The sequence below is a fragment of the Pongo abelii genome, chromosome 10 (assembly GCF_028885655.2).
Source record: "Pongo abelii isolate AG06213 chromosome 10, NHGRI_mPonAbe1-v2.0_pri, whole genome shotgun sequence".
NCBI classification, from domain to species: domain Eukaryota; kingdom Metazoa; phylum Chordata; class Mammalia; order Primates; family Hominidae; genus Pongo; species Pongo abelii.
In genome coordinates this window covers 119276819-119346684 of record NC_071995.2, presented here as the reverse complement: position 1 = coordinate 119346684, position 69866 = coordinate 119276819, and the positions used below count along the sequence as shown (strand labels likewise).

General features: G+C 47.1%; 4 protein-coding genes across 4 annotated transcripts; 2 read left to right on the top strand and 2 right to left on the bottom strand.

The window, feature by feature from the left end:
• Window positions 1–12841: 12841 nt before the first annotated feature.
• SRSF9 (serine and arginine rich splicing factor 9) lies at window positions 12842–21826 on the top strand. The gene is made up of 4 exons (XM_002823869.6): window positions 12842–13091; window positions 17707–17867; window positions 19372–19544; window positions 21330–21826. Exons 1-4 carry the CDS (start codon window positions 12904–12906, stop codon window positions 21471–21473), a joined length of 666 nt encoding a protein of 221 aa, XP_002823915.1. The 5' UTR covers window positions 12842–12903; the 3' UTR covers window positions 21474–21826.
• A 98-nt stretch (window positions 21827–21924) lies between these two features.
• On the bottom strand, window positions 21925–36706 carry GATC (glutamyl-tRNA amidotransferase subunit C). The gene is made up of 4 exons (XM_002823867.6): window positions 36603–36706; window positions 36335–36507; window positions 26022–26125; window positions 21925–23601 (listed from the first exon to the last, which is right to left on the bottom strand). The coding sequence occupies exons 1-4, from the start codon at window positions 36681–36683 to the stop codon at window positions 23549–23551; spliced, it is 411 nt and encodes a 136-aa protein (XP_002823913.2). The 5' UTR covers window positions 36684–36706; the 3' UTR covers window positions 21925–23548.
• Window positions 36707–36714: 8 nt separating this feature from the next.
• TRIAP1 (TP53 regulated inhibitor of apoptosis 1) lies at window positions 36715–39204 on the top strand. Its single transcript, XM_002823868.4, has 2 exons — window positions 36715–36938; window positions 38208–39204. Exons 1-2 carry the CDS (start codon window positions 36747–36749, stop codon window positions 38289–38291), a joined length of 276 nt encoding a protein of 91 aa, XP_002823914.2. The 5' UTR covers window positions 36715–36746; the 3' UTR covers window positions 38292–39204.
• A 3460-nt stretch (window positions 39205–42664) lies between these two features.
• Window positions 42665–45508, bottom strand: LOC103892145 (cytochrome c oxidase subunit 6A1, mitochondrial). Its single transcript, XM_009248315.3, has 3 exons — window positions 45196–45508; window positions 44904–45046; window positions 42665–42941 (listed from the first exon to the last, which is right to left on the bottom strand). Exons 1-3 carry the CDS (start codon window positions 45461–45463, stop codon window positions 42858–42860), a joined length of 495 nt encoding a protein of 164 aa, XP_009246590.2. The 5' UTR covers window positions 45464–45508; the 3' UTR covers window positions 42665–42857.
• Window positions 45509–69866: the final 24358 nt, after the last annotated feature.

Below are 69866 nucleotides of genomic sequence, written 5' to 3'. Positions count from 1 at the left end.
CGCCTGTAATCCCAGCGCTTTGGGAGGCCGAGGCAGGCAGATCACAAGGTCAGGAGATTGAAACCATCTTGGCTAACACTGTGAAACCCCATCTCCACTAAAAATACAAAAAATTAGCCAGGCATGGTGGCGGGCACCTGTACTCCCAGCTACCTGGGAGGCTGAGGCAGGAGAATGGCGTGAACCTGGGAGGTGGAGCTTGCAGTGAGCCGAGATGGTGCCACTGCACTACAGCCTGGGTGATAGAGTGTGACTCCGTCTCAAAAAAAAAAAAAAAAAAAAAAATTGTTTTGGCAAATCTAGTACCTTTGCCTTTCTATGTTGCCCAGGCTGGAGTGCATTGGCTACTCACAGGCATGATCATGGTGTATTAATAACCTCAAACTCCTGGCCTCCAGCGATCTTCCTGTCTCAGCTCCCCAAGTAGCTCCCCAGTGTGCAACTGAGACTACAGGTGCAGAACACAGTGCCCTGGCTTCTTTGTAAATTTTAGAATCAGTTTGTAAACAGTGTCTGGGAGGAAAAACTTTTTATCTACCCTCAGGTTTAGTCTTTGGGGGCCTGTGAATTAAACAGACTAAAGATATATTAACAAGAGAAGGCCAAGCGTGGTGGCTTACACCCATAATCCCAACACTTTAGGAGGCTGAGGCAGGAGGATCACTTGAGTCCAGGAGGTCGAGGCTGCAGTGGGCTAGCATCATGCCACTGCACTGCCCCATGGGCAACAGAGCGAGACCCCTGTCTCTAAAACAAAAAGAAGACAAAATTTAATCGTTTATTTTATTAACATACATATGGGAGTTCACCAGAAAGAGTTCCACATTATTAGAGATGGGAACTTTCAGCTCCTTCCCCCAACCTCCAGGGAGGGGAGTGGGGCTAGAGACTGTTCCCACTTCCTCCTGCTGTGCCCCGCCCCATGCCTTGCCCTATGCATCGCTTCCATTTGGCTGATCCTAGTTGTATCCTTTATAATAAACTGGAAAATGTAAATAAGATGCTGTCCTGAGTTCTGTGAGTCACTCTAGTAAATTATTGAACCTGAAGGGGGAGAGTGGGAACCTCTGAATTTGTAGTAGGCCCAACAAAAATGTGGATAGCTGGGGCATCTCATTTGTGCAGGCATCTAAAGTGGGGGTGGTCTTGCGGGACTCAGTCCTTAACTTTTGTTCAGGGTCTGTGCTAACTCTGGGTAGTTAGTGTCAGAACTGAATAGAATTTTCAGAGGTCCAGTTGATCTCAGAGAATTGAACAATTGATGTGGAAAAATGACACGTATCTGGTGCCAGAGATAAAGACCACACCACACATTTGGTGTCAGAAATAGTGTCAAAGATAAGACATCACAGGAAGTCACTGGTATTAGCACAGTGTTATACATACAGACTTCAATAAATATAAGAATCATGAACTACAAATAGGAAAAAAGAAATTAAGAAATATGTGGGCCGGGCATGGTGGCTCATGCCTGTAATCCCAGCCCTTTGGGAGGCCAAGGTGGGTGGATCACAACGTCAGGAGATCGAGACCATCCTGGCTAACACAGTGAAACCCCATCTCTACTAAAAATGCAAAAAATTAGCTGGGCGCAGTGGCAGACGCCTGTAGTCCCAGCTACTCGGGAGGCTGAGGCAGGAGAATGACGTGAACCCGGGAAGCGGAGCTTGCAGTGAGCCGAGATCGAGCCACTGGACTCCAGCCTGGGCAACAGAGCGAGACTCCATCTCAAAAAAAAAAAAAAAAAAAGAAAAATGCTTTGAGGTGGAACAAAAGGCGTAATGGGAGACAACAAGGCCTTTCAGAGGTATAAACTCAAAGGAAAGTTCTAGATTGGGTCACACAGGTCTGGGCCCCTTACTAAGTCAAGGACCTGAAGGCGGAGGAGAGCTTGGCCAGGCAAAGACTCGGGAGGCAGAGGTGGAGGGAGCAAAACAGTGTCCAGGGAGAGGAGCTAGCCCATGCAAAGACCTGGAGGAAGGAAAGGGATACAGGCTTCCAGACAGCAGATCCCAGAGAAGCTGCCAGGAGTAGCAGGAGAGGAGGAAAAGCTGCTGCAGGCACATCCTGAAGGCCAAGGCGAGGGTGTGGAGATGGTGTTGTCTCTAGGGGGCAGACACTTTGTCCCCTCTGCTGTGTCCCTAGCGTCTAGCACAGTACACACTGTAGATGTCAGTATCTTAGAGATCTTTTCATATCCACACATATGAATGTGGTATTTTTAATGTTTGCATAGTATTCAGAACTAGAACTGTACATTTCCTGCTTAACCAGCCCCCTCTGGATGCAGATTGAGGTCCCCTCTAATTTTGGGGGACTCATAGGTTTTAATAAACATCCTCACATTTTGAATTCCGCTCCCTCTGAGCCCCATCTTCCTCACACGAGGAGGGATGATTGGATTTTTGCTTTGTCCCCTTCTGCTGTCCGTCTTCCAAACAAGAATCCTTTTGCTATTCACAGCTCTCCTTTGGACACTGTGAGACCATACTCCCCTCAAGGCCCCTTCCCCCAGACTGATCATGCCACCCCTTTACAATCAACCTATTCAGGGATATACAATAAACATTTGTATGGTAAAGGCAACTCATACTGATTGCCAGTGAACATCTGAAATACTTAGGACTGACATGTGTAATCTAACCCAGCCAGGCTCTGATTTACATTAGGGCATCTCACTGTAAGTAGCTTGTGGCTCTAGTGCAAGGAAGAACAGCCCTCACCTCCACCCCATGCTCTAACTGTGCTGAACTATTAGCTTCCTGAAAGCCCCAAGCTTGCCTCTGTCCTCCCAGCTTTCTTTGCAGTGCTTTCTTTCTGTCTGGAATGCTCTTCTTCTCTCATTTCCCTGCCTAGCACCATCTGGTTCTTCAGGTCTCAGTTTAGAAGAGCCACTCCCTCCAGGAAGTCTTCTTCCTGAACACTCCCCTCCAGCCTGGGATAAGCGCTGCAGGAGTGCCCTGAATTTCTTGTAGCACATATCTCATTTTGTTATAATTGCCTTTTTAAATTTTATTTTATTTTATTATTATTATTATTATTATTATTTTGGAGACGGAGTTTCACTCTTGTTGCCCAGGCTGGATGGTGTGATCTCAGCTCACCACAACCTCCGCCTCCTGGGTTCAAGTGATTCCTCTGTCTCAGCCTCCTGAGTAGCTGGGATTACAGGCATGTGCCACCATGCCCGTCTAATTTTTTGTATTTTTAGTAGAGACGGGGTTTCTCCACGTTGGTCTCGAACTCCTGACCTCAGGTGATCTGCCCGCCTCAGCCTCTCAAAGTGCCGGGATTACAGGCGTGAACCACCGTGCCCGGCCTATTACTATTATTTTTTAGATGGAGTCTTGTTGTGTCACCCAGGCTGCTGTGCAGTGGTGTGTTCTTGACTCACTGCAACCTCTGCTTCCCGGGTTCGAGCGATTCTCCTGCCTCAGCCTCCCGAGTAGCTGGGATTACAGGCGCCTGCCACCATGCCCAGCTAATTTTTGTATTTTTAGTAGAGACACAGTTTCACAGCCCGGTGCGGTGGCTCATGCCTGTAATCCCAGCACTTTGGGAGGCTGAGGCAGGTGGATCACCTGAGGTCAGGAGTTTGAGACCAGCCTAACCAACATGGAGAAACCCCATCTCTACTAAAAATACAAAATTAGCTGGGTGTGGTGGCGGGCGCCTGTAATCCCATCTACTCAGGAGGCTGGGGCAGGAGAATTGCTTGAACCCAGGAGGTAGAGGTTGCAGTGAGCAAGATCGTGCCATTGCACTCCGACCTGGGTGACAGATTGAGACTCCATCTCATAAAAAAGAAAAGAAAAGAAAACAGATATGGTTTCACCATGTTGGCCAGGCTGGTCTCGAACTCCTGACCTCAAGTGATCTGCCCACCTCAGCCTCCCTAAGTGCTAGGATTACAGGCATGAGCCACTGTGCCCAGCCTGTAATTGCCTTTTTATTTTTTAGGTCAGGCATGGTGGCTTAACGCCTGTAATACTAGCACTTTGGGAGGCTGAGGCAGGAGGATCACTTGAGCTCAGGAGTTTGAGACCAGCCTAGGCAATGTAGTGAGACCCTGTCTCTATTTAAAAAAAAAAAAAAATTGGGGCCAGGCATGGTGGCTCATGCCTGTAATCCCAGCACTTTGGGAGGTCGAGGAGGGCGGATCACCTGCGGTAGGGAGTTCAAGACCAGCCTGACCAACATGGAGAAACCTCGTCTGTACTAAAAATACAAAATTATCCGGGTGTGGTGGCGCATGCCTGTAATCCCAGCTACTCAGGAAGCTGAGGCAGGAGAATCACTTGAACCTGGGGGTGGAGGTTGCGGTGAGCCAAGATCGTGCCATTGCACTCTAGCCTGGGCAACAAGAGTGAAACTCCTTCTCAAAAGAAAAAAAAAAAAACAACTTTTGGCCGGGTGCAGTGGCTCAAGCCTGTAATCCCAGCACTTTGGGAGGCCGACATGGGCAGATCACCTGAGGCTAGGAGTTCAAGACCAGCCTGGCCAACATGGCTTAACCCTGCCCCTACTAAAAATACAAAAAAAATTAGCCAGGGATGGTGGTGCATGCCTGTAATCTCAGCTACTGAGGCAAGAGAATCACTTGAACCCAGGAGGCAGAGGCTGCAGTGAGCTGACATCGCACCATTGCACTCCAGCCTGGGCAACAAGAGCGAAACTCTGTCTCAGAAAAAAAATATGTATTTTTTTTACTTTATTTTTCAGAGATGGGGTCTTGCTCTGTCACCCAGGCTGGAGTACAGTGGCGAGACCCTAGCTCAAAGCAGCCTCCAACTCCTGGCCTCAAGCCATCCTCCCACTTCTACCTCCAGAGTAGCTGGGACTGCAGGCGCACACCATCACACCCGGCTTTTTTTTTTATTTTTTTATTTTTATTTTTTTATTTTTTTTGTAGAGACGGGGTCTGCTAGGTTTCCTAGGCTGGTCTGGAACTCCTGGGCTCAAGCGAGTTCCCAGAGTGCTGGGATTACAGGCATGAGCCACCACGCCTGGCTGTAATTGCCTTTTTAGTTGTCTGTGAATGGTGTGAGGGCAGGGTTGAGTCTTACTGTTGTATCCCGATCACCAGTGCCCAGCACAGAGCCAGGCTCAGTGTTCTATGGCTCAATAAATGTGGGTTGAATACATGAACAAATGTTGAGCAGACAAGGAGTGAAGGCACCACCAAAGTCCCAGATGCCATGTACATAACCCTGGGCTCTTAAAGCTGGGGTCCAAGCATAGCACCAGATAAAAATACCTGCTCTTGGCCGGGTGTGGTAACTCACACCCGTAATACCAGGACTTTGGGAAGCCAAGACAGGTGGATCACTTGAGGTCAGAAGTTCGAGACCAGCCTGGCCAACATGGTGAAACCCCATCTCTACTAAAAATACGAAATTATCCGAGTGTGGTGGCAGGCGCCTGTAATCCCAGTTAATTGGGAAGTTGAGGCAGGAGAATCGCTTGAACCTAGGAGGCAGAGGTTGCAGTGAGCCAAGATCGTGCCACTGCACTTCAGCCTGGGCAACAGAGCGAGACTCCGTCTCAAAAAAAAAACAAAAAAACAAAGGCCGGGCGCGGTGGCTCATGCCTGTAATCCCAGCACTTTGGGAGGCCGAGGCGGGCGGACCACCTGAGGTTGGGAGTTCGAGACCAGCCTGACCAACATGGAGAAATCCCATCTCTACTAAAAAATACAGAATTAGCCAGGTGTGGTGGTGCATGCCTGTAATCCCAGCTACTTGGGAGGCTGAGGCAGGAAAATCGCTTGAACCTGGGAGGCGGAGGTTGCAGTGAGCTGAGATCGCACCACTGTACTCCAGCCTGGGTGACAAGAGCGAAACTCTGTCTCAAAAAACAAACAAACAAAAAACCCCAAAAACCTGCTGTCCTTCTAGCACCTTCAAGGAGTGTGTCACAACAAGACAGACTAGCAGCCCACGAGAAGGATGGAATTACAAAAGAAACTGGTCCCCAGCTGCCTAGCAAGGAATGTCTGTCAATGTGACATTCACAGAAGCCCTGCACATGTGCTGGCTGAGGGGGAGAGCCAGCCTCAGGCAGACAGAAGGAAGTTCAGCCACTGGGCATGTGTTAGCATGGGGGGATGTGTAGCCTAGAAGCTTCCTGGCTTTCAGTTATTTTTTTTTTTTAACTTAAAAAAAAAAAAAAACTCCAGATAATTCCCATACTTGTTTTTTACCTTTAAGGAATGTATTTGCCTTGGAGGTGCCATTACTGAATTATATTGACACAGTTCATTAAAAATCTGCTTAGTATAAAACTGACTTGGGTCTAAAAAAATTAGGATTCTACTAAATAAATGCATCCTTTTTTGTTGCATTGAAAAACATTCTTAGCACTGTTATTAATCTTTTCACACCCCCCACCCTTTGCTTGTGTTTCTGATTTACTTTGCTGTGAAAAAAGTTTTCAAGGTTTGTTACAGTGGAAAACGTTTTGGAAAAAGTTCTGGGTTGAGGGTAAGGAATTTAGAGCTTAGGAAATGAAATTCGGTGACCGATGAGCTCATTTACCATTTTATACCTCAGTTCCACTTTTCTGGAGCTAGAGCAACTCTTCTTTATATACTAGTTAATAACATCAACAGGTGTTTACTAAGCACTTACTATGTGCCAGTACCGTAGGGCTGTAAAGGGAAGTGATTGGTCTCAGTGATTCTTGGCCTTTTTTGGGGGAAGGTGGGGGTACAACTTATAGACCTTTGAGAATGATAAACTCCTATGCTATCTTGTATGGTAGCCACTAGCCACATTTTGCTATTACAATTAAAATTAATTATCGTTAAATATAATTTAAAAGGTTGGTTTCTCAGTTGCAGTAGCCACATTTTAAGTGCTCAATAGCTACATGTAACCAATGGCTACCATATAGAACTCAAATATAGAATGTTTTCATCATCCTAGAAAGTTCTGTGGGACAGTGCTACATGGAGATTCTCCCCAGAATAAAAACACTTTTCTGCCCACATACAATATTTTGCATACAACTGTTACAACTTTGCAGGATCAGGGTCAGGAGGTGGAGGTTGAGGGGGCAGGGAGGCAGGAGTTCACTGATCCCAGAAGCCCATTAATCCAAGAAAAGGAAGCCCTGATATAAAAAGCTGTTTGAAGACTCCATCTCAGAATTTAACAAGTTAGTAAAAATAAAGCAACCAAGCTGCTACAAATACAGTATGTTCACTTGAAGTAACTTCATATAAAATCAAGCCCTGGTGTTCCCACCTGTTTGGGCATATTCAAAGAAAACACCAGTTCATTATCTAAAAGTTAGTGAAAAATAATGTTAAAGATTTTTTGCAATCTCTGAAAAAAACACCAGAGGGGAATTATATTCACAATATACTGCAAATCTTGAATTATCTTTCCCATTTTTCTCTTCTCATCCTCCCACACTTGACACTTGCTTTCCTAAAGCTCACCCCCAATTCCAAACTCTCTTCCAAACCTCCTAGTTCTGCTGCTGTTTCTCTCCTTCCTCCCCTGCATGGCTCAGTTCTTCATTACGTAGCTTTCCAGAATATGTTTTATTCTACTCCATCACACAAGTACAGTGGTAGAGAATGACAGAGAAAGCTCCCAGGGTGCTGTGACCAGGAACACGTTTCCCAGTGACTCATTCCATAGCTCTCCTGCCAGGAGGGACCAGTTCCTCATTTTCTCAGATGGTCTACTCCTCCATCACTTCCTCTCTGCCCACTGATACCTAGGGCCAAGGTCTGGGAGGAGCTCATGACTGAGCCTGACACAGAGGAAAATATTTTGCTGGGATGCCAGAGGGGACTGATGTCACAGAGAAAAGGAGAAAACCAGATGGGCAGGTTTGCAGCATGTTTTCTGCCTGGCATTGTTGGTTTTTTGTTTGTTTTAAATTTTTATTTCAATAGGTTTTTGGGGAACAGGTGGTATTTGGTTATACGGATAAGTTCTTTAAGTTCTTTAGTGGTGATTTCTGAGATTTTCATGCACTCATCACCCAAGCTGTTGTTGGTTTTGGGACTTTTTTTTTTTTTTTTTGATGTTGTTTTTTTCAGTTGGGCACTGCCCTACACTCTGGTGGAGAATAAATGGCTTGCTGTGGGAACTGCATTAATTCTTAATAGTCTGCCAACATCAAAGGCTTCTTTTCAGTTTGGTGAAAAGAAGGACAAGCTCATTTCTGTAACAGGATCTCACTCTGTCGCCCAGGCTGGAGTGCAGTGGTGCAATATCGGCTCAGTGCAACCTCTGCCTCCTGGGCTTAAGTGATTCTCCCACCTCAGCCTCCCAAGTAGCTAGGACTATGGGTGTGTGCCACCATGCCCAGCTAATTTTTGTATTTTTTGTAGAGACGGGGTTTTGACGTGTTGCCCAGGCTGGTGGTGCCTCAACTCCATCTCTCTTCTTCCCTGCTTGAACTCCTTGCCCCAGTCACACTAGTAGGGATTTTCCCTGGTCTGCCACTCTCTCTCCTATTTGGGTGATTTCTCATGGTGTCCTTTTTTATGTTTTGAGACAGAGTCTCACTCTGTTGCCCAGGCTGGAGTGCAGTGGTGCAATCATGGCTAACTACAGCTTCAACCTCCCAGGCTCAAGCAATCCTCCCACCTCAGCCTCTTAAGTAGCTGGGACTGTCAGGCGCTGTGGCTAATGCCTATAATCCCAGCACTTTGGGAGGCCAAGATGGGCGGATCACTTGAGCTCAAGAGTTCGAGATCAAGTAGCTGAGACCACAGGTGCACATTACCATGCCTAGATAATTTTTTAATTTCTTTTTTTTTTTTTGAGACAGAGTCTTGGTGTTGACCAGGCTGGAGTTCAGTGGCGCAATCTCGGCTCACTGCAACCTCTGCCTCCCAGGTTCAAGCAATTCTCCTGCCTCAGCCTCCCAAGTAGCTGGGATTACAGGTGTGCGCCACCACCCCCGACAAATTTTTGTGTTTTTAGTGAAGATGAGGTTTTGCCATGTTGACCAGGCTAGTCTCGAACTCCTGACTTCAAGTGATCCGCCCACCTTGACCTCCCCAAAGTGCTGGGATTACAGGCATGAGCCACTGGGCCTGGCAATTTTTAAATTTTTTGTAGAGATAGGGGTCTCACTACATTGCCTAGGCTGGTCTCAAACTCCTGGACTCAAGCCATCCTCCTGCCTCAGCCTCCCAAAGTGCTGGGATTACTGCCACTGCACCCAGCAGTCATGCCTTGCTTTTTGTCTGAAATGCCCTTCCCTCTTCCCCCTGGTTAACTCCTACTGGTTCCTCAAGACTCTATCTAAACATCTCCTCCCAGAAGCCTTCCTTAGAATCTCTAAGACTGTGGTAGGTGGCCCTCCATTGCAGTCTCAAGCAGCTTATCCTTATCACAACTGTACTCTACATGACCGAATAGCAACCTATATACACAACTCAAGGACAGAGCTGTATTATTACATGCCCTGGGCCTCATACAGGACCTAAATCATAAATAATGTTGAATATCTAGATGAACAAAAAGTTTAAAAGGTGTCCCTGCCTAGAGTCTCTGGCCTTAGCAGAGAATGGAACCTATGAACCCTTTGAGCATGTAGTCATAATTGTGGTCTCATTTGTGTTCTAACCTGCAAAGGTCAGTACAGGAATAAAGGGGGTTTCATGGATGATCATAAATGCCTCCTAATGATTTAGCTGTGCTCTGTCTAATCCAAGAAGCCTGTACTAACCACATCCCTATATTTTCTGCTGGGTAACTGAACTCCTTTGGAGATTGTATGCTGCAGGACTTTGCACAATTAAAGCTGAATTATTATTATTTGCAAGCAGTTTTCCACCTACAGTCCTATTGAGTCACTTAGCTGACTCTATTTCTCTCTCCCTAGGAGACTGCCCAATTGTCTCCAACAGCACTTTTTTTTCCTTTTTTGTCTTTCCAGGCAACACTCACATAGGAGTGGTAGGACTCAGAGAATGGTATTAATACACCTAAGCACACCACCCAAAATGAGGAGGCATCTGGACTTTTGGATGCCTATAGGATATGTAAGCTCCTATAAGGCTGCATACTTAGACTCGGGATCATATTTGGCCAGGGCTCTTTCCTGCTTGTCTAGAGAACAGCTAGATGCTTTACATAATCCAGAATACAACAGACAGTTATAATGGTTTTATTTTAGGAATCATTTATTGTGTTTTATTGCAATTATAAAAGTAGTGCATGCTAATTACAATTTGAGAAATACAGAAAAGCATAAATAAAAACATAGAAATCACTGCCATCAAGAGATATCTCCACAACATTTGGAAAGCTTTTTCTTTCTATTTTTTTTTGTTACAAGCAGCAAATACACTACATATGTGTATACATTAAACACCACTTTCAATTCACTTTAACTGTAAATTAGTGTGACTTTAATATCTCTGTCATATTAAAAACATGACTTAATAATTGTGTAACATTCAAAGTTGTTAATGTGTTGAGCCACTCCCTTATTATCAAGTTTAATTTTTTAATTGCACAGAATGCAATGATAAATATACGCATGTAATTTATTATGAGAATCTCTTGCTTATTTCCATCTGATAAAAATCCTACAAGCAGCTGGGCGCGGTGGCTCACGCCTGTAAATCCCAGCACTTTGGGAGGCTGAGGCGGGCGGATCATGAGGTCAGGAGATTGAGATCATCCTGGCTAACACAGTGAAACCCTGTCTCTACTAAAAATATTTAAAAATTAGCTGGGCGTGGTGGCAGGCACCTGTAGTCCCAGCTACTCGGGAGGCTGAGGCAGGAGAATGGCATGAACCTGGGAGGCGGAGCTTGCAGTGAGCCAAGATCACGCCACTGCACTCCAGCCTGGGTGACAGTGTGAGACTCTGTCTCAAAACAAACAAACAAATAAAAAATCCTACAAGCAGAATTACAAGATCGAAGGGTATGTGTATATTATGAAAGCCTGATGTATACTATCAACTTGTATTCCAAAAAAGATATACACTCAGTAGTATATGTGGGTGTCTAATTTTTGGTTTGTTTTGATTTTAAAACGCTCAGATGGTATAATGAGAAATCAACTACCTTCTGATTAAATGTTTGGTTTTAGTCCCTTTTTTTGTTTGTTTGTTTTTGTTTTGTCTTGTTTTTGAGACAGAGTCTCCCTCTGTCACCCAGGCTGGAGGAGTGCAGTGGCACAATCTCGGCTCACTGCAACCTCTGCCTCCCAGATTCAAGCGATTCTCGTGCCTCATCCTCCCAAGCAGCTGGGACTACAGGCGTGCCACCAAGCCTGGCTAATTTTTTTTTTTTTTTTTGTATTTTTAGTAGAGATGGGGGGTTGGTCTTGCCATGTTGGCCAGGCTGGTCTTGAACCCCTGGCCTCAAGTGATCCACCCACCTCAGCCTCCTAAAGTGCTGGGATTAGAGGCATGAGCCACCACGCCCAGCCAGGTTTCATTTTTAATATGAAAAATCTTTATTTATTTTTGAGACAGTCTCACTCTGTCACCCAGGCTGAAGTGCAGTGGCATGATCTCGGCTCACTGCAACCTCCGCCTCCCGGGCTCAAGCAATTCTCCTGCCTCAGCCTCCCGCGTAACTGGGATTATAGGAACACGCCACCACGCCCAGCTAATTTTTGTATTTTCAGTAGAAACGGGGTTTCCCATGTTGCCCAGGCTAGTCTCGATCTCCTGACCTCAAGTGATCCGCCCGCCTTGGCCTCTCAAAGTATTGGGATTACAGGCGTGAGCCACCGCACCCAGCCTGAAAAATCTTTAGATTAGGAGTATTCCAGCCGGGCGCCGGGCTGAAGCCGGTAATCCAACACTTTGGGAGGCCAAGGCTGGAGGATCGCTTGGGCCCAGGAGTTCGAGACCAGCCTCTCTACAAAAAATAGAAAATAAACTAGCTGGACGCAGCGCAGACCCCTCACGGCGCCCCGAGGTGGGAGGATCACCTGAGTCCAGCGAGATCGAGACTGCAGTGAGCCGTGTTCGCGCCACTGCACTCCAGCCTGAGCAACAGAGTAAGACCCTGTATCAAAAACAAAAAGTCTTCTGGTGCAAGGCCTCACTGTAAGGTCCTTGGGTTCAATGCTCCGCGTTCTGGGATGTGAATGTGGAAAAGTAAGTGCCAAGGTGGGTGTCTACCTGAGCTCCGTCAGGACTCGGTACTTAGGATGCGAGCATGGCTCTGGGTTCCATTCCTGACCCCTCTGTGGCCTCAGTCTCCTCCCGGGAGAGGATGAAAAGCACAAGTCGGATGCACTCTATAGTGATCGCTGTGATAGTCATGAGTCTTACTCCCTCGACTCCGACAAACTCAAGGCCAAGCTATGGAGTCCATCTCATGCTGACATCGTCAGTTCTGAGCAACTGTAAAATGGGGACAGGGTGGCCCGGGGGCCTACTGACCTGAGGCTGGGGGCCGCGACAGCCCAGCCGCTGGGGGCTCCTTGCGGCCGCTGCGGGGTCAGCCTGCGGTCTCCGCCTGACTCCAGCTCTCCTGCGCCCCGCAGGCCCTGGGCGCTACCCACGTCAGTGAGTGCTCACAAGTCTGTGAGGTAGGCGGCGCCACAGAGAGAAACTGAGGCGCGGGAGCCCAAGTCACCTGTCCAGTGCCTCAGCCGAGCGCGAACCGCGCTCGGGGGTGACATCCACACGGCCCGGCCCCAGGCTCTCCCTGTCAGCGTCCGAACGCCCTTCGCACCTCCAGGGGGCGCCGGTCTGCGCGCACGCGCAATGGTCGCAGCCGCGTTCCCTTTAAGAGGACTCCTTTTGCCTCCGCCGACCCCTTCGCTTCCGCTCCGCGTTCCCACAATGCAGTGCGGCTGAGCGCCTCGGAGCCCGCGGGGACGCTGCGGGGGGACCCGTGCTGAGGCGGCGGCGGCGGCGACGTGGGCTGCGGCGGGCCCGCGGCGTCGGGCGGTGCGGATGTCGGGCTGGGCGGACGAGCGCGGCGGCGAGGGCGACGGGCGCATCTACGTGGGGAACCTTCCGACCGACGTGCGCGAGAAGGACTTGGAGGACCTGTTCTACAAGTACGGCCGCATCCGCGAGATCGAGCTCAAGAACCGGCACGGCCTCGTGCCCTTCGCCTTCGTGCGCTTCGAGGACCCCCGGTGAGGCCCCCGCGCCCCTGCCCTCTCCCCCTCGGTGCCTGAGGCCCCCGCCTTCCCTGCTGTCCCCTCCCCCAGGACTCCCCTCCCCCCGGCCTCCCCTCCCCCCGCCTCCGCGCAGACCCCTCACGGCGCCCCCTCACGGGTGGAGGATGAGGCAGCCTCTCCTCGCAGGCCCGGGCCGTCTTTCGCGCCGTCGTCACTTCCTTTATTTTTATTATTCCAATATTTTACTTAGAAACCCAAAAGCTGAGCCTTTGGAGGACCCAAGCCCGCCTGCACCGGCCTCGGGGGGTCCAAATGAGTGAGCCCTGTCCGCCTCCTGCCTGCGGCAGCACAGTGGGGGAAAGCGGCCCCGGGGCAGCGCGGGGGTCGCCGTTCGCCCTTCCCGCCCGCCTCTCCCCCGGCCGGTGCTCGCCGTGGCTGGAGAGCAAGCTGCAGGGTCGCGGATGCCGCTGGAGGTCGTGGAGGGGTCTCTGGTGGAACAGCTCGCCGTTCGCGCGCCCCGCCCCGCAGGCCAGGGCCCGGGCTTTGTAAAGGGATCACGGATTCGGGAAAACTTCTAAAACAGCCGGAGTGGGGCTCTGATTTCACTTCCCTCCTTTAATGAGGGAGGCTTGGCAAGATGCTAAAGGTTCCAGGGATTTGGAAACTCTAGATTCCTAACCCGGCTCTAAGGAGTGCTTGTGATTTTGCAAACAGCATCGGCCCTCAGGCCGGAAAAAGCCCAGGAACTTTCAAAACTGTGGTTGGTGGTGGTTAGCAGCTGCGGCGCTGACCTGGTCACTCCACTCCGGCCAAATAAGAGCCCGCACCCTGTTTTCCTAGCATCATTTGCTCCCGGGGAACGCGGAATGTTCGTAGGGTGTCCGTCCTACCTGGGGTGGAAGTACTGATAGGGCAAGGAGAGCATCTGAGGAAGGGCAGGCAGGAAGCACCGCGAGGCTTTGATGGCTGAAGAGTGGACTCTGACAGCTCATCCCTAGTATCTCCTCATTTGCCTCAAAACCGGAACTGGGCATTTTTACCCCTAAGCCGGAGAAGGCTATGCCTCGCTTATTTAGTAACCGTGCCATTGTGGTTTTTCAACAGTTGCTGTCGGTCAGGTGCCATGGTGTGTATTTAGCTTTTTTGTTTCCTTCTTATTTTTTTAGATTGATAAAATAGGGGGTTTCACCATGTTGCCCAGGCTGGTCTCGAACTCCTGAGCTCAGGTGATTCTCCCGTCTCAGCGGATCAAATTGTTAGGATTACAGGCGTGAGCAACCCGCCCAGCCTGTATTGAGTATTTTTAACAATTTATGAGGTGTAGGTACTTTTTTTTTTTTTTTGAGACGGGTCTTCTCTCTTGTTGCCCAGGCTGGAGTGCACAGTTGCTATCGGTCAGGTGCCATGGTGTGTATTTAGCTTTTTTCTTTCCTTCTTATTTTTTTAGGTTGATAAAATAGGGGGTTTCACCATGTTGCCCAGGCTGGTCTCGAACTCCTGAGCTCAGGTGATTCTCCCGTCTCAGCGGATCAAATTGTTAGGATTACAGGCGTGAGCAACCCGCCCAGCCTGTATTGAGTATTTTTAACAATTTATGAGGTGTAGGTACTATTTTTTTTTTTTTTTTTTGAGACGGGTCTTCTCTCTTGTTGCCCAGGCTGCAGTGCAGTGGCGCAATCTCGGCCCACCGCAACCTCCGCCTCCTGGGTTCAAGCGATTCTCGTGCCTCAGCCTCCTGAGTAGCTGGGATTATAGGCATGTGCCACCATGCCTGGCTAATTTTTTTGTATTTTTAGTAGAGACGGAGTTTCTGCTTGTTGGTCAGGCTGGTCTCGAACTCCCGACCTGAGGTCATCCGCCCGCCTCAGCCTCCCAAAGTGCTGGGATTACAGGCGTGAGCCACCTCACCCGGCCTGTATGGTTAGCCAGATTTTACAGATCAGGATATTGATAATTTAGAGTTACTGATAAAAGAGAAAGCTAGTGGCAATCCCAGCACTTTAGGAGGCGAGGTGGGCGGATCACAAGGTCAAGAGATCGAGACCATCCTGGCCAACATGGTGAAACCCCGTCTCTACTAAAAATACAAAAATGAGCTGGGCGTGGTGGCGCGCGCCTGTAGTCCCAGTTACTCAGGAGGCTAAGGCAGGAGAATCGCTTGAACCCGGGAGGCGGAGGTTGCAGTGAGCCGAGATGGCACCACTACATTCCAGCCTGGTGACAGAGCAAGACTCCATCTCAAAAAAAAAAAAAAAAAAAAGAACTCGGAAGGGATCGAGGGATTTGTTTTTTTTTTATTTTTCTTTATTTTTTTGAGACGGAGTTTTGCTCTTGTTGCCCAGGCTGGAGTGCGATGTCACTGTCTCCGCTCACTGCAACCTCGGCCTCCCAGGTTCGATCGATTCTTCTGCCTCAGCTTCCCAATAGCTGGGATTACAGGCGCCCGCCATCATGCCTGGCTGATTTTTCTATGTTCAGCAGAGACGGGGTTTCTCCATGTTGGCCAGGTTTGTCTTGAACTAACCTCAAGTGATCCACCCACCTCAGCCTCCCAAAATGCTGAGATTACAGGCCTGAGCCACCACGCCAGGCCGGCATCAATGGATTTGAACTCCCTCTTCTGTTTTTTGAATGCAAACTTACTATATGATACACTACATTGTCATCTTCCCTCATTCCTTTCATAATAGAAAAACTATCTTTTGGTGTCACTAGATGTGAAGATTCAAGCAAAGCATTTCATGTAGTATTTTATTTAACCATTATAATAACCCTGTGAGATAGGCATACTATTCACATTGGAGATGTAAAAACTTGATTAAACACTTACCCAGAGATGACTACTAGTAATTTGCAGAATAATGATTTGAATGCAGGCTAATTTTATTTATTTATTGTATTTATTGAGATGGAGTCTTGCTCTGTCATGCAGGCTGGAGTGTAGTGGCATAGTCTCAGCTCACTGCAACCTTCGCCTCCTGGGTTCAAGAGATTCCCGTGCCTCAGCCTCCTGAGTAGCTGCGATTACAGCTGCGCACTGCCATGCCCAGCTAATTTTTATCTTTTTAGTAGAGACGAGGGGTTTCACCATGTTGCCCAGACTGGTCTCAAGCTGCTAACCTCAAGTGATCCATCTGCCTCCGCCTCCCAAAGTGCTGGGATTACAGGCATGTACCACAGCGCCTGGCCTGAATGCTGGCCAGTTTTTATTCAGTCTGTTTTGACCTCCTAGCAGTTCTGCCTCTCCCAGTCTGCATTTTACGTAGTCAAGGTTGCACTGGATATGGTCCTTGTTGCTTTTAGTTCTAAAATCTTACAAATGATTATGTGCCTGTGACACTGAACAATGCCTTCATTAGCACATTCAGCTCCTATTGTCCACCCATGCTCCAAGGTCACACTTTCTACCATCCAATACTGGAGAATCAACGTGGCATTCCTGACTCTCCTAGAGTCCTAGGAAAGACTTAAAGTAATTTTATTGAATATTTGTCTCTTTTGGCAAAATTGTATCCAAAGAATGTTTTTCGACAAAAATAGTTCTCCAAACTATGCTGAAAAGGTACTTAGAGTTCCAAGGCCAGGCAGAGTGGCTTATGCCTGTAATCCTAGCACTTTGGGAGACTGAGGGGAAGGATCGCCTGAGCCCAGGAGTTCAAGACCAGGCTGGCCAACATAGGGAGACCTGTGTTCAAGACCAGCTAAATCCAAAAATTAGCTGGGTGCAGTGGTACATGCCTGTGGCCCTAGCTATTCAGGAGGCTGAGGTGGGAGGATTGCTTGAGCCCAAGAGTTAGAAGCTGCTGTGAGTTATGCTCCAGCCACTGCACTCAGCCTTGGTGACAGAGCAAGACCCCGTTTCAAAAAAAAAAAAAAGTTCCACATTCATCCCAAAACACTCATTTGTATTTTTCTTTTGTCCTTTGAGTCTTATTTATTTTTTTAAAAGACCGGGTCTCACTATATTACCCAGGCTAGCCTTGACCTGGGCTCAAACATCACGCCCAGCTACTTTATTTACCCTCAAATACTCTCCTATCCAACTGGCTACTTTTTTTTTTTTTCTTTTTTTTGAGACAGGGTCTCTGTCACCCAGGCTGGAGTACAGTAGTGTGATCTCGGCTCTGCACTCCCATCTCAGCCTCTCGAGTAGTTGGGACTACAGGCGTGCAACACCATGCCTGGCTAACCACCTACTTTTTATTTCCATAGACTTTATGGCACTAGGTAGGCCTTGTAGAAAATATTAAGGGGTTAGCGTGTGGTGTGCTTTTTGAGAAAATGCTCACCAAGGTTAGAAAAACACTGGTGGTTTATTGGCAAAATCAATAATCTGTCAGCAGTTGATTCTTTTTTTTTTATCTGAATTAGCCCTCTTATAAGTAATCTGTTTGCTCATTCATTATAATTTCATACCTCTAAAAGTGTGTGTGACAGCTGTAAAGGTTAATTCCAGTATCATGAAACGTCTCCAAACCAAAGCAGAAGTGCTTCAGGATCCTGATTTGTGTGTTTTTTTCTTCACTCTAGGTTTCCCTTTTATGCTTATTACTCATGCCCCTCACTTGGAAAGTCACTTGGCCTCCTGAACAGCACTAACTCCAAATGTTTTTTTGTTTTTTTTTTTTAGAGATGCAGAGGATGCTATTTATGGAAGAAATGGTTATGATTATGGCCAGTGTCGGCTTCGTGTGGAGTTCCCCAGGACTTATGGAGGTCGGGGTGGGTGGCCCCGTGGTGGGAGGAATGGGCCTCCTACAAGAAGATCTGATTTCCGAGTTCTTGTTTCAGGTATGTTCCTTTCAAACAGAATGAGATGATACATGTAAAATACTTAACACAGAGTCTGTCTTCCAAGAAATGATAGTTGTTATTCTTCAGTGCATGGGACACGGGGGCTTTCTTTTCAATAGCCTGTGTGAAGCCTTGCCCTGGATTGCCAATGAGGCAAGTATCCTGCAAATGAAATTGTGTTGGGAGTGCAGCCTTGGAAGAACATAACCATATTTCTTGTAAAGGAGTTTTCTAGTGGTGAGAAGGAAAGATGATGGGAAAACTCCTTGAGCTACAATTCTAAAGATGCTTCTTTTGGAATATACTTGGCATCAGACATGGTAGAAAGGCATTCAAGGAGCCAGATTTGAACAACTTACCCAGACTTGGATCCTGAAGAAGATCAGATTTTGTGGTGGTTTTAGAATTAAAATATTTTTTAAAACCCCGTAACTTAAGAGTCTTAGAGATTTTATTGGAAAGTATAGACTATTTCTGTCTAGTGTTTATAAGCGATGAAATGCTAAACTGGGAGGTTTATCTATCTTCAAAATATTAACACACTGGAAAGACGTGGGGACTTCTGCATATTGCATGGGAGTTTTAGGGCCCTGGTGGAATGAAATAAATCGAGGAGCCTGGCACCTTTTTAAGATGTGAATGTCACACAATCACAGCATACTCCCATGTGCTTAAGAGTGATACTCTCAGTATCTGCCTATCTTGTGTCCCTTTGTAATTTTTTAACCCCAGAACTCTATTCCCTCCTTCAGGATGTCATACATTATCTTTTTTTCTCTCCATGCTGCTCTGAAATCCTGCTTAGAAAACTATTAGGAAATGGCTGCAGTCCTGAGCTGTGAGCGGTAAACACAGCCTTTGAGAGCAGGAGCACATTTCCCTTTCATGACATCAGGTAGGGTTGTATGACTCCCGACTAGTTTTAGCATCTGAGTCTTACCTTCCCCCCCACTGTATTGAAGAATGTTGGTGATCTTTTAAGAGGTACTCTGTATAGCTTGTCATTCACACCTACAAGAAAACAAACTTTAGATTTTTTGTTGTTGTGATCTTCAGCTACTCTTTGGTTATTTCATTGTCTGGTTTCAAAATTCCCATGTCCTGTGAAACCCTGTCAAGCAATAAACAATTGGTACTGTTAAATTTCATAATGGAAAAAATTGGAACTCAAAGTATTAGGAGTTTGGCATTGATTTTAAAGGACAAAGAAAGAAGCTATGAATTCTCAAAGATACTAAACCTGTAATGGGATGGACTTCTTGCTCTGTTGAAAAGGCCTGGTCTCTGGAAGATGAACTTAAAACCAGCTTCTCAAGGTGGTTTATTTACCACACATACTTCAGTGCTCTTTTCTGATTTCGTGTCCCTTATCAAGGTTTATGATTTGGGGACCCTCAGGATTTAAGTGATCATGGAGAAGGGACCATAGGTATTGCTGGCTCTTAGCAGGGCAGTTAACATAGCTGAAGGATGTGGGCTTTCTTATGTTCTCCATGCCTAGGACTTCCTCCGTCAGGCAGCTGGCAGGACCTGAAGGATCACATGCGAGAAGCTGGGGATGTCTGTTATGCTGATGTGCAGAAGGATGGAGTGGGGATGGTTGAGTATCTCAGAAAAGAAGACATGGAATATGCCCTGCGTAAACTGGATGACACCAAATTCCGCTCTCATGAGGTGGGTCCTTGCCTTCTGGTGAGGAGCTTGTACTCAAATCATTCCATTTGAACCTGACCTAGCAGAGGTAGCAAGAGGCCATGCCATTTGGTAACCTCACAGTACCATAAGAGATCTATCTTAGGTGGACAAAGCCATGGAATTTGCTATGCCTAAGTCCTTCAGGGTCATAGCTGAAAGAAGTATGCATTCATGGTATGTTTGTTTTTTAATATGCTTTATTCTGCATATTAGTATCACATGACACAGTTTGGTCATGGTATTTGTAACCTGGAGAGAATACTAGTGCAGTCGGTCTTGATACCACCCCATTCACAACCAGGTTAAATGGCAGTATCCCTCTCTGAACTCAGCTACCCTTCCTGTGGGTCTAGGCTGAGCTCTACAGGCCAGCCTCTTCATCTCAGCCCTTCTAGGTCCTGCTGTCAGGGCTGAGCTGTCACTTCATTTTTTCCCAGAGTAGTGCAGCATCCTCTCTGAAACCTGAGCTATCATGACATTTTCTTTTTTAATTTTATAATTTTTATATTTCTCTAATTTTTGATTTTAGAGACAGAGTCTCATTACCCAGGCTGACCTTGATCTCCTGGGCCCAAGCAGTCCTCCCACCTCAGCCTCTCCAGTAGTTGGGACTGCAGGCATGCACCACTGTGCCAGGCTAAACCGTAACATTTTCTTGTGGTTGATTACCTCACCCTTGAGACTCAGTAGTTCTTGATGTCTTTCCTTGTAGGAAAGCAGCTGCTGTTTTGGATCTCAGTTTGATTGAAGTGGTGACTATCCCTTTGGTACCATTGAGACCAGAAACCAGACCACCAATTGGACATTGTTTTTTTCTGGTTATCCTGTCCTGCCTTACTATGAGATTTACGGATGTTTGGGGACACAGGTCTCTGGGCTCATTTCTTTTTCTGAGGATTCATATAATTCCCTAGTTTTTGGCTTAGAGGTTGGTCCTTCCCTGGTTTAATGATGCTTTTGTTCAGACTGTCCTCTAGGACTTGAATTTGGAGCAGAAACAGAACAGCACCTGATCCTCAGTTATACTGCAAAGCAGGGCCTCAGAAAGGGTAACTCCAATTACTGACTTTCACCTAAGGTGAAAAAGCATCCAGCTTCTTTCCCCTTGGCATCTTTGGATCTTCTGAGAATGGTGGCTGAAGGCAGAGGGCCTGGGGACAAGCCAGCCTGGACATGACTCCTCTGCTGCTTATTAATTCCTTACCTGAACTACTCTTGGAACCTCGATTCCTTCATGGGCAAAATGGTCACATAATAGCACCATCACAAGACTTGCCAGGAATCTAGAGCAAGAGGATAACATCTAAAGCATCTAGCTTAGGTCCTTACACCTGGAAGGTATTAAATACAGGCTAGCTCCTTCCATAGATGCCCATCCAAAGATGCATAAATGAGGTGGCAGGGGATTAAACTATATGACCTCTGAGATCCTTTCCAGTTCTTAGTTTTGAGGGGGGTCAATGGCAGTAATTCAGATATATTGTTTTATCATAGTTAATTGAGTATCAACATGTCAAATTGGCATTTATTGTGTTACCTTGGGCAAATGATATAACTTAAGTCTTAATTTTCTTTATTCTTGAAATGGGATAGTAAGAGTACCTACCTCATAATGTTATGAAGGTTTAATGAGATAGCCTCATGCCAGGCAGAGTACACAGTAAGTGCTCAATACTTAACTATTACTGTTAGATGTTGGTTTGCTTATTCTTCTGGCTCTGATTTTTTTCCCCTTTACTCTTTTTGTTTTTGTTTGCATTTCAGGGTGAAACTTCCTACATCCGAGTTTATCCTGAGAGAAGCACCAGCTATGGCTACTCACGGTCTCGGTCTGGGTCAAGGGGCCGTGACTCTCCATACCAAAGCAGGGGTTCCCCACACTACTTCTCTCCTTTCAGGCCCTACTGAGACAGGTGATGGGAATTTTTCCTTTATTTTTTAGGTTAACTGAGCTGCTTTGTGCTCAGAATCTACATTCCAGATTGAGGATTTAGTGTCTTAGGAAATTTTTTTAATTTTTTTTTTTTTAAAGAAGAAAAAAAAACTACATAATTTCTACCAGGGCCATATTAGCAGTGAAACATTTTAAACTGCAGAAATTGTGGTTTTGGTTCAGAAACAAGTTGTATATTTTTCACCCCTGATTATGGGAAAAAAATCAGTTCTGTCTTTGTGGGTTGCTCTACTATGGAGATCAACAGTTACTGTGACTGAGTCGGCCCATTCTGTTTAGAAATATATTTTAAACGTTTAGTAATTGACATGTGTGGTTGTCCTTGATTAAGTTCACAGATTTCACCAAATGGGCACACTAATTTAAAAAATCACTGAATTGTAGTCATAACTTGTACCCAGTTAGTAAGGAGCAGGAGTAGATAACTTTATTTATATGGGGATAGACAGTCGCTCTGATGTTGGTTTGAGAACGTAAACTCCAAGAGCAGGTTCTGGGTTCTCTTTTAATTCAAGGCCAAGCTTGTAAATTAGGCTGCCTTAAAGAAAAAAGCATTGCAGGTAGAGGAAGGGAATGGGAAAAAATAAACACACGGTGGCTTTTGCCTGTGATCCCAGCCCTTTGGGAGGCCAAGGCATGCCAGAGGATCCCTTGAGGCCAGGAGTTCACGACCAGATAGGCAACATAGCAAGACCCCATCTCTACTTAAAAAAAAAAAATTAACTGGACGTGGTGATGCACATATATAGTCCCAGTTACTTAGGAGGCTGAGGTGGGAGGATCACTTGAGCCCAGGAGTTGGAGGCTGCAGTGATCTGTGATCACACCACTGCACTCCAGCCTGGGTGACAGAGCGAGACCCCTGTCTCAGAAAACTCAAAAAATGAGCAGCAGCGTAAATATTATTGGGAAATTCTTAGCCAAAACCAACTTTGGCAGTTTGGTTAGAGGAAAAATTCTCTCTGATTCTATCATTTTTTTTTTTTTTTTGAGACTTGCTGTGTCGCCCAGGCTGGAGTGCAGTGGTGCGATCTCGGTTTACTGCAAGCCCCGCCTCCCGGGTTCACGCCATTCTCCTGCCTCAGCCTCCTGAGTAGCTGGGACCACAGGCGCCCGCCACTATGCCTGGCTATTTTTTTGTATTTTTAGTAGAGATGGGATTTCACCGCATTAGCCAGGATGGTCTCGATCTCCTGACCTCGTGATCTGCCCGTCTCAGCCTCTCAAAGTGCTGGGATTACAGGAGTGAGCCACCGCACCCGGCCCACTTTTATCCCTAAATAAGTTTCATTTATCCTTGGTATCTGAGCTTTATCTTGGACTCATCTCAATTTAATAATCATTTTGGGGGTGGAGAGGGCTCCTTTGTCCCAGGCCCAGGGCTAATTTTAGGATAAGTTATCTTTTCAGAAAGAGAAACACTAGGTATGACTAATATCCCTTTGGCATATAATCAATCACTTTGTGGGATGGCAGATAGTTCTAGGTTAGGACTTCCCAAGCTCTAGTCTACTTTCAGCACTCTTCAGACCTTAGTAGGAAGTTAGCCCTTTTCTAGGAAGAAAGTGGGAGCCCAGGAACAAATTCAGGTATGCTCGGTAAAGATAGGGCTGCTCAAATCAATGCAAATGGTAACTAAAAATGACAGCCAAGGTTGTCACATAGTGATCAAGATGCTCTGTCTACCAGTTACGTAGATAGAAAAGTTCACTTTCATGCAGTTGGTATGGTCCTTTGGGGGGAGTTAAAGGCAGATAAATAAAGTCTTCCATACTGAACAGGCCTGTTAAGTGAATTCCTTGGAAGCTGACTTTTGCTTTTCTTTCACCTCAGCATCAGGAATTCATTGCCTTGTTGGGGCCAGATCTTTCTCAATTCTGTCTTCAGAAGAATCTGTTATTAAGAAATGTTTAAGCATCCATTTTTTCAGGTGACTGAAAAAAGCAGGAACATTAGTGTTCACAGGAAGAAAATACTGTCATTATGCTTCCACATGTTCACAGAGTACCCCCTTTCCAGAATGAGCTACTCAGCTGTGTAGGAATGGCTCTTTTTCATCCAGCTTTGGCAAAGAGATATTACCTGTTTGAAAATAACAACAGAGAATGTTATAGCTGAGCCTGCCACCCAGCTGGCTCTACTGAGCTAACTGATCACTACTTTCTCATGGAAAATATGGAAGTAATGTAGCTACTGTCCTGTTTTCCTAACTGGGAGTATCTGAAAGAATCAGTTCTAAGTGTAGCCAAATTCACCTTTTTCAGTAAGGAGTATACAGGTTGATTAGCCACTGATATGCAGATAGGAGTAGAAGGAAAGACTGACCACGAACTCAGGTGGTCCCAAAAAGCAAAGTCTGAAGTAAGGTTCTGTGTGGGAGATAGCATGTCTGATCAAAAGATATGTCTGCTGGAGCCACAACTATCAGGCTCTGAGATGGAGAGTCTCCTTTCTCTCCACAGTTAACAGGTGGTTTAGTGGATTGGAGGCATGATTAAAAGTTTAGCTCACGGCTGGGTGCGGTGGCTCACACCTGTAACCCCAGCACTCTGGGAGGCCGAAGCGGGCGATCACGAGGTCAAGAGAGAGAGACCATCCTGGCTAACACAGTGAAACCCTGTCTCTATTAAAAATACAAAAAATTAGCCGGGCGTTGTGGTGGGTGCCTGTAGTCCTAGCTACTTGGGAGGCTGAGGCAGAAGAATGGCGTGAACCTGGGAGGCGGAGCTTGCAGTGAGCCGAGATCACGCCAGTGCACTCCAGCTTGGGCAACAGAGCAAGACTCCATCTCAAAACAAAAAAAAGTTTAGCTCACAAAATTTCTAGCTTTCTTTCCCATCCTTGCATCAACCAGAGCCTGCCTTTAACTGACACCTTGAGCTGACCAGGGCCAATGTCTTCTGTGGAGTCTGCTCAGAATGATTCTCCCTCAGGGGATATCCTGAACTGGAAGTTGGCACTTAGCAGGCTACCTGACTGCTTTTGGCTAGTCCCACTCCCAGATGCCCAGAGGGGTAGTACAACAGCTCCGAGTACTCACCTACCTGCAGAGGAGATAAAAACAGTCAACCTATCCAAGGTTCTGGATTTTACTGTCAGCCCAGAGTAATTTTAAAGGTTCTATTTAAAATATTTACAGTAGGTAGATGATGCAGATCTCTATACCAGCTCTTGTAAACTGATGGCTCACAGACTGCACCTGGCTTGCAGATGTGTTTTATTTGGCTTGGATGGTATTTTGTTTTTTAAATTTTGAATTGGTTGCCAGCACTTAAAATTTAATATTGGCAGGGTGCAGTGGCTCACCCCTGTAATCCCAGCACTTTGGGAGGCTGAGGCGGGTAGATCACGAGTTCAAGACTAGCCTGGCCAAGATGGTGAAATCCTGTCTCTACTAAAAATACAAAAAAATTAGCCAGGCATGGTGGCAGGCACCTGTAATCCCAGCTACTCGGCAGGCTGAGGCAGAGAATTGCTTGAACCTGGGAGGCAGAGGTTGCAGTGAGTCAAGATTGCACTCCAGCCTGGGTGACCCAGCGAGACTCCGTCTCAAAAAAAAAAAAAAAAAAAATTTTTTTAAGAAATATCACACAAAATGCCAGGTATCCAGGTTCTCTGGAGAAATGGGTTTACATTCCTGCCTGGCACCACTGATAGGGTAGCAGCCACGCTCCTCCTGCTTTGAATGGGCACAGACTGAGGGCAGACCCTAATGGCGTTTGAATCATGTCATAGAGAGGCAAAGATGTGACAGAAACATCTGGGCTAAGGCCACACATGATAACTAAGTTGTCACAATAAGATTCGTTTTGGGAGGCCGAGGTGGGTGGATCACCTGAGGTCGGGAGATCGAGACCATCCTGGCTAACACAGTGAAACCCTGTCTCTACTAAAAATACAAAAAATTAGCCAGGCGTAGTGGTGCATGCCAGTAATCCCAGCTACTGGGGAGCCTGAGGCAGGAGAATCGCTTGAACCCGGGAGGTGGAGGTTGCGGTGAGCCGAGATTGCACCATTGCACTCCAGCCTGGGCAACAAGAGCGAAACTCCGTCTCAAAAAAAAAAAAAAAAAAGGATTCTTTTAGGAAAGGACTGTTTTTTTGTGGTATCCAGCCCAAAGCTACACCTAACAAATATTTATTCATGGTATGAATACTAGAAAGTTGGAGTCGATTACAGGATCTGGCACAGTCTTAACTGTGGCTTTGAGAAACACTGAATGCCAGCTCCCCCTTTAGGCAGATCTTGAGCTCCAGATTTCCACCTACTTTAAACCCCCCGCATGCCCCCAATCCTGTTTTGCTTATTCCTGTTACTAACTCCCCCTAGAGGTGAGTATGACCCTGGACCCTACTGCCACCTTAATGCCACCATCCCACCATCTGTATGCACTTTATCCTTTTCAAAGTGCCTTCACATAGCATCTTTGGTCCTCACACTTCCTGCTTCATTCCTAAGGTTACTGTGAGACTATCTGTTAAACCATTCTGGGCAGCACGTACCTGGGGGGGCCACAAAATACTCCTCCACAACGCGATGGGAATTTTGTAGTAATTCATCAGCGCAGTTGCCTTCTACCACATTGTCGGATCTCAGGTATAGACATCTACAAAACCCAGAAGCTCAAGGTTACCCTCTCAGAGAAGGGGGCTTTTAGGGGATGGTGGAGAGGGGCAAGAAGGAGAGAACAAGGAAGCGGTATATTCTTGAGTTAATGGGCACTGTTCAAAGATAGAGAAGCTGGGATCAACAGTATAGACCAAATAACAGCCTACAGTTTATAGATTGACCGAACAACCCTGAGAAGTAAGTGTTAATTACTTCTTTGGATTGATTTAACAAATAGTTTTTGATGATTATATGGGCAACTGTCTTTTGGTGGGGACAGGTAAAAGCAATTACAAAACAATATTTTAAATCTAACAGAAGCTAGTACAGCCTGCCAAAGGGTAGAAAGGGTACCTAGTCCAGCCTGGGTGAGTAGCACATCCTCAGAATAGCTGATGTCACTGTTCAAGGATGGGCAAGAAATAGCTGGATTGGGGGATGAAGGTATGAGAAATGGACTTCCTGGCAGGTATAGCAGCATGAGTCTCAAAGCAATAGAGCCGAGAGCTCAGAGATTCAGAGAAGGACAGGGAGTTTAGCAGGCTGGGGTGTGGTCTACTGGGGTGGAAGATGAAGCTGGAAAGCTAAGCAGAGATGGGGAAGCAAACTTGCCACAAGAGTAACTTAAGGATGTTGGCTGCTAAGTAACAACTGGGATCTCAGCCCAATCTGGTACACCTAAAATGAATGCTTTTTCCACCACAGCCACTTTGGTGGATGTGCCTGCCCTTGAGCAAGATGTGCCACAAATGGCTCAAGAATCTCCCAGTGTTCTGTGGGACCTAGTGACTTTACCAAAGCCTTCAGATGGCAAACCGGTAAAAAACACACAGGAGCTTGAACATACGCATGAGGCTTCACTATTGTTTCAAGGTGTAAAAGTGTGTAAGCCTGCTTCCAGATACGTGGACTAAAAAAGCAGTCCGTTAAATCACTGATATGGTATTCGGTAGTAGCCACGCTCCTCCTTTGAGTGGGCACAGACTGAGGGCAGACTCTAATGGCATTTGAGTCATGTTAGAGAGGGACAAAGATGTGACAGGTACGTCTGGGCTAAGGCTGCACATAAGAACTAAGTTGTCAGCTGGGCGCAGTGGCTCACGCCTGTAATCCCAGCACTTTGGGAGGCCGAGGTGGGCGGATCACGAGGTCAGGAAATCGAGACCATCCTGGCTAACACAGTGAAACCCCATCTCTACTAAAAATACAAAAAAATTAGCTGGGCGTGGTGGTGGGCGCCTGTAGTCCCAGCTACTTGGGAGGCTGAGGCAGGAGAATGGCGTGAACCCGGGAGGCGGAGCTTGCAGTGAGCCGAGATCGTGCCACTGCACTCCAGCCTGGGAGACAGAGCAAGACTCCGCCTCAAAAAAAAAAAAAGAACTAAGTTGTCACAATAAGATTATTTTAGGAAAGGACTAGTTGTTTTTTTATGGCACCCAGCCGAAAGCTAGACACAAGAAATATTTACTCATGGTATGAATATTAGAAAGTTGAAGTCTGTTATAGGACCTGGCACGTTCTTAACTGTGTGGCCTTGAACAAGTATAATCTTTTCAGACATTAAATTTCTTGGGGGGGTGGGGTGGGGGAGAAAGGCCAGGTGCAGTGGCTCCTGCATGTAATCCCAGCACTTCGGGAGGCTAAGGCGGGTGGATCACCTGAATTCAGGAGTTCAAGACCAGCCTGGGCAACATGGGGAAACCACATCTCTACTAAAAATACAAAAATTAGCCAAGCATGGTGGTACGCACGTGTAATTCCAGCTACTCAGGAGGCTGAGGCAGGAGAATCGCCTGAACCCAGGAGGTGGAGGTTGCAGTGAGCTGAGATAGCACCACTGCACTCCAGCCTGGGCAACAGAGCAAGAAGAAAAAAAAAAAAAGGCCAGGCACAGTGGCTCAAGCCTGTAATCCCAGCACTTTGGGAGGCCAAAGCGGGTAGATCACCTAAGGTCAGGAGTTCGAGACCATCCAATATGGTGAAATCATGTCTACTAAAAATATAAAAGTTAGCTGGGCATGGTGGTGCATGCCTGTAATCCCAGCTACCTGGGAGGCTGAGACACAAGAATCAGTTGAATGTGGGAAGCAGAGTTTGTAGTGAGCGGAGGATCACACCATTGCACTCCAACCTGGGTGACAGAGTGAGACAGTGTCTCTCACACACACACACACAAGAGAGTTGTACTAGATTTTTTTTTTTTTTTTTTGGTAATAACACAAGGACTGTGTATTCATTTAAGAAAACTTGGGAGAACAAAAGTACAATAAAAATCATAATTATACCATTCAAAGGTAACCCTTGGACTTTCTGAAGTTTATAGTTTCTGTTGGACAGTATTAAAAAATGGCTAAGAGGCCGGGCGCGGTGGCTCATGCCTGTAATCCCAGCACTTTGGGAGACTGAGGCGGGCGGATCACGAGGTCAGGAGATCAAGACCATCCTGGCTGACAGGGTGAAACCCCGTCTCCACTAAAAATACAAAAAAAAGTTAGCTGGGCGTGGTGGCGGGGGCCTGTAGCCAGAGGCTGAGGCGGGGAATGGCGTGAACCCTGGAGGTGGAGCTTGCAGTGAGCGGAGATCATGTTACTGCACTCCAGCCTGGGCAACAGAGCGAGACTGTCTCAAAAAGGCTAAGAGCTTAGGCTCTCGAGTCACAGCTGAATTCAGATCCCATTGCTACACATTACTTATCCTCTCTATATTTTAGTTTCCTTGTTTGTTGAATGCTTCATAGGATTTCTGGGAAGATTAAATGAAATATTAAAAAACAAGATCTGATAATGCTGAGCCGGCATTCACGGCAGTAAGAGAGGGCTCTGAGTAGCACCTGCTCCTTTCAGAAAGCCTTAGTGCACCCCAGTACATCTCAGTCCCTACCACTCATTCAAAGTCTGTGCACTCCTGATGAGGCATAACCTGCTTAGCATTTAAAGGTTTGGGAAGACTCTGTACTACCGCCAACAGGTGGTTAAATGCTACTGCTTCCCCAAGAGTAGATCTAATAGCAACTAATTTATTTACTCATCAAGTAATCAAGTTTCGTAATTAAGTTTCCTGCGTAACTGAAATTTCCAGGAAAACAAAATTCACCCCTTTACATACCTTTCTATTTATGTATGTATGTACATACATACATACATTTCTATTTAGTTATTGGTTATGATGGAGTTGTTCCTAAAATAGACACATTTTCTGGGGTTGGTTTTTTGGTTTTTTTTTTTACTTTTTTTTTTTTGAGACAGGGTCTTGCTGTGTTGCCTAGGCTGGTCTCAAACTTCTGGGCTCAAGTGATCCTCCCACCTTAGCTTCCCAAGCAGCTGGGATTACAGGTGTGCACCACCATGCCTAGCTTTATTAATTACAGGCTCCTGAACCCATGGTCTCTGTGACAGTGGTACACAGCAAGCATACCTCTCACTTGGTGAGTTGCTTCACTTTGTTGGACCTCAGAATTGTATAAAACACCAAATAGGACCAGATGAGCTTTTCAGATCAATTACTGATTGACTAAACTTCTACCTCACCACCTGTCTTTCCCAATCAGGGTTCTGTAAGATAAGTTAGCCTACATACCCCAAGACACCCATTCTGATGATAAATTAACTTATCTCCTATGTGTTTGAGCTAACATTTGTCATATACTGTCCTTGGGAGAACTGAAAAAAAGTCACTTGAATCTTTCTGTGTTCTGGTTTGGCTGAGGAACCCTGGTTGAGAAAGACTTCAGTTGTAAACTAGAAGTCCCTGCTGGTTCAAACTCAGGAACAATAACTTAAGTAACTGTGGGAAATGCTGCTACGGTGGCATTGGAAAGTGCTGTGGCAACAGGGAGGACAAAGTGGCTCCATTTGTGATTCTGTCAGCCCTTGGACTCACTGATGGGACAGTTCTCCCGCTGCTTTTCTTTCTTTGAGCTTCTTTCCTGCTATCTGGCTAGAAGGAATAGCTTCTTGTGGACCCCTCTACTTCCATCTAAAAGCCTTTTCCCTTCCTCCTACTTTATTTCTAGTTTGATGCAGACTGGAATGGGGGCTAATTAACTTGGTTAAAAGTTCTGAGCCAGGCAAGGTGGCTCACATCTATATTCCCAACACTTCAGGAGGCCAAAGGGGGTGAATTGCTTGAGCCCAGGAGTTCAAGAACAGCCTAGGAAACATGGTGAGACCTCATCTCCCCTAAAAAATACAAAAGTTAGCCAGGGGTGGTGGCGTGTGTCTACAGTCTCAGCTACTTCAGAGGCTGAGGTGGGAGGATCACTTGAGTTCAGGAGGTGGAGGCTGCAGTGAGCCAAGATTGCGCCACTGCACTGCAGCCTGGGCAACAGAATGAGAAAAAAAAAGTTCTGGATTCAGGTCAGGCATGATGGCTCACGCCTATAATCCCAACACTTTGGGAGGCCGAGGCAGGAGGATCACGAGCCCAGGAGTTCGGGACCAGCTTGGGCAACACAGCAAGAGCCTGTCTCCACCAAAAAAAAAATAATAATAATAAAGAAAAAAATTAGCTGGCCATAGGGGTGCACACCTGTAGTCCCAGCTACTTGAGAGGCCGAGACAGGAGGATGGCTTGAGCCTAAGAGTTTGAAGTTTTAGGTTCATAAGACTATGAGGGACATTTAAGTATTTGGCTGCAGAGTTGCTGTCAACTCATTCTCTGGATTTCAGATGAAAGAGAATAAAGTTCCTAGGAATCGACTTCAGCTGGCATATCTTAGAACAGTATTTAGCAGCAGAAGCTCTGAGTTCCAAATCCTCTGCTTATTACCTGTGAAACTTTGGGCACATTATATAACCTTTCTGAACCTCAGTTTTTTCCATCTATAAAACAGATAACTTGTATTGACCTTCCAGGACTGCATGTGAAAATTGAAATAATTTAGGCCGGGCACGGTGGCTCATGCCTGCAATCCCAGCACTTTGGGAGGCCAAGGCGGGTGGATCACCTGAGGTCAGGAGTTCAAGAGCAGCCTGATCAATATGGTGAAGCCCCGTCTCTACTAAAAATACAAAAATTGGCTGGGCGTGGTGCCGGGCACCTGTAGTCCCAGCTACTTGGGAGGCAGAGACAGGAGAACTGCTTCGACCTGGGAGGCAGAAGTTGCAGTGAGCTGAGATCGTGCTACTGCATCCAGCCTGGATGACAGAGTGAGACTTTGGCTCAAAAAAAAAAAAAAGAATTTATATAATTTATTAGCCGCTGGCACGTAAGCACACTACTGTTTTTAGCTCAAACCAAATGACATGTTATTAGTGTGCAAAGAGGTTTCTATTAGCCAGCCAAGGCATTTTTGTTTGTTTGTTTGTTTGTTTTTTTGAGATGGAGTCTTGCTCTGTCGCCCAGACTGGAGTGCAGTGGCATGATCTCGGCTCACTGCAACCTCTGCTCCCCAGGTTCAAGCAGTTCTCCTGTCTCAGCCTCTCAAACAGCTGGGACTACAGGAGTGCGCCACCATGCCCGGCTAATTTTTGTATTTGTAGTAGAGAAGGAGTTTCACCATATTGGTCAGGCTGGTCTCGAACTCCTGACCTCAGGTGATCCACCTGCCTCAGCCTCCCAAAGTGCTGGGATTACAGGCATGAACCACCACGCCCGGCCTTGTTTTATATTTTTTAAGACAGAGTCTCACTCTGTCACCCAGGCTGGAGTGCAGTGGTTCCATCTCGGCTCACTGCAACTTCTGCCGCCCTGGTTCAACCGATTCTCCTGCCTTAGCCTCCCGAGTAGCTGGGATTACAGGCGCCTGCCCCCTTGCCTGGCTAATTTTGTATTTTTAGTACAGATGGGGTTTCACCATCTTGGCCAGGCTGGTCTTCAACTCCTGACCCCATGATCCACCCACCTCAGCCTCCCAAAGTGCTGGAATTACAGGTGTGAGCCACCGCGCCCAGTCTAACTTTTTTTTTTTTTTTTGAGATGGAGTCTTGCTCTGTCGCCTAGGCTGGAGTGCAGTGCCGTGATCTCGGCTCACTGCACCCTCTGCCTCCTGAGTTCAAGCAATTCTCCTGCCTCAGCCTTCAGAGTAGCTGGGATTACAGGCATGCACCACCATGCCCGGCAAATTTTTGTATTTTTAAGTAGAGACAGGGTTTTGCCATGTTGGCCAGGCTGGTCTCGAACTCCTGACCTAAAGTGATCTGCCTGCCTCGGCCTCCCAAAATGCTGGGATTACAGGAGTGAGCCATCATGCCCGGCCAAGTCAGGGCTTTTATAGCTAAGATGCCTACTACCTAAAACATTTAAGCAACTTGGGCTCCTGCAAAGAAGGATGGTGAGAAGAATGGCCATTATGCCATCAACTAGGTGGTGACCCAAGAGTACACCATGAATATTCACAAGTGTATCCATGGAGTGGGCTTCCAGAAGTGTGCCCCTCAGGCTCTTAGGGACCGGAAATTTGCAATAAAGGAGATAGAAAACTCCAGATATGTGCATTGATACCAGGCTCAACAAAGCTGTCTGGGCCAAAGTAGTAAGGAATGTCCATACTGTGTCTGTGTGCAGTGGATGGTCCAGAAAACATAATGAGGTTAGAAATTCACCAAACAAGCTCTATACTTTGGTTATATACTTGTTTCCACTTTCACAAATCTACAGTCAGTGTGGATGGGAACTAACTGCTGATCATCAAATACATCAAATAAAGTTATAAAAACTACAAAAAATAAATAAAAGGTTTAATACTTGTCTTCACTTTACATTCTGTGTTCAAAGCACTAAAGTCCTACAAATGTCACGTTAAAATGATTAATGGGAATCGTTAACCCAAACTGGTTTCCAAATTTATGAAAAACAGTACAGATCACTGAATACCAGGTTGAGATGCTAGCTACTGGATCCAAATTCCTCGTCATCTTTTTTCACCTTTTCCCTTATTAATAATGGTTATATTTCTTTATATTTACCCTCTACCATTTACCCTCTAGATAACTTGGGAAATTCTAATGACTCTGTGCTTCTAGTCCCTCCTTTCCTAGAGATATTAATAAAGAACACTGGGACCGGGCACGGTGGGTCACGCCTGTAATCCCAGCACTTTGGGAGGCCAAGGTGGGCAGATCACCTGAGGTCGGGAGTTTGAGACCAGCCTGACCAACATGGAGAAACCCTGTCTCTACTAAAAATACAAAATTAGCCAGGCTTGGTGGCGCATGCCTGTAATCCCAGCTACTTGGGAGGCTGAGGCAGGAGAATCGCTTGAACCTGGGAGGCAGAGGCTGTGGTGAGCTGAGATCGCGCCACTGCACTCCAGCCTGGGCAACAAGAGCAAAACTCTGTCTCAAAAACAAAAAAAAACAAAAAAACATTCATTAAACATTTACTGTGGCCGGGCACGGCAGCTCACGCCTGTATTCCCAGCACTTTGGGAGGCCCAGGCAGGCAGATCACCTGAGGTCAGGAGTTCAAGACGAGCCTTGCCAACATGGTGAAACCCCTCTCTACTAAAAATACAAAAATTAACCAGGCATGGTGGTGCATGCCTGTAATCCCGGGTGCTCAGGAGGCTGAGGCAAGAGAATCTCAAACCCAGGAGGCAGAGGTTGCAGTGAGCCGAGATCACGCCACTGCACTCCAGCGTGGGCAACAGAGTGAGACTCCATCTCAAAAACAAAACAAAACAAAACACATTTACTGAATACTCAGTGCCAACCACTGAGAACATGATAAGGAAAAACACAAGCTGTGGAAGGTGGGTGAGCAGGAGAGGGTCAGAGACTCAAGACATCCCTTAAATAGGTGTATAAACGCATGTATAAATCAGCCCTTTGGGATATCACGAGAGCCACAGGTAGAGAACCTAAGTATAGCCAGGTGCTATATATACAGGCTCACGCCTGTAATCCCAGCACTTTGGGAGGCTGAGGCGGGCGGATCACGAGGTCAGGAGTTCGAGACCAGCCTGGGTACGGTGAAACCCCGTCTCTACTAAAAATACAAAAAATTAGCCAGGCATGGTAGTGGGCACCTGTAGACCCAGCTACTCGGGAGGCTGAGGCAGGAGAATGGCATGAACCCAGGAGGTGGAGCTTGCAGTGAGCCGAGATCGCGCCACTGCACTCCAGCCTCAGCGACAGAGCGAGACTCTGTCTCAATTAAAAAAAAAGAACCTAAGTATAAAAGAATGAAGACTTGTGGATCACGCCTATAATCCCAGCACTTTGGGAGGCCGAGGCGGGTGGATTGCGAGGTCAAGAGTTCGAGACCAGCCTGGCCAACATGGTGAAACCCCATCTCTACTAAAAATACAAAAATCAGCTGGGCGTGGTGGCAGGCGCCTGTAGTCCTAGTTACTCGGGAGGCTGAGGCAAGAGAATCATTCGAAACTGGAAGGTGGAAGTTGCAGTGAGCTGAGAATGCACCACTGTACTCCAGCCTGGGTGGAAGAGTGAAACTCCGTCTCAAACAAACAAAAAAGGGAATGGACTTTTTTGGCCAGTGCAGTGGCTCATACCTGTAATCCCAGCACTTTGGGAGGCTAAAATGGGCGGATCACTTGAGGCCAGGGGTTCGAGACCAGCCTGGTCAACATGGTGAAACCTGTCTCTACTAAAAATACAAAAATTAGCTGAGTGTGGTGGCGGGTGCCTGTAATCCCAGCTACTCTGGAGGCTGAGGCACAAAAATCACTTGAACCTGGAGGGTGGAGGTTGCAGTGAGCCAAGATCATGCCACTGCACTCCAGCCTGGGTGATGGGGCAGGACTCCACCTCCAAAAAAAAAAAAAAAAATTTCTTGAAGTGGGAGGCTGAGGCAGGAGGATTGCTTGAGACCAGGAGTTTGAGACCAGACGGGGCAACATGGCAAGACCCTGTTTCTACAAAAATTTAAGTATTAGCCAGGTGTGGTGGTGCACACCTATAGTCCCAGCTATTTGGGAGGCTGAGGCAGGAGGATCTCCTGAGTCTAGAAGTTTGCAACCAGCCTGGGCAACATAGTGAGACCCCGTCCCAAAGGAAAAAGAAAATTGCAAAGTAGAGAAGACATTTGAAAGAATCAAACACGGCCAGGCACTGTGGCTCATGCCTGTAATCCCAGTACTTTAGGAGGCTGAGATGGGTGGATCACCTTTGCTCAGGAGTCGAGACAAGCCTGGGGAACATGGCAAAATCCTGTCTCTATCAAAAATACAAAAAATTAGCCAGGCCTGGTGGCACACGCCTGTGGTCCTATGCTTGGGAGGCTGAGGTGGGAGGCTCTCTTGAGCCTGGGAGGCGGAGGTTACAATGAGCTGAGATCATGCCACTGCACTCTAACCTGGATGATAGAGTGAGACTCCATCTCAAAAACAAAATAAAAATTCGAGGAAGGAATACAACAGTAACCACATAATGAGCTCACATTTTAATAGAGATATAACAAATGAACAAAAATCCATTAAAATGTTAGGGAAAAAACCCAATAGGATGACTTATTAACTAGAAGGGGAGAAGGGATTTGGAGTGGTTAGGAGAGCCCTTTCTGAGAAGATAAGCTGAGACCTGTGCCAAGAGGGAGGCAGCCATGCAAATACTGAGAGGCAGGAAAAAAACGAAGGGCCAGTGCAAAGATCTAGAGAGGAAAAGAACTTGTCTTGCTGGAGAAGAAGTCAAGGTAGCCAAGGAAGGTACTGAGAAGAGTACGTTGGAGTGAGTAGGCAGGGACTCTATGGAGTAGGGCTTTAAAGGTGATGATTAGGCCAGGCGCGGTGGCTCACGCCTGTAATCCCAGCACTTTGGGAGGCCGAGGCGGGTGGATCATGGTCAGGAGTTCAAGACCAACCTGGCCAAGATGGTGAAACCTCGTCTCTACTAAAAATACAAAAAAAATTAGCCGGGCGTGGTGGCAGTCGCCTGTAATCCCAGCTACTTGGGAGGCTGAGGCAGAGAATTGTTTGAACACGGGAGGCAGAGGTTGCAGTGAGCCGAGATCGAGCCACTGCACTCCAGCCTGGGCAACACAGCGAGGCTCCGTCTCAAAAAAAAAAAAAAAAAAAGGCAATGATTAGCAGTTCGGGTTTTGTTTCCACTTACACTAGGAGGACACGAGCGAGAGCATCAGTAATGAACAAGGGGAAGAGTGAAGCCACTGACTCGCGAGGTGACCGTGGGCAAGTTCCTCAATCTCGCTAACACTCTTTAACCCCCTGGAAAACTGTTCGCTAATCGTCACATTAAACGGCTGCGAACGGGCCACGGTCAAGGCTTCGGGGCTGCAGCCGCGAGTTTACCTGTCCTCCAGGACCGACTCCATGGGCTCCACTCCGTCGGTGTCCACGGCGCGTAGCCGGTCGGCGAAGGCGATAGCTTTCTCCAGTCGCGCCACTGCCTCGCGGCTGCCGAAGTCCACAAGCGCTAGACGCTCCAGGTGCTCGATCACCTCGGCTGTGATCCGGCCACTGCCCTGGAGGAGGGATGAGGCGGGGAGTGTGGGTCACCGGCGCTCCGAAGTGCCTCCCGGCTTGCTCCGCCACCCGCCTAGGTGGCCCTGGCCTTTACCTGAGGATCGGCCTTGGAGGTGAAGCCCTGGCGCACGCCCAGAGGGGCCCGAAGACCGAGCCACACCAACCGCGACCACATTTCTTCCTTCCTTGGCCCCCAAAGTGCGCCCGCGCGTAACGCCGAGCGACGCGCCTAAGAGTGATGACATCAGAGTGCGCCGTCGTCGCCGCCGCCACCACTGTCGCCATGAACAGTGTGGGGGAGGCATGCACGGACATGAAGCGCGAGTACGACCAGTGCTTCAATCGCTGGTTCGCCGAGAAGTTTCTCAAGGGGGACAGCTCCGGGGACCCGTGCACCGACCTCTTCAAGCGCTACCAGCAGTGTGTTCAGGTGAGTCCTCCCGCCTCTGTTCCCAGGCCCCGCATTCTCCGCGCTGTGTCCCACCACACTCATCGTATTTTACGGGGATTGGCACAGGACTGGAAGGGTGGAGAAAAGTCGCAGTGAGGCCAGTGGCAGGAGCTCGCTCCCCTACCATCACCACCGAGGCCACTTGGGTGTCTCTCCGAATGACAAATATTGGGGCAGTGCTTTTCAAGAAGCACAGTCACATCCTTTGGTTCATTTGGTGTTCATCCTAAACTGGCAAGGTGGGCATAGTTACTCATATTTTATACATAAAAAACTAACACCCAGAAATAGGAAGTGATTAATCCGAGTTCACTAGCATCAGGTTGCCTTGATTCTTTCGCAGGTGGTGCACTTTTCCACTATTACTGCTGGGGTCTGGGCGGGGTTATACTTCAGACTTCAGACTGGAGGGTCACATTTTTTTGTTGTTATAAACCCTTCGTTAGCCTGTTTATCTCTCTTGACCAGTCCCCCCAGCTGCAGCCAGGAAATGTTTATTCTGGCCCAATGGATGTGGAACTGCTTTGAATTGTAAGAACAGCACTGGGCAAAGCACTTCCAATAAGTTAACCCAACACATCCTCACGGCAGTTCGCCGAGGTAGTTGCTGTCTTCATCCCATTTACAGTTGGTCACATAGCCAGTAAGTCCTGGAACCCAGATTTGAACCTAAGTCTTTCACTAACACAAAGTGATGATTATTTTTCAAATTTCACTTAATTTTAACGGTTCCCTCACAACTCCTTTTCCAGTTTCCCTCAGGTCTTACGCTTGATTTATTCATTATGGTACTTCTGGTTTTTATTTATTTTTGAGGCAGAATCTCACTCTGTCTCCCAGCCTGGAGTGCAATGGCACGATCTCAGCTCACTGCAACCTCTGCCTCCCAGGTTCAAGCTATTCTCATGCCTCAGCCACCAGAGTAGCTGGGATTACCGGCATGCGCCACCATGCTCAGCTAATTTTTGTATTTTTAGTATAAACAGGGTCTCGCCATGTTGGCCAGGTTGGTCTCTAACTTCTGGCCTCAAGTGATCCACCTGCCTTGGTCTCCCAAAATGCTGCAATTATAGGCGTGAGCCACCACACCCGACCGGTACTTGTTTTTTAAAAAGTATGTGGTTTGAATCATGGTTATAAGTCTTTATAATCAGCTTGATTTTAGTTTTGTACTGTCATATTTTATTTACAAAGCTTGCAACTTAAGCTTCATGTAGGTCTTTATAATGTGTTTTCTCCTCCTACCAGAAAGCAATAAAGGAGAAAGAGATTCCTATTGAAGGACTGGAGTTCATGGGCCATGGCAAAGAAAAGCCTGAAAATTCTTCTTGACCTTGACAGTCACCTTGAAGGATTTCGCAAGTCCAGAAATTGAGGACTCTGGATTTTTGTCAACTAACTCTGTGAACATAGCCATCAGATTTGATGAGGAACTTAGGAGAGAGGAGTTGTATTTCCTCCTTCGATGCTTTCCTCTCCGTTGTAAAAGATGAACTCTTTGAGATGATTTCTCACCTGCTGTGGCATCTTACAGGAACTCAGTGTGCTAAAATGGAACAATTTTTTGAGATTATGGTTGCAATACTTGGCGTGGAATCAGCTTTACATAAATATACCTTGTATGCAAACGATGAGAAACTAGTCAGGACGAGCAGAGCTGCCTGACCTCTTGATTTCTGCTGTGAAAGACATTATATACACTGTACTGGGGTCATTGTTCATGAAAGTAATTGGTTAGGACCTCTTTTTTTCCTCTCAGGGAACTAATGCTCTGAAAAGGGATCTGGGCACAACAGTTTCAGTGAGTGCTTTTGAGCACACTTTTATTTTTATGTAGTAACTAATGGTTAAGATTGCTGGTGGCCTAGATTAGCAAAGAGGAAGACAGCTTTTAACACAGTTCCCTGCCTTCACAAGAGGTGTCAGATTAAGATGTGAAAGCTGCAAGAATGTTGCAGTGAATACCATTTCAGAGCTCTCAGTGTGTAGTTCAGGAATTAAGATACTTGGAATAGCTGTGGAGGAAGAACCTAAATTGCAAAGATCTGCTATTGCCAGCTCTCAACCCAAGTCAGTGAATTGTCAACCTGCATATCCTAAAAATGTCAAAATGCTGCATCTGGTTAAATGTGGGGGTTGGGGGGGAAGCTGAAGGTGCTCGCTTCATTTGCCTTGTTTACTCATCCTGCCCTGTAATGTCTGTAATCCTGAACATGGAATAAATTGTAACATTTAGTTTCTATCATTATTTGCCTCTGGAACTCAGTGCATTTTATGGAACTATTACCCTGTTATCCTACAAACCTCATATATACAGTGGGGAGAGTTTTGTGTTTTGTAACTTAAAAGTGAAGAAAAAGTGACTTGTCTAAGCTAGATGGTACAGTATGGCAATCAGAAACCTCACATTTTTTTTTTTGAGATAGTCTGGCTCTGTCACCCAGGCTGGGGTGCAGTAGCGCAATCTCAGCTTACTGCAAACTCCACCTCCTGGGTTCCAATGATTCTCCTGCCTCAGTCTCCCCAGTAGCTGGGATTACAGGCATGCACTACAATGCCCAGCTAATTTTTGTATTTTTAGTAGAGATGGGGTTTCACCATGTTGGCTGGTCTTGAACTCTTGACCTCAGGTGATCTGCCAGTCTCGACCTCCCAAAGTGCTGAGATTACAGGCGTGAGCCACTGAACCCAGCCAAAACCTCACTGATTTCTAAAATTTCCACAATAGGCTATACAAATACACTATGGTACCAAAAAAGGATCAGGAGAGCACTTACATACCTCAGAATGTCACGTAATCCCCACAATTAATTGAGTAATTTGGTTTTATTATATGCCCAAAGAAGTATGAAACTTGAATTACAGGCCAGGTATGGTGGCTCATACTTTGGGAAACTGAGATGGGCGGATCACTTGAGCTCAGGAATTCGAGACCAGCCGGGGCAACATGGCGAAACCCCGTCTCTACAAAAAAATTAGCTGGGTATGGTGGTGTGTGCCTGTAGTCCCAGCTACTCTAAAGGCTGAGGTGGGAGAATCACCCGAGCCTGGGAGGTGGAGACTGCAGTGAGCTGCGATTGCACCACTGCACTCCAGGCTGGGTGACAGAGCAAGACCCTGTCTGAAAAATAAACCAAGAAACTTGATTTATAGAAGGCCCTAATTCTATTGTCTTTTCTCCACTTTACCAATTGCTACATCATATTTAATGTGACTTGTACTTAATGTCATTTCAAAACATTTTTCATTTATATTTTATGACTGGCTAGGGTCCATTATCCAAGGATTATAAAAGATGTTTGGAACCCAGCCAAGGGAAGCCAGGCAGCAAGCTGAAGTATAATGCATCTGTCCTAAACTCAGACTGGCCACAACCAAAACAGCTCTATAGGGACTCAGAAGTGCAGGCCATTATATCACAAAATGGCAAAGATAAAATGAGATTCTCTACTCCGTACTGTATATGCCTTACTTTTGCATTACCAGTTTAATGTAATATAATATGAAATACCTTGTTGCCTCTTGAACCTTACCACAAAAGTGTTCCTTTGAGCCTTAAGAATAAACCAGCTGGCTGGGCGCGGTGGCTCACGCCAGTAATCCCAGCACTTTGGGAGACTGAGGTGGGCAGATCACCTGAGGCTGGGAGTTTGAGACTAGCCTGACCAACATGGAGAAACCCCATCTTTACTTAAAATACAAAAAAATAGCCAGGTGTGGTGGCACATGCCTGTAATCCCAGCTACTCAGGAGGGTGAGGCAGGAGAATTGCTTGAACCTGGGAGGTGGAGGTTGTCGTGAGCCAAGATCAGGCCATTGCACTCCAGCCTGGGCAACAAAAGCGAAACTCTGTCTCAAAAAATAAAATAAAATAAACCAGCTCTGGCCAGGCACAGTGGCTCAGACCTGTAATCCTAGCACTTTGGGAGGCTGAGGTGGGCAGATCACCTGTGGTTAGGAGTTCAAGACCAGCCTGGCCAACATGTGAAACCTTGTCTCTACTAAAAACACAAAAAAATTAGCCAGGCGTGGTGGTGCGTGCCTGTAGTCCCAGCTATTCGGGAGGCTGAGGCAGGAGAATCGCTTCAACCTGGGAGAAGGTTGCAGTGAACTGAGATCATGCCACTGCACTATAGCCTGGGCAACAGAGTGAGACTCCGTCTCAAAAAAAATAAAAAAGGTTTTTTTTTTTTTTTTGAGACGGAGTCTCACTCTGTCTCCAGGCTGGAGTGCAGTGGAGCGATCTGAGCTCACTGCAACCTCCGCTTCCTGGGACGACAGGTGCGTGCCACCACGCCCAGCTAATTTCTGTATTTTCAGTAGAGACGAGGTTTCACCATGTTGTCCAGGATGGTCTTGATCTCTTGACCTCATGATCTGCCCGCCTTGGCCTCCCAAAGTGCTGGAATTACAGGTGTGAGTCACCGCACCCGGCCAAAATAAAGGTTTTAAATTTTGATTGCAATTAATTGCCCTCTCAGAGTGGTTTTGTAACTACTACTACTACTACCATTTACTATCCATTAAAACAGGATAGTTTTAATTCCAGAGAAAAGCCAGTAAGCAGAAATGAGTCACACTCCCTTTGTTTCTCTTAAGATTTCTGACCCTAACAGCCCTGAAGGAGATTACCTCAAAGTAAGAACTTGACACATTCGAGGCCAGGCGCGGTGGCTCACGCCTGTAATCCCAGCACTTTGGGAGGCCGAGGCGGGTGGATCACGAGGTCAGGAGATCGAGACCATCCTGGCTAACACAGTGAAACCCTGTCTCTACTGAAAATACAAAAAATTAGCCAGGCGTGGTGGCGGGTGCCTGTAGTCCCAGCTACTCGAGAGGCTGAGGCAGGAGAATGGCGTGAACCTGGGAGGCAGAGCTTGCAGTGAGTGGAGATCGCACCACTGCATTCCAGCCTGGGCGACAGAGAGAGACTCCGTCTCAAAAAAAAAACAAAAAAACAAAAAAAAAAAACTTGACACGTTCAAGAAAATTATGACTACAGGGAAGATTCTGCAGTAAATGCTAGTGGAATGGGACAGGAAAAAGATGAGACCCAGATCAAGCACTTCCTCTTGAGAAATACAGATACCTCTTTCAGGTGTAAATTGCAGCTGTTCTACTAGCCATTCAATGTCTTTGATATCTCAGGCCCGTCAAGGACCAATGTTTTGTTTTTTGAGACAGAGTCTCACTCTGTTGCCCAGGCTGGAGTGCAGTGGCACGATCTGGGCTCACTGCAACCTCCACCTCCCGGGTTCAAGCGTCCACACCCAGCTATAGGAGTGCGCCACCATACCCAACTAATTTTTGTATTTTTAGTAGAGACAGGATTTCATCATGTTGGCCCAGCTGGTCTCGAACTCCTGACCTCAGGTGATCCACCAGCCTAAGCCTCCCAAAGTGCTGGGATTACAGGCATGAGCCACCGCACCTGACCAAGGACTAATCTTGATGCTTAATTAGCACCACTCCACTTGGTCCCTTTACCCACATCAGGCACAATAAACCAAGAGGGGCTGTTATAAACACTTATTCAGCAGGCTGAATTGGACCTGTAACACTAAACAGCAGCCTACACCTTCACTGTGAAAACAGAAATAACTAATGCCAATTTCTTTTCAACTTGGACACTCACTTGAAGCTCAAATGCTAATTTCTGAGAAAAAACACAACCAAAGAAAGTAACTCTCAGCTCATGACCAATCTAAGTTTAAGTTATTTATTTAAGCCATCTCCCGCCACAAGCAAAGGGATGGGAGACCAGTATACCAGTCATCATTTGATACAAGTAAAGAATGTGAGCTTAAGGTCCCATATACTTTTTCTGGTCCATGTGCAGAGTAATGGTCCAAACCAGCGCTGTAGTCCCTGGTGCCCGGGTAGTGGTCCAGATTCTCTTTATTCATCTTCGTAGCCAGTTGGAAGTGGATTCACACGAGGGTTATGGAATAGAGTATGGTTACCATCTCCCCAGGGAAACGGCTGTGGAGTGAAGATGTCAGATAATTCCAGAAAATAATTCAGAAAGAACACTGTCATGAACTGCTTATAACAGGGTGACAGATCATATATAAAAACAAAATAGAAATTAGTCCTTTATCTACTGGTGTAGTTCAACCTTCCCATTATTTAAGGAGATCTTATAACTACCAGGGGAGCCCTTAAAGTTATCCTGGCTACAGGACAGTTTTAATTCCAGAAACAAATATGGATGGCAGAAAATGCAAGCTCAAGGTAGTTACTCATAATCCTCTCCCTAGTAACTAGTATATCCACTGCTGTGTTTATGAAAGTGTAATCCTCAAATCACCTGTATCAAAATGGTGGCAGTGAGTATTAGGGGAGGGAGATGCTTAATTAAATGCAGATTTCTGGCACCATCCCAGACTTCAAACAATATCTGGGCTGGGAAACTGCAGCCCACCCTCAATTATCTTGCCTATTACCTTTTAAAAGCATTACTTTAGGGCAACGGTCTCCAACCCAGGGTGATTTTGCCCCTCCAGGGGACACTGGGTAGTATCGGGAGACATTGTGATGGGGGCGGGGGAGGGGGAAGCGGGAGCGGGGTTGCGCAGGTACTACTGCCACCTAGTGGGTACAGGCCAAGGATATGGCTAAACATTTCACAATGCACAGGATAGCCCCCCAACAAGAATTACCCAGCCCCAAATGTCAACAGTGCTGAGGTTGAGAAACCTCTACTGTTTGGCTTCTAATTCCACTGTACAAGGGTGGGAGTGCCGCTGAAAGACTCAAAAAATTCAAGAGTCTAGGTTAAGTTTCTACAAGGCCAGTCCTATATGGGCTAGGTTATGTAATAATAATAATAATAATAAAAAGGCCAGTCCTATATGGGCTAAGTTATGTAATAATAATAATAATAATAATAATTTTTTTCTCGACCTTTTGGCTAAGACCAAGTATATTATTACTATTTTTTTTTTTTTTTGAGACGGAGTTTCACTCCTGTTGCCCAGGCTGCAGTGCAATGGCTGGATCTTGGCTCACTGCAACCTCCTCCTCCTGGATTCTCCCAACGCAGCCTCCCGAGTAGCTGGGATTACAGGCGCCCGCCACCACGCCCGGCTATTTTTTGTACTTTTAGTAGAGACAGTGTTTCGCCATGTTGACCAGGCTGGTCTTGAACTCCTGACCTCAGGTGATCCACTCGCCTTGGCCTCCCAAAGTGCTGGGATTACAGGCGTGAGCCACTGCTCATGGCCAGTATCGAAGAATCAGAATAAGCCCTGGTTAAAGATACAGCAAACAGAGGCCACATCATTGTAATATATTTACATCAACAGCCAATGATAAAACAGTCGAGAAAATAAGGTATTGGTGGGGAATAGAGAAAGCTGTCAGTCTCTTCATTATGCAACTAGTAGCTGCCAGATGCCCATGTTTTGTTGTTGTTGTTTTGTTTTGAGACCAGAGTCTCGCTCTGTTGCCCAGGCTGGAGTGCAGTGGCACGATCTCAGCTCACTGCAAACTCCGCCTCCTAGGTTCAAGGGATTCTCCTGCTTCAGCCTCCCATGTAGCTGGGTTCGCTTATGCGAACCACCTTCAGACTTTGCCACTCTAATTGGATTTCCCAAACCTCCAGGCTTTACACAATGGACACCTGTTTCAGAACTGTCTCAGAAATTAAAAAAAAAAAAAAAAAAAAAAAAAAAAAACCTGTCTCAGAAGGCAGGAGGTAGGATGAATCGGAGAAAAGGTAAACTAAAGGGCACTTATTGTATGACCTTGAAGAAGAAAATTGAAACGTAATCCCAAGTGTCAGTTGTCCTTCCACAAAATGGAAGAAAATACATTTTCTGTTTGTGAGGATAAACAAGCTGTACACGCCTGGCACCCATGCCTTCAGAGAATGAAGAACTTGCACTAAGGCACACATAACGAAAAGAGAACGGACGCTTGAAGAGATGTGCAAGGGCGTACCTTGGTCCTGATGCGGAGATGGGGGTAGGCGATGAACTCGGGTCTCTCGTGCTCTCCGTGGCGCGACTTCAAGTACACATTCAGCATGCTGACTGCCACCCCGGGGAGCGCGACTAAGAACGTGAGGGTCTTCCACATGCGAGCTGCGGAGAAGCCACAAACGTTCAGCGCCGGTATGGGGCGGGCCCGGGTCTCACTTTCCCTCCCGCAAGGCCTCGGGCCAAGGTCACAGTCCCTCCCTGTCTCGCCCGAGTGGGGCTGAGGCCCGACCCGTCGACCCCGGCCCCAGTACCAGAGCCCTCTTCGCCATGGGCGCCACTCGACATAGGCCGCCCCAGCTGTGGGCGGGACCGACCCAGCAGCCGAGAAACCGAGGACACACCAACTGCCGCCATTTTTGATTTGGACTGCCGCAGCGCCGGAAGCGGAAGTGGAAAATTGGCTCTGGGGGCGGTACTACAACCTCCAAAGGAAGTTACTATTGGGTACCGCCCTCCCACTGGCATTAACCTGAGCACTATCATCCGGGACGACAGAGTCCTTGTCAAAATCCTCGGCATCTCGGGCAAGAGAGAGCATGCGCTCTGCACCTCCCTTCAGGCTTTACCGTTTCTTTCGTGCGCATGCGTATGCCCTCCGGTCTCCCTACCGTCCCCACCTGGGCGAGGCGGAAGCTCAAGAGAGGTTTGTGCAGGGTTCCCTGGTACCTGGAATCGTTCCCTTCATTGGAGTCCATGGACGGGCATCTGGAGGTTCTGATCCCAGACCGCCCTATCTAAAATTCCGTTCCCCTTCCTCGCCATCCTCTGACTGCGTTTTCTCATGGCACATAACATTGCACCTTCGTCGTTATATTATTATTTTGTCTGTCTCCCCCACTAGAATATAAAGTCTGTGATACCAAGAGTTTGGCACTGCAGCATTCTCAGAATAATCTGGGAATGGTGTAATTTGGAATCATACCTGGCACATACCAGATACTTGATATAAATTTGCTGAATGAATGGATGAATGAATGAATAGCAACAGAAAGTATAAAGAGCACTGAAATTGGTGCCAGCAGATCTGGATCCTAATCCTGACTCAACAATCTCATCTTTTTTTTTTTTTTTTTTTTAGACGGAGTTTCACTCTTGTTGCTTAGGCTGGAGTGCAGTGGCGCAATCTCGGCTCACTGCAACCTCTGCATCCCAGGTTCAAGCAGTTCTCCTGCCTCAGCCTCCTGAGTAGCTGGGATTACAGGCGTGCATCACCACGCCCAGCCAATTTTTTTTGTATTTTTAGTAGAGACGGTGTTTCACCATGTTAGCCAGGCTGGTCTCAAACTCTTGACCTCAGGTGATCTGTCTGCTTCGGCCTCCCAAAATAGTGGGATGACAGGCATAAGCCACCGTGCCCGGCCAACATTCTCATCTTTTTACCTCTGGTCACACTGGCTTTCTCTTCCTTGAAATTGTGGAAACAAAAATTGACATCTGGCCGGGAGTGGTGGTTCACGCCTGTAATCCCAGCACTTTGGGATGCCGAGACTGGTGGATCACTTGACGTCAGAAGTTCAAGACCAGCCTGGCCAACATGGTGAAACCCCAACTCTACTAAAAATACAAAAATGCCCTGGGCATGGTGGTGCACACCTGTAATCCCAGCTACCCAGGTGGCTGAGGCACAAGAATCGCTTGAACCCGGGAGGGCAAGTTGCAGTGAGCTGAGATCATGCCACTGCACTCCAGCCTGGGAGACAAAAAAAAAAAAAAATTGACATCTGTTAAATTTTGTCTACAAAATTCTTTCCTCCTTACCCCCTTCTTTCTTCCTTCGACTTGTCTAAAAGCAGCTTTAAAAATAAAACTTAAAAAAAAAATATGACATAAAATGACAGTAAACTTTTTTTTTTTTTTTTTGAAACAGAATCTTGCGCTGTTGCCAGGCTGGAGTGCAGTGGCGCGATCTCAGCTCACTGCAACCTCCGCCTCCCGGGTTCAAGTGATTCCCCTGCCTCAGCCTCCTGAGTAGCTGGGATTACAGGCACACACCACCATGCCTGGCTAATTTTTTTTTTTTTTGTACTTTGGTAGAGACTTTCACCATATTGGCCAGGATGGTCTCCATCTCCTGACCTTGTGATCTGTCTTCCTTGGCCTCCCAAAGTGCTGGGATTACAGGCATGAGCCACCATGCCGGCCTCTTTTTTTTTTTTCAATAGGCTCCTTTGAGAATGTAAATGAGGACCAATATGGTGGCTCATGGCTGTAATCCCAACACTTTGAGAGGCCGAGGCGGACAGATTGCTTGAGCTTGAGAGTTTGAGACCAGCCTGGGCAACAAAGCTTTTTCCTTTATTAGAAAAAAAAAGAATCTAATGAACGCTTTGAACACTTTCCTCTAAAAACACACCTATGTGTAAACACACAGTATAGCAGACATTGTTGGGAGAATAGGTGATCATAAAATATATTTGGAAACCCCCTAAGCATCTTTGTGTCTCAGATCAAGAGCTCCTGGGGGCTGCATGTAGTGGCTCATGCCTGTAATCCCAGCACTTTGGGAGTCCGAGGTGGGTGGATCACCTGAGGTCAGGAGTTCAAGACCAGCCTGACCAACATAGTGAAACCCCATCTCTACTAAAAATACAAAATTAGCCAGGCATGGTGGTACATGCCTGTAATCCCAGCTACTTGGGAGGCTGATGCAGGAGAATCGCTTGAACCCAGGAGGTGGAGGTTGCAGTGAGCTGAGATCACACCATTGCACTCCAATCTGGGCAACAAGAGTTGAACTCCCATCTCAAAACGAAAAAAAAAGGCCGGCGCTGTGGCTCATGCCTGTAATCCCAGCACTTTGGGAGGCGGAGACAGGTGGATCACTTGAGGTCAGGAGTTCGAGACCAGCCTGGCCAACATGGTGAAACCCCGTCTCCACTAAAAATACAAAAATTATTTGGCATCGTGGCGCAAGCCTGTAGTCCCAGCTACATGGGAGGCTGAAGCAAGAGAATCCCTTGAACCTAGGAGGCGGAGTTTGCAGTGAGCTGAGATCGTGCCATTGCACTCCAGCCTGGGCGACACAGCGAGACTCTGGTCTCAAAACAACAACAACAACAAAGTCCTGGGTAGGAGAACAAACAGGGACTCTAGTGTGAGAAGACTGGGCTCACATCTTGTTCCCTTACAGCCTGTGTGGCCTTGGGCAGGTTAGCTGAAACCGATGCCTTAAGGTTATGCAGTTTCATGAAGACAAAACCTTAGGATCATATTACTAGAGCTTTACAACCTGATTTAGCATGAAATCTTTCTCGAGTAGCCTAAGTTTTTATACTTCATGGTGCAATCAAGATAATCAAATCTGTCAAACAAGTCCTCAAACACAGCCAAAGGGTATATGAGGCCCCACACTGGGGCCATACAAAGGGTCTAAGCTAGCCGGGCTTGCTTGTAGTCCTAGCTACTTGAGAGGCTGAGGCCAGAGGATCCGTTAAGCCCAGGAGTTCAAGTCCAGCCTGGGCAACATAGCAAGACACCATCTATAAAAAAAAAAGAAAAAGAAAGTGTTCAAGACAGGGATCAGGAACTCCTGGCTTCAAATCTCTGGTTTGCCACCAGCTATGCTTCCTCTTCTCTACAATAGGAATGTAATAATGTAATATGCATTTATTCATTCCTTTGTATAACAAATTTTTTTTTTTGAGATGGAGTCTTGCTCTGTCACCCAAGCTGGAGTGCGGTGGCACAATCTTGGCTCACTGCAACCTCCACCTCCTGGGTTCAAGCAATTCTCCTGCCTCAGCCTCCCGAGTAGCTGGGATTACAGGCATGCGCCACCATATGCGGCTAATTTTTGTATTTTTTAGTAGAGATGGGGCTTCACCACGTTGGCCAGGCTGGTCTCAAACTCCTGACCTCAAGTGATCCACCTGCCTCGGCCTCCCCAAGTGCTGGGATTACAAGCATGAGCCACTGCACCCAGCCTACAACAAATATTTATTAAAACCCAGCTCCACCTTGGGAAGTTACTCAGTCTCCATCTCTGTTAATGTAGGTTCATTTAATAAATAATAAGGTGGCTACTATGTGTTAAGTGTGTACACTAGTCGATAGAACTATAAGCTCCCTCTCTCTCATGCAGCGTACAGTCTAGTGGTGGAGACAGAATTAAATGAAAAATTCCCAATTCCTGGAATACGTTAAGAAATTAAAGAAATGTTCATTTTTTCATAGGGCTTTCATACACCTTGCAGGGTAGCCCTTCTTTTTTTTTTTGTTTTTTGTTTTTGGTTTTTGGTTTTTTTTTTTTAGACGGAGTCTCACTCTGTTGCCCAGGTTGGAGTGCAGTGGCATGATCTTGGCTCACTGCAACCTCTGCTTCCCAGGTTCAAGTGATTCTCCTGCCTCAGCCTCCCAAGTAGCTGGGACTACAGGCGCGTGTCACCACGGCTGGCTAATTTTTGTATTTTTAGTAGAGATGGGATTTCACCATGTTGCCCAGGTTGGTCTTGAACTCCTGACCTCAAGTGATCCGCCCACCTTTGGCCTCCCAAAGTGCTGGGATTACAGGCATAAGCCACCGCGTCCGGCCACAGTAGAACAGCCCTTCTACGTAAAGATTCTGTCTGCCATGTACTTGACATTATGTATATACGGCACATACAGAAGCATGATAGCTATGATTTTTTTTTTTGCTTTTGTTTTCTTTAGAGATGGGGTCTTGCTATGTTGCCCAGGCTGGAGTGCAGCAGCTATTCACAGGCAGGATCCCCCTACTGATCAGCAGAGGAGTTTGACGTGCTCTGTTTCTGACATGGGCCAGTTCACCCCTTCTTAGGCAACCAGGTGGCCCCTCACTCCCCAGAGGTCACCATATTGATGCCAAGCTTAGTGCAGACACCCAATCAGCATAGTGCACTATAGCTCAGGACTGCCAGACTTAAGTGATCCTCCTGCCTCAGCCTCCCAAGTAGCTGGGACCACAGGTGCACACCACCACACCCAGTGATAGCTACAATGTTATTGCCAGGTATGCTCAGCATTTGCAAAGCTTTGTGTGACTGAAGTTAGACAGCTCAGGAAACCAAAATCATTAATACAAAGAATATCTGAAGAATATCTAATATTTATTGAGCACTTATTTTGTGTCCATATCTGTGGTAAGCACTTTACATAAATTGTTTTCCCTACCTCTAAATGACCACTCCTTAAGTCAGGTCAAGCACTCTAGAATCATCTTTGACTTTCTCTCTCTCTCTCTCTCTGTCTCTATCTCTCTCTCACCTCCTCGCCCCCCCCCCCACACACACACTTCATATCCAATCCATCAACAACAAATCTTGCAGTTATTCCGACATATCTAGCATCTGACCACTTTACCACTTTTTTTTTAGACAGGGTCTTGCTCTGCCACCCAGGCTGGAGTGCAGTGGTGTGATCACAGCTCATTGCAGCCTCAGCTTCCTGGGCTCAAGCGATCCCACTCACCTCAGCTTCCCCTGTAGCTGGGACTACAGGTGTGCACCACAACGCCCAGCTAATATTTTAATTTTTTTGTAGAGACAGGGTCTTACTTTGTTGTCCAGGCTGGTCTCAAACTCCTTGGCTCAAGTGATCCTCTTACCTCAGCCTCCCAAAATGCTGGAATTACAGGAAGGGGCCACAAAGCCCAGCATCTGACCACTTCTTACCATTTACATTACCAATTGGTAGAGCTACCAATTTGGTCAAAGTTATTCTCATCTGTTACCTGGACAATTTCTTTTTTTTTTGAGACGGAGTCTTACTCTGTCATCCAGGCTGCAGTGCAGTGGTGCAATCTCAGCTCACTGCAACCTCCGCCTCCCGGGTTCAAGCGATTCTCATGCCTCAGCCTCCCAAGTAGCTGGGATTACAGACCTGCACTACCACACCGGCTAATTTTTGTATTTTTAGTAGAGATGGGGTTTCGCCATGTTGGCCAGGCTGTCTCGAACTCCTGAGCTCAAAGTGATCTGCCCGCCTCGGCCTCCCAAAGTGCTGGAATTACAGATGTGTCAACATCTTTAATTCATTCAGTTAGGGTCTCAACTGAGTCCTTGGGCTGGTGCCACAACAGTGGCCCCCATGGAACACCCAGTCCAGAGGGAAAGACTGACAGGTAACCAGGTTATAACAACCAGCGTGATGAGCTCTACAACGTGAAGGCAAGAAGTCATGGGCCTTGGTGTCAAGTTCAAGTCTCAGATCTGCTGCTTAGCTATGTAATCATGAAAAAGTGCAGTTACCTCTTAGAGCCTCATGTGGGAATTGCAATTATGACAAGGACGTTATAGGATACAGATATTAGCTAACATTAATTAAGCACTTACTATGTAATGGGCCCTTCACATGTATTAATTTAGTCATTACAAAACAACACTCCTATGAGGTGGATGCTATTCTTATCTCTACTTTATGGAGAAGGAAAGTGAGGCACAAAATGGTTAAGTCATTTGCCTGTTCCACAGCCCTTTAAGTGATAGAGTCAGAATTTTTTTTTCTTGCCTTGTCACCCAGGCTGGAGCACAGTGGTGCAGTTATGATTCACTGCAGCCTTGAACTCCAGGGCTCAGGTGATCCTCCCACCTCAGCATCCCGAGTAGTTAGGACTACAAGTGCACACCACCTCATCCAGCTAATTTTTTTTTTTTTAGAGATGGGGTCTTGCTATGTTGCTCAGGCTGATCTCAAACTCCTAAGTTTAAGCGATCCTCCCACCTCAGCCTCTCAAAGTTCTGGAATTACAGGTGTCGGCCACTGTTCCTGACCCAGAGCCAGAATTTAAATCTAGAAGTCTGGCCCCAAAGCCTCCATGTTTAACCACTCTGAGATACTGCACTCTTAGCACAGTGCCTGGCACAAAATGAGTGCTCAATAATTGTTAACTGTTAGAATTGTCTTGATCTAGTCCGGGTGCAGTGGCTCATGCCTGTAATCCCAGCACTTTGGGAGGCTGAGGCGGGTGGATCACCTGAGGTCAGGAGTCCGAGACCAGCCTGGCCAACGTGGTGAAACCCTGTCTCTACTAAAAATACAAAAATTAGCAGGGCGTGATGGCGGGCACCTGTAATCCCAGCTATTTGGAAGGCTGAGGCAGGAGAATCGCTTGAACCTGGGAGGCGGAGGTTGCAGTGGGCAGAGATCGCGCCATTGCACTCCAGCCTGGGTGACAAGAACGAAACTCTGTCTTAAAAAAAAAAAAAAAAAAAAAAAAAAGAATTATCTTGATCTGTTGAAACAAAACTACTTCAAGTTGGAACTAGTCTTAAATTTTTTGACCATTAAAAAAAAAACAGAATTGTCTTGATCGAGGTGGTACAGGGTCAATGGAAGCAGATCAAAATGGCATTTGGCTTTGGAGGGGCAGTCAGTCCAGTCTATCTGCCCTCCTGTAGGATATGACATCTAAGTCACCTACCCTCAAATAAATGAGTGAGTCAGAGACAAGTTTGGGCTGGGATGGAAAGAGTTTTCCAGAAAGATATCTTTCCAAAAGATACCACCAGAGAGGCTGGGTGCAGTGGCTCGTGACTGTAATCCCAGCACTTTGGGAGGCCAAGGCAGGCGGATCACCTGAGGTTAGGAGTTCGAGACCAGCCTGGCCAACATGACAAAACCCCGTCTCTACTAAAAATACAAAAATTAGCTGGGCGTGGTGACACACACCTGTAATCCCAGCTACTTGGGAAGCTGAGGCATGAGAATAGCTTGAACCCAGGAGGTGGAGGTTGCAGTGAGATGTGATTGCACTACTGCACTCCAACCTGGGCAACAGAGAGAGACTCTGTCAAAAAAAAAAAAAAAAAAAAAAGGCCAGGTGCTGTGACTCACACCTGTAATCCCAGCACTTTGGGAGGCTGAGGCGGGTGGATCACCTGAGGTCAGGAGTTCTAGACCAGCCTGGCCAACATGGTAAAACCCCGTCTCTACTAAAAATACAAAAAAAAAAAAAAAAAATTAGCCAGGCGTGGTGGCAGACATCTGTAATCCCAACTACTTGGGAGGCTGAGGCAGGAGAATTGCTTGACCTGGGAGGCAGAGGTTGCAGTGAGCCAAGATCACGCCATTGCACTCCAGCCTGGACGACAAGAGTGAAACACCGTCTTAAAAAAAAATTAGCCAGGTGTGGTGGCAGGCACCTATAATCCCAGCTACCTGGGAGTCTGAAGCACAAGAATCACTTGAACCTGGGAGGCGGAGGTTGCAGTGAGCCAAGATCCAGCCTGGGCGACAGAGCCAGACTCCATCTCAAAAAAAAAAAATAGATTTCTGACTGAAGTGCACCTAGAGGTTTGCATATAAGGCTGGGTGTGAGAGTTGGTTTCCTTGCAGTGGGAGGGGGCAGTCCAGCTGGGGTAGGCTGAATAGTGTAGCTGTGCAGGTTAGAACACTGGGTTTAGACCTTGAGCCACCCAGGTTTGAGCCTTGGCCCTAGCCCTTCCTGCTAGGAAGACCTAGAGCAATCTGCTTTACTCTGAGCCTTTCTTTCTTCATTTATAAATGGGGCTAATAACTGGATCTTCCAGAGATGTTGTGAACTTAAATGTGTCCATGTAGATAGAAAGCCTGACACATGGGGGCAGGGGTGCACAGTGATAGCTATTACTTATTTCTGTGTTCCTACCCCCACCTCTCAACCTTCTGCCGAGCTAGATTGTCAGCTTTGGAGGGCAGACCCCCAGTATCATCTATCTCTGTGACCCCATAGAATTTGGTGCCCAGTTATTTTTCCTTACTGGGCCCTGTTGATGCTCATACACTCGTCTACACCTGAGGTTCTGTTTAGGCCAGCCCCACATGGTTCCCCACCTCTGTCTGCACACATCACAGTCGGTTCTCACCTCTTCCAGGAAGCCTTTCCTGGTTATATCCTGACCTTGGCCTCTGGTCCCCCAGTGATGTTCAGCTCACTGTACCTCGTATGATGACTACTCCACTTCCTCATTCCACTTCAGGCCCCAGGAGACCCCCTAACCTTTTTTTTTTTTTTTTTTAGGACAGAGTCTTGCTCTGTCACCCAGGCTATAGTGTAGTGACACAATCTAGACTCACTGCAACCTCCGCCTCCCGGGTTCAAGCAATTCTCCTGCCTCAGCCTTCTGAGTAGCTGGAATTACAGGCATCTGCCACCACGCCCGGCTAATTTTTGTATTTTTAGTAGAGATGGGGTTTCACCATGTTGGCCAGGCTGGTCTTGTACTCCTGACCTCAGGTGATCTGCCCACCTCGGCCTCCCAAAGTGCTGGGATTACAGGCGTGAGCCACCGCGCCCAGCCAGGAGACCCCTTTTTTTTCGGATTCCTCTAAATTCTCTCAAAGCCTGGCGCAGGCCAGGCATAACAAAATGGTTAATAACTCAGGTTCTCAGACAAAGCTGGATTTAAGTCCACCTCTGGCTGGGTGAGGTGGCTCACACCTATAATCCCAGCACTTTGGGAGGCTGAGATAGGAGGATCACTTGAGCCCTGGAGTTCAAGACCAACCTAGGCAACATGGCGAACCCCTATCTCTACAAAAAATACAGAAATTAGCTGGGCATGGTGGTGCCTGCCTGTAATCTCAGCTACTTGCGAGGCTGAGGTGGAGGATTGCTTGAGTCCAGGAAGTAGAGGTTGCAGTGAGCCAAGATCATGCCACTGCACTCCATCCTGGGCAACAGAGTGAGAACCTATCTTTTTTTTTTTTTTTTGAGATGGAGTCTCACTCTGTCACCCAGGCTGGGGTGCAGTGGCACAATCTCAGCTCACTGCAACCTCCGCCTCCCTGGTTCACACGATTCTCCTGCCTCAGCCTCCCGAGTGGCTGGGATTACAGGCACCCGCCAACTTGCCTCGCTAATTTTTGTATTTTTAGTAGAGATGAGGTTTCACCATCTTGGCCAGGCTGGTCTCGAACTCCTGACCTCGTGATCCACCTGCTTCAGCCTCCCAGAGTGCTGGGATTACAGGCGTGAGCCACCACACCTGGCCAAAACCCTATCTTAAAATATAAAAATAAATCCAGGTTCTGCTGCTATTGCTGGATAAGCAATTTTATGCTTCAGTTTCTTCATCTGCAGAATGAGGAAAATAATAGTACCTACTATTTTGGGAGAACTGAACATGATGATGTGTGTAAAGCACTTAGCACTTTCCTCAACCTATAGCAGTGATTTGTGTTATATTATTATTAATAATCCACTATTACATTAAGTTTAAAACAAAGCAGATATATTGTATGTGAAAAGGTGGTATATTGGAATGTATTGCTATTGGTCCCTCTTACATTATATCTCAATAAAGCTGCTAAAAACAAGAAAGCAGGCTACAAAATATTAAATGTATACTTCTATTTTTGTAAAACACACAGGACAATTCTGTAAGGGCTATACTCACATGTTGACAGAAGTTATGTCTGGGCTTTAAATTTTCTACCATGAACGTATAGTACTTGTATTATAAAAACAAAAGCTTTCATCAAAAAGCAGATTATAAAGTTGCTATAGGCTAGGCGTGGTGGCTCAAGCCTGTACTCAGAACATTTTGGGAGGCTGAGGCAGGAGGATTGCTTGATTCCAGGACTTTAAGACCAGCCTGGGCAACATACGGAGATCCCATCTCTATTTAAAAAAAAAAAAAAGTTTTTTCTTGCATTACTGTAAAGAAATTTTAAAAAGGTCAGGGGTGGTGACCCACGCCTGGAATCCCAGCACTTTAGGAGGCCGAGGTGGGTGGATCACCTGAGGTCAGGAGCTCGAGACCAGCCTGTGACCAATATGATGAAACCCTGTCTCTACTAAAAATACAAAAATTGGCCAGGCGCGGTGGCTCACGCCTGTAGTCCCAGCACTTTGGGAGGCCGAGGCAGGTGGATCATGAGGTCAGGAGATGAGACCATCCTGGCTAACACGGTGAAACCCCGTCTCTACTGAAAATACAAAAAAATTAGCCCGGCGTGGTGGCGGGCGCCTGTAGTCCCAGCTACTCGGTAGGCTGAGAAGAATCGCTTGAGCCCGGCAGGTGGAGGTTGCAGTGAGCCGAGATTGCGCCATTGCACTCCAGCCTGGGCAACAACAGCGAAACTCCGTCTCAAAAAAAAAAAGTTTTAATAGTCGCTAGCAGCACTTCCGTTGCTGGTATTAGTTCCATTAGATTGTAAGCCACATGAGGGCAGGGACCCCTTCTGCCTGGAGCAGAAAAGGCGCTCAGTGAACATTTACAGCAAAGCCACCGGGTGGGGCGACTCTGAAACCCGCGTCTGCAGTACCGCTATCGCCCAGTGGGTGGCAGGCTCCGCATGTGCGGGCGCCGCCCACGAGCCTGGCCAGAGGAGTCACGCCCGCCACCTTATACGTGGCTGTCTGGTCTCAGGATCCTTGAAGGAGGAGGGGAGGTGGAGCTTGTGTGAGCGCTGGAGAGGACCCGTCCTGGGCCTCAAGGACTCCTTTTTTTTTTTTTTTTTAAATAATTTTTTTAGAGACAGGGTCTCTGTCGCCCAGGCTGGAGTTCAGTGGCGCCAGGTTAGTGCTCGCTTTGAGAGAAAGACCTCGGCCAGGCGCAGAGTGGCTCATGCCTGTAATCCAGCACTTTGGGAGGCCGAGGCGGGCGGATCACCTGACGTCAGGAGTTCAAGACCAGCCTGGCCAACATGGCGAAACCCTGTCTCTACTAAAAATACAAAAATTAAACGGGCTTGGTGGCACATGCCTGTAATCCCAGCTACTCGGGAGGTTGAGGCAGGAGAATCGTGTGAACCCGGGAGGCAGAGGTTGCAGTGAGCCAATATCACAACACTGCACTCCAACCTAGGCGACAGAAAGAGATTCCGTATCAAAAAATAAAAGAAAGGGACAGACCTCAGCTGTGACGAATTCCACATCCCTTCCTTTGACCCACTCCTGTGTGTCAAGCTGAGCCCATATTTTTTTCTTAGTAATTATTTCAGTTTTGAATAGCTAATACATCCACATGGTTCAAATAAAAAAAAATAAAGATAGGCCAGGCATGCTGGCTAACGCTTGTCATCCCAGCACATTGGCAGGCCAAGGCGGGAGGGTAGCTTGAGCTCAGGAGACCCCATCTCTACAAATAAAGTAAGTTAGCCAGACGTGGTGGTGCATGCCTGTAGTCCCAGCTACTAAAGAGGCTGAGACAGGAGGATTGCTTGAACCCAAGAGGTCGAGGCTGCCACGCATCCCTGTATTCCAGCCTGGGTGGACAGAGTGAGACCCTGTCTCTAAAATATATGCATACATACTTAAAAAAAAAAAAAAGATAAGGCCAGGTGAAGTGGCTCACGTCTATACTCCCAACACTTTGAGGGCCAAAGTGGACAGATCAGTTGAGCCAGGAGTTCAAGACCAGCCAGGGCAACATGGTGAAACCCCATCTCTATGAAAAATACAAAAATTAGCTGGGCATGGTGGTGTGTCGCTGTAGTGCCAGCTACTTCAGAGGCTGAGGTGGGAGGATTCCTTGAGCACAGGAGGTTGAGTCTTCAGTGAGCCATGATCACACCATGGCACTCCAGCCTGAGTGACAGAGCGAGACCTCATCTCAAAAAAATAGATAAAGAATGAAAAGGCTCCCCGCTCCTGTCCTCCAGCCACTCCAGTTTCATTCCCCAGAAGGTTACCACACTAGAGATTTCTGACATGGTCTGCTAGAGATATTCTATGCATAGATGAGCATCTATTTTACTGACTCTCACAAACTCATCACTAATTTTAATTTTTCTTTTGAGGCAGAGTCTCACTCTCGCCCAGGCTGGAGTGCAGTGGTGAGCCGTGATCGCATCACTTCACTCCAGCCTCAACCTCCTGAGCTCAAGCGATCCTCCCACTCTAACATCCCAAGTAGCTGGGACTACAGGTGCATGCCACCATGCCCAGCTAAGTTTTGTGTTTTTTTGAGGCGGAGTTTTGCTCTTTCGCCCAGGCTGGGGTGAAATGGCGTGATCTGGGCTCACTGCAACCTCTGCCTCCCGGGTTCAAGCGATTCTCCTGCCTCAGCCTCGTGAGTAGCTGGGATTACAGGCGCCCACCACCATGCCCAGCTAATTTTTGTATTTTTAGTAGAGACCGGGTTTCACCATGTTGCCCAGGCTGTTTTCAAACTCCTGAATTCAAGTGATCCTCCTGCCTCAGCTTCCCAAAGTGTTGGGATTACAAGTGTGAGCCAGGGTGCCTGGCCAGGAGATCCTTCTAAAGTATAATCTGCCTATCCCACCATCACTGTTTGAAACCCTGTTGCCCCCAGGACAGAACTCACACTACTTACTCTGACCTCCAAAGTGCTAATGGATATGATCGCTGCCTATCTCCACCATTATCCCTAGGGACACCACATCCATCCTCGGAGCTAGGCTTCCTTCTGTTTCTGAAATGTGCCAAGCCCCTTCCAACCTCAGGACCTTCGCTTAGGCGGTTCCCTGTTGCAGGACTGCTCTTCCCCCTCCCCCATTAACTTCTAAGTCACCTGGAAAAAGCTTCACGAGAGCAGGGACCTTGTCTGTCTTGCTGACTCCTATATCCCAACACCAAACACAGTACCTGACACAAACAAAGTGCTTAATTTTTTTTTTTTTTTCCTGAGATAGAGTCTCACTCTGTCACCCAGGCTGGAGTGCAGTGGCCCGATCTTGGCTCACTGCAATCTCTGTCTCCTGAGTTCAAGCAATTCTCCTGCCTCAGCCTCCCTAGTAGCTGGGATTACAGGCATGTGCCGCCACACCCAGCTTTATACATATATATATGTATCATCAAAAATATATATATACACACACACACACATGCATATACACACAAGTCAATTCTGCTTCTTTAAATTTTGACACAATGTCTGGACTCTCACAGTGCAATATAACAGGTCATGAATTATGAATTCTGTTTTTATCTAGCAGATTCATGTGCTCCACAGCTATTTTCTAAACTCCACCCAGGCAATCACCACAGTCCTGTCTGCATTTCCCACGACAGTCTGCACAGTAATAACAAACACTAATTGTTCTTAACTTTTTTTTTAAGCCAGGCGTGGTGGCTCACGCCTGTAATTCCAGCACTTTCAGAGGCTGAGGTGAAAGGATTGCTTGAACCCAGGTGTTCAAGACCAGCCTGGGCAACAAAGTGAGACTCCCATCTCTACAAAAAACAAAAAAATTAGCAGGGCGTGGTGGTGAGTGCCTATAAACCCAGCTACTCAGTGGGAGGTTGAGGTGGGAGGATAATTTGAGCCCAGGAGGTCAAAGCTGGAGTGAGCACCACTGCACTCCAACCTGGGGGAAAGAGTGAGACCCTGTCTCAAAAAATAAATCATTTTGGCCGGGTGCAGTGGCTCATGCCTGTAATCCCAGCATGAGATTACCTGAGGCGGGTGGATCACCTGAGGTCAGGAGTTCGACCTCAGGTTCGACCAGCCTGACCAATGTGGAAAAACCCCGTCTCTACTAAAAATACAAAATTAGCAGGGCGTGGTGGCACATGCCTGTAATCCCAGCTACTAGGGAGGCTGAGGCAGGAGAATTGCTTGAACCTGGGAGGCGAAGGTTGAGATGAGCTGAGATCGTGCCATTGCACTCCAGCCTGGGCAACAAAAGCGAAACTCCATCTCAAATAATAATAATAATAATAATTTATTATTTTAAAAAATTCTTTTTATTTATTTTTTTTGAGATGGAGTCTCGCTCTGTCACCCAGGCTGGAGTGCAATGGTGTGATCTCTGCTAAAAATACAAAAATTAGCTGGGTGTGCGGGGCGCGGTGGCTCACGCCTGTAATCCCAGCACTTTGGGAGGCCGAGATGGGCGGATCACGAGGTCAGGAGATCGAGACCATCCTGGCTAACATGGTGAAACCCCGTCTCTACTAAAAATACAAAAAATTAGACGGGTGTGGTGGCAGGCGCCTGTAGTCCCAGCTACTCGGCGGGCTGAGGCAGGAGAATGGCGTGAACCTGGGAGGCAGAGCTTGCAGTGAGCTGAGATGGCACCACTGCACTCTAGTCTGGGCGACAGAGCGAGACTCTGTCTCAAAAATAAAATAAAAATAAAAATAAAAATAAAAAATTAGCCCAGTGTGTTGGCACGTGCCTGTAGTCCCAGCTACTTGGGAGGCTGAGGCAGGAGAATTGCTTGAACCCGGGAGGTGGAGGTTGCAGTGAGCCGAGATCACGCCGTACCACTGCACTCCAGCCTGGGAGACAGAGTGAGACTCTGTTTCAAAAACAAACAAAAAATAGATTATAAATTCCACAAGAGCATTTAGCTTATTTAGCTTGTCTTTGTTGTTGTTGTATCCCCAACACTTTGCACAGTTTTGGGTACATAACTGATAAAATGACAACATTTAACATTTTCTGAGGTCTCACTGTGCATCAGGTGCTCTTCTAAAGATTTCATAAAAGGCTGGGGGCAGTGGCTCACACCTGTAATTCCAGCATTTTGGGAGGCTGAGGTGGGTGAATCACTTGAGCTTAGGAGTTCAAGATCAGCCTGGGCAATGTGGCAAAACCTCCTATCAAAAAAATTAGCACGGAATGGTGGTGTGAGCCTGTAGTTCCAGCTACTTGGGAGGTTGAGGTGGGCGGGAGGGTCACTTGAGCCCAGCAGGCAGAGGCTGCAGTGATCTTAGATCCTAAGAAGATTTCATAAGAAAATTCAAGGGTGGGAGTTGAGAGGAGGATAAGCAATTAGTTAATGGGTACAATGTATGTTACTTGGGCCATGGATACCCTAAATGCCCTGCCTTGAGCACTAGGTAACCTATGGAAGTAACAAAATTACACATGCACCCCATAAACTTCTACAAATAAAAAACATGGGCGAAGCCAGGTGGCTCACACCTGTAATCCCAACACTTTGAGAGGCCAAAGTGGGAGGATTGCTTGAGGCCAGGAGTTCGAGACCAGCCTGGGTGACACAGATCAAGCCCCTATCTCTACAAAAATAAAAGACATGGCCAAGCGCGGTGGCTCACACTTGTAATCCCAGCACTTTAGGAGACTGAAGCGGGTGGATCACTTTAGGTCAGGAGTTCGAGACCAGCCTGGCCAACGTGGTGAAATCCCGTTTCTACCAAAAATACAAAAATTAGCTGGGTGTGGTGGCGGACACCTGTAATCCGAGCTACTCAGGAGGCTGAGGCAAGAGAATCGCTTGAACCTGGGAGGTGGAGGTTGCAGTGAGCCAAGATCACGCCACTGCATTCCATCCTGGGCAACAGAGCGAGACTCCACCTCAAAAAAAAATTAAAAAATTAAAAAATTAAAAATAAAAAAATAAAAGACATGCTGGGCACAGTGGCTCACGCCCGTAATCCCAGCACTTTGGGAGGCTGAGGCGGGCAGATCATGAGGTCAGGAGATCAAGACCATCCTGGCTAACACAGTGAAACCCCGTCTCTACTAAAAATACAAAAAATTAGCCAGGTGTGGTGGCATGCACCTGTAGTCCCAGCTGCTCAGGAGGCTGAGGCAGGAGAATGGCATGAACTGGGGAAGCAGAGGTTGCAGTGAGCTGAGATCATGCCACTGCACTCAAGCCTAGGCAACAGAGTGAGACCCTGTCTCAAATAAATAAATAAATATAAATAAATTAATAAATAAAAGACATTAGCTAGGCATGGTGATACATGCCTGTGGTCCCAGCTACTCAGGAGGCTGAGGTGGGAGGATCGCTTGAGCCGAGTTCAAAGCTGCAGTGAGCTATGTTCATGCCACTGCACTCCAGCTGGGCAACAGAGCGAGACCCTGTTTCAAACACACACAGATACAGACACACACACACAGTATATATATATATATAAATAAAAATTTAAAAATATATAATTATATATATTATATATAAATAAAAATATATATAATTATATATCATATATAAATAAATATATAATTATATATTATATATAAATAAAAAATATAATTATATTATATATTTCTTTTTTGTAAATGAAAATTTCTTTAACTCACACAAAAAAATTAATAAATAAGAAAATTAATTCTGTTTTCAAAATAACTCTCTGGCAGTAGTAAGTACTATTATTAGCCTCCTTCGCCAGAGTATGAGATCGCAGCATCAGAAAATTAAGTAACACGTATCCAAGGACAGATAATTAGAAAGCAGCCATGTCAGGACTGAATGAAGGCTGGCCAGGGCCAGGGCCAGGGTTCTACTACCCGCTCCTCAGCAATGGTGGCCATGAAGGTTATTTCGAGAGGGATGAGATCCTGAGATTCCTCTGAATTAGCAGGTGTTCTCTGGGTCCCATTACAAAGGAATCCTCCACTTACTTAAATGTCACCATTTACACCATTTACTGCCAGGTCACTAAGGACTCCAGATAGAAGGACTTAGTTCAAACAAACAAAGGCTTAGCATTGACAATGGAGGTGAAAACAGTATCCAGATCAGAGGTTGATTGGGACTTCTACCCATCACTAGTTGGCTGTTAAGAGGCCTTTAACACTTAGGAGACCCCTCCCTCGCTCCTGGCCAGCCCTGATTCTCTTGAACACCCATTCTCTTCACCCAAGTTGTGACACAGTCTTCACTTATATCTGGGTGTTGGAAAACATGGTCCTCCTCAGCAAAGTCACCTGGATTCCTCAGGCTGAGTCAGGGCTTCTTTCACCTTCCGCAAACTCCTGGGAGCGTCATCTGCTATGCTAGATTACTATATCCCCTCCACCCACCTGGCTGTCAGCTCCTTAGCGGCAAGGACTGTGGCCTCTACATTGCTGTGTCTCTTCCCCCTTCTCGTTGATTTGTTCACTCCTACTCACCCCTCAGGTCTCATCTCAAAAGGTCACCTCTGGTTGGGCCTGGTGGCTCATGCCCGTAATCCCAGCACTTTGGGAGGCTGAGGCAGGAGGATCACTTGAGCCCAGGCGTTCTAAACTAGCTTGGGCAACGTGGCGAGACCCTGTCTCAAAAAAAAAAAAAAAAAAAAAAAGGGTTACCTCCTCCTGAAAGCCTTCCCTTCCCTGGCAACCCCCATAATCCCTATAGAAAATGTTCCTTGGCCAGACACGGTGGCTCACACCTGTAATCCCAGCACTTTGGGAGGTCAATCATTTGAGGTCAGGAGAGATCAAGACCAGCCTGACCAACATGGTGAAACCTGGGCTCTACTAAAAATACAAACATTAGCTGTGTGTGGTGGCGCCCGCCTGTAATCCTAGCTTACTGCGGGGGTGAGGCATGAGACTCATTTGAACCCAGGAGGTGGAGGTTGCAGTGAGCCAAGATTGTGCCACTGCACTCCAGCCTGGGTGACAGAGCGAGACTCTGTTTCAAAAAACAAACAAACAAAAAAAGAAAAAAGCAAACATTTCTTGCTGTGTGATGAATTTTTGCTTGTCGAGGTCGCCTCAGCCCCAACCCAGGGGTTCCCGCACTTCGTGTTTATAAGGCATCTGGGAAGCTTGTAAGATGCAGATTCCTGGGCTCCAACCACAGAGCATCCGACTCTGTGGGACTAGAACAGGGCCCAAGACTCTGCACTGCAATAGCTCACATCTGAATCTGGTGGAGAGGAACAATAAAATAAATGTGACTGGCCGGGTACGGTGGCTCACGCCTGTAATTTCAGCACTTTGGGAGGCAGAGGTGGGAGTATTGCTTGAGCCCAGAAGTTCGAGAGCAACCTGGGCCACATAGTAAGACCCCATCTCTACAAAAAAAAAAAAAAAAAAAATTGAAAAAAATTATCCGGGCATGGTGATGTGTACCTGTAGTCCTAGCTACTCACGAGGCTGAGGTGGGAGGATCGCTTAAGCCCAGGAGTTCAAGGCTGCATTAAGCTATGATTACGCCATTGCACTCCAGCTTGGGCAACAGAGTAAGATTCTGTCTGTATAAATAAATAAATAATAAATAAGTGGGGCTGCTTGAGGGCAGGGACCATGATCCTCATGAGCCCGCATCAACCAGTCTGTGCCTGGCACATAGGAGGTGCTCATACATGATTTCTGAATGAATACTTAAATTAATGAATGGTTGTCAGTGTTATGATACACTCTTCAAATACAGCAACTTGGGCCGGGAGTGGTGGCTCACGCCTATAATCCCAGCACTTTGGGAGGCCAAGGCAGGAGGATCACTTGAGGTCAGCAGCTCAAGATCAGCCTGGCCAACGTGGTGAAACCCCGTCTCTACTAAAAACACAAAAATTAGCTGGGCATGGTGGCAGGTGCCCGTAATCCCAGCTACTCAGGGGACTGAAGCAAGAGAATCACTTGAACCTGGGAGGCGGAGGTTGCAGTGAGCTGAGATGGTGCTACTGCACTCCAGCCTGGGCGACAGCATGTGAGACTCCATCTCAAAAAAAAAAGAAAAGAAAAGAAAAAACAACTTGAGTTTGCCCTTGAAAGAGCCCCATGGCCCCATGGGCCAGGCACGGTGGCTCACTCCTGTAATCCCAGCACTTTGGGTGGCTGACCTGAGGTCAGGAGCTCAAGACCAGCCTGGCCAACGTAGTGAAACCCCCGTCTCTACTAAAAATAGAAAAATTATCCAGACATGTGGTGCGCGCCTGTATTCTCAGCCACTTGGGAGGCTGAGGCAGAAGAATTGCTTGAATCCAGGGGGCAGAGGTTGCAGTGAGCCGAGATCGCGCCACTGCACTCCAGCCTGGGTGACAGAGGGAGACTCCGTCAAAAAAAAAAAAGAAAAAAGAAAGTAAGAAACGAAACGAAACGAAACATAACGAAATGAAAAGAAGGAAGGAAGGAAAGAGAAGGGAAGGAAGGTAGAAAGGAGAAGGAGAAGGAGAAGGAGAAGGGGAAGGGGAAGGGGAAAAGGAAGGGGAAGGGGAGGGGGAGGGGGGAGAGGGGAGGGAGAGAGGGAGGGAGGGAAGGAAGGAATGGCGGGCCCCATGGAGGTCCTACTCTTCTGTAAGGGAGGTGGGGTAGTGCTGGGGCTCTGGTGTCCGCAGTGCTAAATTGGAAACCGTGGACTTCACTTTTAGGCTGTGCAACATGAGCAAGTCATTTAGCCTCTCTAAGCCTCAGTTTTCTCATCTGCAAAATGGAGATGATAATAACCATGCCTGCGTCATAGGGCTGTAAAGAGATGACAAGAGATATAAAGAGATGACAAGGGCTGTAAAGAGATAAAGCTTTTAGCACAGTGCCTGACCCAGAGCCAATATCCCAAAACTTCTGGATCCTATTATTATTACTATTATCATTATTACAACTATTAACACCAGGGCTGGAAGGGATCTCAGATCCTCAAATTCAGGGGCTCCCTACATAGGGTTCAGTGGATCATCTCCTCCCAAGGGATCCACAGTAGGGGTTCAGGAGGGTGGTCTATGTGCATCTGGAAATAGAGTACAATACCGTGTCTGCTCATTTTCCTAAGGATGAGAAACTTAGCTGTCAACAAGTAAAAAATGGGGAAACTGAGTCCAGAGAGGGCAAAGGGGTCTTGCTCCAAGTTTCTCCCTTTATTCACTCATTTATTCATTCACTTTTTTTTTTTTTTTGGTTGTTGTTGGTTTTTTGTTTTGTTTTGTTTTGTTTTGTTTTGTTTGAGACGGAGTCTCGCTGTGTCTCCCAGGCTGAAGTGCAGTGGCGTGATCTCGGCTCACTGCAAGCTCCACCTCCTGGGTTCATGCCATTCTCCTGCCTCAACCTCCCGAGTAGCTGGGACTACAGGCGCCCGCCACAACACCCGGCTAATTTTTTTTTTTTTTTTGTATTTTTAGTAGAGACGGGGTTTCACCATGTTAGCCAGGATGGTCTTGATCTCCTGAACTCACGATCCGCCCACCTCAGCCTCCTAAAGTGCTGGGATTACAGGCGTGAGCCACCGTGTTGTTGCTGAGATGGAGTTTCGCTCTTGTTGCCCAGGCTGGAGTGCAATGGTGACATCTTGGCTCACTGCAACCTCTGCCTCCCAGATTCAAGAAATTCTCCTGCCTTAGCCTCCCGAGTAGCTGGGATTAGAGGCATGCACCACCATGCCCTGCTAATTTTGTGTTTTTAGTAGAGACGGGGTTTCACTATCTTGGCCAGGCTGGTCTTGAACTCCTGACTTCGTGACCCACCTGCCTTCGCCTCCCAAAGTGCTGAGATTACAGGTGTGAGCCACCGTGCCTGGCCTCCTTCACTTCTTATTTCTTCAACCCAGCACCAAATCTTTCCCCAGGGCCTACATTGGCCCAGGATCACAGATGAACCAGACATGGTCAACTTCTTAGTCTCTACTCCTTACCTCCTTCCCCCGCCCCAGGGGATCTTCCTCCACAAAGGGTAGAGTTTAGTGTTTTCATTATAGTTCCTTTGTCAACACCATGCCCTGGGGCTAATTAGGCACTTCATCAAGTAACTCTAAATTCTTGCCCCAGTTGAAAGTCTTACTTACCTCTACTTGGAACCTTCATTTCTCCTCTCTGGGCCTCAGTTTCCCAACCTATAGAAAAGGGGTAATAAAGCCTTCTGCCTGGAGTTGCGAGAATTAAATAAAATAGAATTGAAAGTGCTTTATAAGCTGCAAAGTGTGGTGCCAATATTAGTATTATGGTCTGGAGAGAGAGGAAATCAAAACTGATAAATAATTGAGAACTGCACAATCTCCTCTCTCTCTCTTTTTTTTTTTTTTCTGGACAGAGTCCTGCTCTGTTGCCCAGGCTGGAGTGCAGTGGCACGATCTCAGCTCACTGCTGCCTCCGCCTCCTGGGTTCAAGCAATTCTCCTGTCTTAGCCCCTCAAGTAGCTGGGATTACAGGTGCCCGCCACCGTGCCCAGCTAATTTTTGTATTTTTTAGTAAAGACAGAGTTTCGCCATGTTGGCCAGGCTGGTCTTGAACTCCTGACCTTAGGTGATCCGCCTGCCTCGGCCTCTCAAAGTGCTGGGATTACAGGCGTGAGCCACGGCTCCCGGTAGTTTATTTTTTGAGACAGAGTCTGGCTGTGTTGCCCAGGCTGGAGAGCAGTGGCAGATCTTGGTTCACTGCAACCTCCGCCTCCCAGGTTCAAGCAATTCTCCTGTCTCAGCATCCCGAGTAGCTGGGATTACAGGTGCCCGCCACCATGCCCGGCCAAGTTTTGTATTTTTAGTAGAGATGAGGTTTCACTATGTTGGTCAGGCTGGTCTCAAACTCCTGACCTCAGGTGATCCGCCTGCCTCGGCCTCCCAAAATGGTGGGATTACAGGTGTGAGCCACTGCACACATTCTCACCAAACTTTTGACATAGGGCCAAAGGCTTGCCTTTGAGCCTGATCCAGGTCTAGTGCTTCGTTTTTCCCCACGTCTTTTTTGCATGAACCACTCCCCTGAATTCTAGTTTGGTCTTCTTAGAAGTTGATGTAGGCTAGAAGTGGTGGCTTACATCTGTAATCCCAACAGTTTGGGAGACTGAGGCAAGAGGATGCTTCAGTCCAGGTCACTGCACTCCAGCCTGGGCGATAGAGTGAGACTCCGTCTCAAAAAAAAAAAAAAGAAAGAAAAAATGTTGATGTAGAACTGTAGAACTGAAGGCCTTGGTTGCCCAGATTTTTAGAATTCCATCTCTGTCCCCACCCAATAGTCTTTTGTTGTCTAGGCCATACCTAACCCAACTACCTTTCTTTCACCCAGTTGTTTGTGACAAAAGTCTATTTTTGGCTTATACTATATGTATCATGGGTCAGCTGGGGCTTTGTCCACGTTTCTTTTCTTTTCTTTTCTTTTTTAGAGACAGGGTCTCACTCTGTTGCCCTGGCTGGTCTTAAGCTCCTCAGTTCAAGCTATCCTCCTGCCTCAGCCTTCCAAAGTGCTGGGATTACAGGCATGAGCCACCACACCCAGCCCCGTGTTTCTTTTCTTTTTTCTTTTTATTTATTTATGTTTTAAATCTTCCTTCCTTCCTTCCTTCCTCCCTCCCTCCCTCCCTTCCTCCCTCCCTCTCTCTCATTCTCTCTTTCTTTCTTTCGTCTTGCTCTGTTGCCCAGGCTGGAGTGCAGTGGTGCAATCTCAGTTCACTGCAACCTCTGCCTTCTGGGTTCAGGTGATTCTCGTGCCTCAGCCTCCCTAGTAGCTGCGATTACAAACATATGCCACCACGCCCAGCTATTTTTTTTGGATTTTTAGTAGAGATGGGGTTTCACCATGTTGGCCAGGTTGGTCTCAAACTCCTGACCTCAGGTGATGCACCCACCTCAGCCTCCCAAAGTGCTGGGATTGCAGGCATGAACCACCGCACCTGTCTTCTTTTCTTTTTAATTAAGCTTTATTGGCCAGGCATGGTGGCTCATGCCTGTAATCCTAGCACTTTGGGAGGCCGAGGCAGGAGGATTGCTTGAGCCTGAGAGGTCAAGATCAGCCTGGGAAACATAGTGAGACCCACGTCTCTACAAAAAATACAAAAATTAGCCAGGCATGGTGGTGCACCCCTGTAGTCTCAGCTACTCGGAAGGTGGAGGCAGGAGGATCGCAGGAGCTCAGGAGGTCAATGCTGAATAAGCCATGATTGCACCACTGCCTTCAGCCTGGACAACAGAGTGAGATCCTGTCTTTTTTTTTTTGAGAGGGAGTCTCGCTCTGTGGCTGAGGCTTGAGTGCAGTGGCGCGATCTTGGCTCACTGCAAGCTCCGCCTCCCGGGTTCACGCCATTCTCCTGCCTCATCCTCCCGAGTAGCTGGGACTACAGGCGCCCGCCACCACGCCTGACTAATTTTGTTTTTGTATTTTTAGTAGAGACGGGGTTTCACCGTGTTAGCCAGGATGGTCTCGATCTCCTTGAGATCCGCCCGCCTCGGCCTCCCAAAGTGCTGGGATTACAGGCGTGAGCCACCGTGCCTGGCCGAGACCCTGCCTTAATAAACAAACAAGCAAACAAAAACTATTTTTTGGAGCAGTGTTAGGTTCACAGCAATATTAAGCAGAAGGTACAGAGATTTCCCATATATCTCTCTCCTCTCCAGACACAGGCACAGCTTCCCCCATTATCAACGTACCCTACATGAGTGGTGTTTTGTTTGTTTTTGAGACAGAATTCTGCTCCTGTTGCCCAGGCTGGAGTGCAGTGGCGTGATCTCGGCTCACCGCAACCTCCGACTCCCGGGTTTAAGCGATTCTCCTGCCTCAGCCTCACAAGTAGCTGGGACTACAGGCACGTGCCACCACACTCAGCTAATTTTTATATTTTTTCTTTTTTTGTTTTTTGAGACAGAGTTTCGCTCTTGTCTCCCAGGCTAGAGTGCAATGGCGCGATCTCAGCTCCCTGAAACCTCTGCCTCCCAGGTTCAAGCAATTCTCCTGCCTCAGCCTCCCGAGTATCTGGGGTTATAGGCGCTCGAACTTCTGACCTCAGGTGATCCACCTGCCTCAGCCTCCTAAAGTGCTGGGACTATAGGTATGAGCCACCGAGCCCAGCCTGTATTTTTAGTAGAGACAGAGTTTCACCATTTTGGCCAGGATGGTCTCTATCTTCTGACCTCATGATCCGCCCTCATCCGCCTCTCAAAGTGTTGGGATTACAGGCGTGAGCCACCGCGCCTAGCTATGGCTCACTCTTGATGCTGCACATTCTATGGGTTTGGACAGATGTATAATTATATGTACCAACTAACTTTCTAGAGTCTTTCCAAAGCATTCAACTGCATTCATAGAAACATCCATCTTCTTTTCCCACTCGTATTTCATCAGTTTGTCCTATATAATTATAAGATTTAATTACAAGAGTAACCGATGGCCGGGTGCAGTGGCTCATGCCTGTAATCCCAGCGCTTTGGGAGGCCGAGGCAGGCAGATTACTTGAAGTCAGGAGTTCGAGACCAGCCTGGCCAACATGGTGAAACATTGTCTCTACTAAAAATACAAAAATTAGCCAGGCGTGGTGGTATGTGCCTGTAATCCCAGCTACTCCGGAGGCTGAGGCACAAGAATCGCTTGAAGCTGGGAGGTGAAGGTTGCAGCGAGCTGAGATTATGCCACTGTACTCCACCCTGGGCAACGGAGTGAGACTCCGTCTCAAAAAAAAGAGTAACAGATAGGAGAACC

Coding starts and splice junctions, on each gene's coding strand:
- LOC103892145 (XM_009248315.3), bottom strand. CDS start 45,463: ATGCCGAGGATTTTGACAAGGACTCTGTCGTCCCGGATGATAGTGCTC. Junction 45,047..45,195: donor CCATGGCGAAGAGGGCTCTG/GTACTGGGGCCG, acceptor GCTTCTCCGCAG/CTCGCATGTGGAAGACCCTC. Junction 42,942..44,903: donor ATCTCCGCATCAGGACCAAG/GTACGCCCTTGC, acceptor TTCACTCCACAG/CCGTTTCCCTGGGGAGATGG.
- SRSF9 (XM_002823869.6), top strand. CDS start 12,904: ATGTCGGGCTGGGCGGACGAGCGCGGCGGCGAGGGCGACGGGCGCATC. Junction 13,092..17,706: donor GTGCGCTTCGAGGACCCCCG/GTGAGGCCCCCG, acceptor TTTTTTTTTTAG/AGATGCAGAGGATGCTATTT. Junction 17,868..19,371: donor TTTCCGAGTTCTTGTTTCAG/GTATGTTCCTTT, acceptor CTCCATGCCTAG/GACTTCCTCCGTCAGGCAGC.
- TRIAP1 (XM_002823868.4), top strand. CDS start 36,747: ATGACATCAGAGTGCGCCGTCGTCGCCGCCGCCACCACTGTCGCCATG. Junction 36,939..38,207: donor GCTACCAGCAGTGTGTTCAG/GTGAGTCCTCCC, acceptor TCCTCCTACCAG/AAAGCAATAAAGGAGAAAGA.
- GATC (XM_002823867.6), bottom strand. CDS start 36,683: ATGTGGTCGCGGTTGGTGTGGCTCGGTCTTCGGGCCCCTCTGGGCGTG. Junction 36,508..36,602: donor CCTCCAAGGCCGATCCTCAG/GTAAAGGCCAGG, acceptor TCCCTCCTCCAG/GGCAGTGGCCGGATCACAGC. Junction 23,602..26,021: donor GTATTTTGTGGCCCCCCCAG/GTACGTGCTGCC, acceptor ATTTTCAAACAG/GTAATATCTCTTTGCCAAAG.